Below are 72,089 nucleotides of genomic sequence, written 5' to 3'. Positions count from 1 at the left end.
CGAGGAGCTTCGGACGCATGGTGAGACGGCTGAGTGGGGGTGGGGGGTTCTTGGTTTGGGTGGTGGAGTTTTTGTGTTAGGTGGTGGGGGTGTGGTGGTGTTCAAGGATGGGGAGCTGGTGTGGGGTCTGGTGTAGGACGTGGGTCTGGAATGAGAATTAGGTGAGGGCGAGGAGTGTGTGGGTGTGAGGCGGTCGGCCCCAGGGCTGGCGGTGGTTAGAGCAAGTGTAAGCAGCATGGAGCATCGGTCACGTGGTGAGGTGGCCGAGCGTGGGTGGGGCATTCCCCGGTTGGGTGGCGGGGCCTTTGTGTCCTGAGGTGGCAATGTGGCGGCGGTTTTTGAGGTGGGAGATGAGGTCACCGGGGGGTTCATAGGGGGTCTGTGGGAAGGGTGTGGAGATGGTGGAGGGTAAGGTGGGGGACGTGATTGTGGAGGGGGGAGTCAGTGAGGGGGATGAATGAGACTGTGTGAATAAGCAGGTGTACGAGTCGGTTGTGTGGTCAGGGGAGGCAGGTGGTGCTGCAGCATGCTAGGTGGGGGAGTGAGTGTGGTATGATCGAGAGGTGGCAGGTGGTGGGCAGAAGAGACGCACTTGGTGATTACAGTCGGTACGGGGGGTGTTGTGGTAATGGATGGTTATTTGGTAGGAGTTGGGAACGTTGATAATTGTATATGGTCCTGTGAAACGGGGTGATTGTTAGGGACTGGTAAATGGGTTGCCATAACTGAGTCAGCCGGCTTGCAGGGATTGGCGGGGGTGATGTCAGGTTGAAGGTCCTGGTGTTTTTATACGTAATGCAGTCGGCTCCTGAAGTGGTGAAAGGAGTCAGATGTGGGGGACGTGGAGGGGGGCTGTAGGTGGTGTCAGAGCGGTAGGAGAAGTGGGGTTTCTCAGAACACTCGTTAGTGAGGGGTAATGCTGTCTTCTCCGGGACTGGTGTTCATTCCCTACTGCACAATTTTTACGTGGGCTGGCCAGTCCCCGTTTCGCGTTTCCTCTATCCTGGCCTGTACCTGGTTGAGGAGGGTGTGGTGACTTCTCTCGCACATCCCATTCTCCTGTGGCCAGTATGGGGAGGAGTGGGAGAGCTTGTACCCGAAGATGGTGGCAAGCTCCTTCGATATTTTGCTGGTAAACTCTGGGGCGTTGTCTGAGTGAAGGGCTTGGGGAATGCCAAAGTAGGCGAAAGCGTGGCGGATGAGGGCGTCGGCCACGGCAACAGCGTGGTGTTCTTTGGCCGGGCAGGCAATCACGAATTTTGAATATGTGTCCACGAAAATAATGATGTATTTGTAGCCGGCTTTAGGTGGTAGGGGGCCAACTATGTCCACAAACAAAAGCTGCCATGGCTTATGGGCAGTGATATTCCCTGAAGGGCCAGGCGTCCGGGTTACATCTTTGCCTAGTGCACAAGGCCAGCAGGCCTGAATGTCTTGTTTGCCCAAGTTGGAGGGGCTGGGTGTCCAATACATGTCCTTAAATGCCTGCAGTATTTTCTTGGTCTTGAGATATATACCGTTGTGTCAAGGGCGGTGTCCAGGTCGAACACTAAATGCCCGGAATGGGTGAACAGGTGGTTGCCGTGTTGGTGGAGCTTAGAGAATACTTGGGGTGGTATCCAGTCGGGATGATCCTTGTTTTGCCATTGTTGTAGGAGGCTGGTGGCGACACTGATGGAGTTGATGGGCAGCCGGGTTAAGGCATTGGCATTTGTGTGTAATTTGCCGGGCCGGTATGTGATCTCAAAGTTGAATTCTTTGAGAGTTTCTCTTCAACTGATTAGCTGGGCGTTGTGGGTCTGGGACTGGCATAGCCACTGCAGTGACTGGTGGTCGGTTACGATGGTGATGTGGGAGCCCAACAGATGGGCTCGGAAGTGGTCCAAGGCCCAGATGATGCCTAAGCATTCTCATTTAGTGGCGACGTAGTTTTTTTCTGCCTGGTTGATGGTACAACTGGTGCAGGCGATGATGTGTTATCATCCCTCTTGGACCTGGGCAAGGACAGTGCCGACTGCCACTAGGGATGCGTCGGAGCACAGGCGAAAGGGCATGGTGTAGTTGGGGAATGCGACGATCGGGACGGTGATGAGCTTGGTCTTCAGGGTGTGAAAAGCTGTAATGCGATCGTCTGTCCAGGTGAAAGGTTCACCCTTTTTTGTCATGTCGTGGAGGGGTTTCACGATGTTGGCGAACCCTTTCACAAAGAGCCAGTAGTAGGATGTGAGCCCGATAAAGGTGTGGACTTCGTGGACATCTTGTGGTAGAGGGAGGTCTGCGATAGGAAGCAGTTTGTCGGAGTCAGGTGCTATGCCTTCCTTGGAGATGACGTGTCCTAGAAAGGAGACGGACCGTTCAGCCAGGACGCATTTCGACGGCCTGAGGTTAAGCCCTGCCTGTCGGATTTGGGTGAAGACTTGTTTGAGGCGCTGGAGGTGGTCGGCCCGTGTCCGGCTGAAGATGAAGACGTCATTAATGTATGCCAGGCAGATTTCCCAGGTGAGGCCACTGAGAACTGTCTCCATCAGCCGGGAAAATGTAGCGGGGGAGTTGCAGAGTTCAAAGTGGAGGACGTTGAATTCATAATGCTTCCCATTGCTGGTCGAAAGAACTGTTTTCCCCTTGTCCTCCTGGTGTACAGGGACTTGCCAGTATCCTGATTGGAGATCCAAGGTGGAATACAAGGACGCTCCATTCAGGGAGCCGTCTATCCTGGGTAGGGGGGTGGCATCCATTGTGGTCATGTCGTTCAGTCATCGGTAATCCACACAGAAGGGCATGATGCCGTCTTTCTTTTTAACTAAGACGACTGGAGAGGACCAAGGGCTGGTGGATGGGGATATAATGCCGGCATCGAGCATTTCCTGGACCTGCCAATCTTCCTCAAGCCATTGCTTGGGGTTTTTCCTTCGAAATGGTTGGCAAATAAGTGGCCTTGTGGTGTGGATTTCATGTGCCAGGTACGTGGTGTGGCCGATGTCCGCCGGCCCTGACGAGAAGAGGTCTTGGTAGTCCAGGAGGAGACGTTGGAGGCTGTCAGCCTGATGTGGCGAGAGGTTTTTAGTAAGGAGGGAATGGTGGCAGGGGAGGAGGGAGGGGGGTTCAGCTTCTTCCATTTCACTGACCACTAACCCTTTGGGGAGGGTGATAGGGGTGGTGGATATGTTGGCGATGCGTACCGCCCCAAGGTGCGGGGAGGGAAGGAGGAAGGTGGGGGATAGTAGACATGAGATGGTTCCAGAAGGCAGGTCCGGAGAGAATAGGATGGAGGTTCCGGTGGGCCTGTTCAGGTGGAGTCAGGCCTTGGGCTGGGGGGATAGTAAGGGAGGAGGCGATGGTAGCAGGTAAAGTAGTGTGTGGAGGAGTGGGAATAGGTAGGGACAATAGGGGGTAAGGTAGGGGACATGGCAGGGAGAAGGCAGGAAGAGGGAGTTGTGGGTGTGCATGTGCAGTTTGGCTGGAAGGGGGAGTCTGGAGACTTCTGGAAGTGGAGGCGTTGCTTGTAACAGTCGATGTTGGTGTGTAACTTCTGCAGGAGGTCCAGCCCCAAGTAGGCATCATAAGTACGGCAGGTCGAGTCGATGATGATGAATTGGTGCTGGGTTGATACTTTCTGATGAGTATCACCATGCAAGGCCCGTGTGTCCCCACGTATAGGTAGAGGGCCATCCCCTGCATATACAAGGTGAGCTGAAGTGGGGAGAAATGGGCTGAAAGCTGGGGCATGGCGGGAGTAGAAATGAATGTAGAGGCAGGATCTGGCTGCTCCTGTGTCAACCAGTAGCCTTGCTTTCACCTCGTTCAGTCTCATCTTGTCATAGACTGGGGGACGATACTTTTGTGAGGTGGCCCCCGCCACCGTGGGGAGGTGCAGGGGCAGCCCTAAAAATCCAGCTGTTGTGGGGTGTCTTCTTCTTCGAGCTCTACTTCTCCAGGATCGGCATAGTCGGCAGGTGGTGCGTTGTCCTTGGCGCACTTGTCTTCTATGGAGGAGACCTTGCGGTGCCCTTGGGTAGTTGGTCTGTGCTGGGAAGCTTTTAGTTGTTCACGTATGTCGTGAATAGGGCACCGGTGACTACAGGCGGAGAATTCCCATGGGTTAATGGAAATGAGGTTGGTATTCTCCTTGGGAGGGGGGGTGCCTCTTGGACAGGAGTGCCCTGGGCATAGTGAGTGGTGTTGAAGGAACAATGTGGGTAGGGGGTGTCCGTGGTTTGGGGTGTGGTGCCTTTTGGGTTGGCACTCTGGTTACTTTTCCGATGTGTTGTGGAGTGGTGCGAGCGGCGAGAAGGTGCCTGACCAGCTGGACATCCCTGTCAAGGTCTCCCGTTGGGTCATAGATTGTAAAAATGTTCCCTTACAGTGCTGCGGAGGATCCTCAACAGGGTGTTGAAAATGTGTTGTTCCCGGGTGGCCACGTTGGCCTCCAGGTAAGCGGCGGTGATGAGTCGTCTGGCCTGGTTGAACATGTCGTCCAGGTTGCTGTTGTAGGTGAGGGCATCAAGCTGGGATAAAACGATGACTTTCCCTAGTGATAGCGTGACTGCTTGAGTCACAATTTCAGTGAACTGCACCCATGTTAGCTCCGTGACAGTCTTTGTGGCGATGCTTGACACTGCTTTTCCCACATCGGGTAGAGTTACTGCTGTCTTCTCCCTATCATGCTCAAATCCGATGTCCAATGTTGGTTTAATCATGCACATGTACATGTCTATGCCGCACTGTTCAGGATCGAATTTTGGCATTTGTACGTGTGGTTTGGCCGCCCATTTTGTTAGATATTCCCTTTCGTTCCTCGTTGCTCTCTGACCAGATCTAGAACCACTGCAAGCCACCAGTGTTATGCTGCATACTCAAAGTCAACCTCTTGCTCCCTGAGTACAAGGAACTGATCTAGGGTTCATTTCAAGACCAGGTCTAGAGCATGCAACCAGAGGAGCAGGGCTAAAACACACAGGCCAACCAGTCTTACACGTATATTGTCATACAGACATACAGTACTGGGCACAATACAAGTGGGCAGGTGAAACACACACTATGGTGGACACAAAGGACAACAGTTGTGACTACAGTGGGCAGGGTAGCTGTAGGCATAGCCCAGGTGTGGGAGGGGTCCCGTCAGGTGTGCACTCTCTGAAGGGGCACAAGACCACTGTCGTAGGCTGGGTCGTCTGGCAGCTGGGCGGCATAGAGGGAGGCCTTTCGCTGGAGGGGCCTCATTGTGTGTGTCGGCCCTTGGGACTGGGGCTTAACAGGGCGAGCAGGCACGCTGCCTTGCACCTGCGTTGGTGGAGAACGGCTTGCTGGCTGGTCTGGGAAGGTTTCAGCTGGGAGTCCTGGGGACATCCCTTGATGGCTGGGGGCTGCAGCCTAGCCTTTGTTGAGAGGCTGTCAGGGGCCGCCTGTGGCATCTCTTCCTCTGGGAGTCCGGCAGCGATGGTTGACGTAGGGGCGCTGGTTGCAGCGAGCGTATCCCCAGGCTGACAATGGGGCCATTCCAGACCTTTTCCTGATGCAACTCCCCTAGGGAGCTAGCTCCTCCCCTTGGGGTGTAGGGAGAGAGAAAAGGGCATCCCACTTGGCCTCTGAAGGAGTGAGGCAAGCAAGGGGCGATACCCTCGGTGGGCATCGCAGGGGTAGCAGACGAGGAAAGTATGGTGGATGTTTCCTCACCGACAGGAACGGTAGGTGCCGCCGCAGTTCCACTAGAACCTGGGACTGCAGATGAGAGGAGGACAGTGGCTCCTCTCCTCGGCGAGCGCGTTGGGCATCGCTGCAGTCCTGCTCCCTGTGGGGGCTGTAGATGAGGGAAGTATGATGGACGTTCCCTCCCCGACGGGCATGGTGGGCGCCGCTGCGGTTCTGCCTTGTCCTGGGACTGCAGGTGAGAGGAGTATAGTGGTAGTCCTCTACCCAGCGACCACGGTGGGCGGCGCCACGGTCCTGCTCCCAGCGGGGGCCGCAGGTGAGGGAAGTACGGTTGATGTTCCCTCCCCGACGAGCACACTGGGCATCGTTGCAGTCCTACTTGGGACTGTGATTACACGAGTCCAGCCCTGATCCTGGTGAGTGCTGGCCTGGCTCGAGAGTACCTCCCATGGGCTCCATTGAGGGGAAGAGGGGCGCATGGTGGCGGAGGACTATGCCCGTCTTGCTCGGGCCCTTTCCGCTCCTCCGTGTGGTCTCCCCTTGGTGCTGGTTTTTCACTCACAATGATGTCATGAGCGTGTGGATGGTTTTAGAGGAAAGTGACATTTCCTGAAACTGTGGAAAGAACATTGTGACCGCCTTTCGTATTCTATTCTTGCAACCCTCTGACGCTCTGACACATTCACTTTAGGGGGCAGCTTTGCAGTTCATTTCCATCCTTCAGGCCTCCTGCTTTAAGGAGGGGGTGAGGTGGGGAGAACATGAAAAATAATAATAATACTAGAAGGAGAAAGTAACCAAAGTCTGTCCAGTTAAATGAGCCATACTCATTCATTAAGTTAGTGAATGAGTATGGCCCCAGGCTTCCGAAGGCTTCAAATAGTTAATATCCATTTGAAGCCCCTGGAAGCCTGGCTCCCATCCCAGAGACACTTAAATGTACCACACTCACTCAGCATTTCAGGCCTCCGGAATCCTGACTCCATCCCAAAGACATAAACATCCACACTTAACGCACTTCGTACTTATATAGTGTTACTTAACAGCTCGAGTCAGTCTGACTGTAGATTACTTTTGGAGTTACCAAAGCCTTGTTTATCTTCTCCACACAACAGTCTTCCAACCAATGTGATACATGACATTCCATAGCCATATCCCCCTCCATATAGTATCCCCTTCTGCACCATTGTGTTTATCAGCAGACAATTTGTGTAAAAAAATATATAGTGACATGATTAAAAGTACAGGGAGATGCAGATGTGGTTATAAGAGCAAGTATTACAAAAAGAGTGTACAAGGTTGTGTAGGGGGAAGGCCATGTTGTCATTTTAGTGGGAAATAAGATTGATAAGATTAGGATATAGGCTTGGGTGGTGATTAGCCAACTATGCTTAGTAGTAGTAGTAGTAGTATCAGTAGCAGTAGTAGTAGTAATAGTACAGTAGTAATGGTTGTACAGTAGATCAACCCCAGTCTGTTGGGATGAGCAGATCCAACCAAAGGCAAACAATCATCCCTGAAGGGCTGTCCATGCAGCAAACTGATGTTACCTGTGCAAGGCACAGGTAAGAGTGTGGAAGCTTGCTTCCTGGATGGATGCTGCTGTTCTCTCACTGTACCCAGCTAACAGGAGAACCATTGTAGGCTCCACATCATCGCACTGTTTTGTTATATGATTACCACCCAGCATTGTAAAAGGTTTCCTGAATTACAGGAAACTACAAGGCTTGTTACTGAGTGTAGTCACCTAAGGAAAATGGAGGCAGCACTACATCATAAGGGGTTGGATTTTGCCACTATCTACCACTGTGCTCTGAAGTAAGGTAGCCAACTTCATATTACACTCACTGAAACACTATAATGACAACATTTGGAAAATATATATGATTACAGGGATGAAGAGTTTATCTCTATCAGTCTATTGCCAGATGCCTTAATCCCGTAAGGGGTGGCAGCAAACAAATCGCCTCCATGTCGTCCTGTCGCCTACTATTTCATTGCCATGCTCCCAGCTCACCACCCCCTCTCTCATATACCTCTCCACCCCATCCCTCCATCTCATCCTTGGCCTCCCCCTCCCTCTCCCCCCCCTCCACCTCGCTCACATTCACTCTCCTCGTCAGTTTCTCACTCTCCATCCTCTCCACATGGCCAAACCACCTCAATGTGTTTCTCCTAACGGTTCCTATCACATCCACATCCACATCACAATGCTCCTTCACATCCTCATGAAGAGTCAAAACCTTTAAACTGAAGATCTAATATTTATTAATCAAGTAACATTTTAACTTCACTTAAATGACAGTTGGAAAACAGATTAGTACATTTATAGACTCATGGCAAACTACTCTACTGAAACTTTAAAAGTTTTATGTCAAGCCTGTAAAAGTAAAAATAATCTTACTTTTGGAAGTAAAACAGTGTCATATCCAGCAATGATAATTAACTTTCATTTTTTGATTAATGTCACTGGGATTCAACCTATATATATATATATATATATATATATATATATATATATATATATATATATATATATATATATATATATATATATATATATATACACATATATATATATATATTCTATATTATATATATATCGTCGTTTTCGTTTTCGTTTTCGTTTTTAAAGGCTCCAACATGCTTGCATGTGTCGGCCTTGGTCACCTAATGGCGGCTCTCCATGCTGCACGATCCATTGCAGCCTCCCTGTTCAGTCCCTTAACCCTAAGGTCACACTTAATGACCTCGTCCCATGTCTTTCTCGGTCTTGCCCTCATAACCCCACCCCCAATATTAACACTTCTCACCTTCCTCACCCAACTATCATCCCCCATCCTCTCCACATGTCCAAACCACCTTAATCTACCTCTCCTCATCACAACACCAATACACTCCAGTCCCATCCTACCTCTCAACTCTTCCATTGTAAACCCAGCCCCTCCAGGCCTTGGACGCAGGGACGCACTGCACATCCACCTAATCATTGTCATTTCTGTACGTCTGAGCCGGCGAATGTCTTCCTCCTTCACTGCCCAGGTCTCACTGCCATACAGCATTACACTCCTAACACACGTTGCATACAAAGACCCCTTAGCACGTAGGGAGAGCCCCCTCAATGTCAGGAGAGGCAAGAGCTCCCTGAACTTCTTCCAACCACTTCTCACCCTAGCCACAGAGCTAGCTCCAGCCCCACCTCCAGCACACAACATGTCTCCTAAATAACAAAACTCTTCCACACACTCAAGAGATTCACCAGCAAGTTCAATTCTTTCACGTCTGACGATCTCCACCTGCTCACCCCGGCACGCCGTACACATAAAATCAGCATTATCTCGCAGTCTACCTCTGATACCACTACATCTCTTATGCACCCATTTATCACACACACCGCACAAGATGGAATTACTTCCCACGCCCTTGTGGCAAACTGCACATGGCCACTCTCCCTCGTCTTTGACAGTACCGCCACCAACCCTAGATATCATCACTTTTGTTTTATCTGCATTTACCCTTAAACCCTTTTGCCCCATACCATCTCTCCACTTCCTAAACCTTATATATAAATATATTATATATACTGTATATATATATATATATATATATATATATATATATATATATATATATATATATATATATATATATATATACAGTATTTATATATATATATATATATATATATATATATATATATATATATACAGTATTTATATATATATATATATATATATATATATATATATATATATATATATATATATATATATATATATATATATATATATATATATATATATATATATATATATATATATATATATATACAGTATTATATATATATATATATATATATATATATATATATATATATATATATATATATATTCAGTGCTTAGAGGCTAATGACTTTTTTCCCACTGCATTCCAGCAGCACTGCAATTATATTAATGGAAAAATAGCTGAGCAGTGAATGTCCCCATAGATGACCTGAAGTGCATCTGGACTGGGTTGACTTTTTTGTTGCAGTAGTTAAGTTCAGTATGTTTACTGGATAGTGAGAGTTCTTCTGTAAACAGCCAGATTAATGATATTCTGGTGTACTGTAAAAGCTGCATTAGCTGACATCTGTGGGAAATGGGGGATGCCCACACATGTGCTAGATGTCTGTTAAATCAGTTCACTGGCTGTATTTCTCAGCAACTTAACATAATCGCCCATATTCTCACCAAAAATTGATAGGGCAGTGTGTCATAACACTCACAATTGTACTGTATCTGTATTTGGTTCACTGTGGGATAAGACCTGCTTCAAAGGGGAGTGATAGCGAGAATTAACCTTTCCTCATGCTGTTGAAGTACAGATGGGGACAGGGTTCTATAGGAAGAGTGATGCATACGAAAATGAACTTGTTGTGTGAGCTGTCTGTGTCAGTCTGTGCTGGTATGTGCCATTGGTAGAACCAACACAGTGTGAACATATGCAGGCATAAATAAGGACTTCCTGTACTCACTTGAAATGCCCACCATAGCATGATCTTGAACCAACATTGTAAGACACTAGGTATACAGTAGTGTCATATGTTTACCTTCTTGTCATTCTTTTTATTTTTAAGGGTTAATTCAGTGAGTCCCTACTGAATCAGAAGTACAGCACACTTTCTGTATGTATCTGTACTGGATAGGCCCATCTTTAGCAGACTGCTTGTGAGCTGGATCGTCTTACATGAAAACCAACTTTGTCACCATGTATTTGGTATGTTTAGGAGTTGCTTAATACAGCGTTTACTATACCATGTACAGCCATGAGCAAAAGTTCACCTACACTTATCTGCTGGCTGTGGCAATGAAAGGTGGTACCTGAACAATTTGATGTGATAGCAAAGTGAAGCACATAACAAGAATACATGAACAAAGTACTGTATACTTATTTACAGGTAGAGTGACAATTATGGAGGGCAGAACACAGTGCTGGCAGTGGGCTGTTGGTGAAATCTAATGACTGTACACCATGCCTGAATTATACCCGAATATTGACCAGGCTGTTTTTTACTTAGAGGTTTAAATAAATTTAGAATTGATTACATGCTTATTTTTAGCAATACCAAATAAAAAAGTAAATTAATTATTACAGCACATACAGTTCTTTCTGGTCTTGTAGCTGATACTGAGAACTGAGGTACAGTACTGCAATATAACTGCACACTATACTCGTTTCACCTTTGACCCACATTTTTGTCCTTTTGCACCATATTTCACCTAACTTAGTGACAGAAAAAGACGGTGGTAAAGCACCACATCCTTGCGTTAGCATTTCTTCGTGATTAACATTATATTCTAGTGTTTATTTTCTTTCACAAGTTAGCAGTGAAGTTGAAAAGATTGCAATTTTAGGACAATTAGTTGTTTTGTGAAGCATTTATATTGTGTGCAGTATTATGATTTCATTTTCACACAGTTACTGGAATTAATTCCATTCAATATAGAAAGTTAAAATAGTTAACTAATCAGGCACAACAGCATAATGTAAGATAGGAATAACATTTGAAAATTATTTTAATATAAAACGTTCAAACCACATACAAAACACTTCATTACAATAGGACCTTACCCTAACCTTAACTTCTGGGGTAAGCTTCATGCTGTGGATTCATAACCAGTGAAGCAGCTTGTATATAGCATTATATACTGTGTGTGTGTGTGTGTGTGTGTGTATTTACCTATTTGTATTTACCTATTTGTAGTATACAGGAATTGAGCAATGGTCATGTTGTCCTGTCTCCATATCCACATTTATCAAGTCTACCTTTACACACATGAATGTTTTTCTCAAGCACCACCTCTTTGACTAAGTCGTTCCAAATATTTAAGTATTTACCTAATATAAACAATTGTGATATACACGGAATGTACTATGCTCGTGGGTTTCCGTCGCTGTTTCTCAATAAGTCGAATTTAACTTTAAACTCGTTTAAGTTTTTAGACTGGACGATCTCTTTGTCCAGGCTATTCCATAAGTCTATACTTCTGCAAGGAAAGCTATATTTCTTGATATCCTTCAAGCAGCTTGACTTTTTCAATTTCATTCCATGTCCTCTTGTTGCTCTCTTATCCCATACAAACAGATCCTCTTTGTCAATTTTATCTACTCCCACCATGGTCCTGAACACCGCAATCATGTCTCCCTGCTTTCTCCTTTCCTCTAACGAAGGCAAATCCAGTTTTTCCAGCCTCTCTCTGTATGACAGGTCTGTCAGACTGGGGACCATCTTGGCTGCTGTTCTTTGTATTCTCTCAATCTTGTTTATATCTTTCTTTTTGTGTGGGGACCACACTACCGCTGCATATTCTAACCTGGGGCGGATCATGGCCACTATCAATTTTTTCATCATTTCCTCATCCATATAATGAAATGCTACTCTTATGTTAGTCAAAAGCTTATAAGTCTCTCCAACTATCTTGTTAATGTGCTTTTCTGGTGACAAACTATCTTGGACCAGCACTCCCAAATCTTTCTCTTCTCTCCTTTTTGTGATTAATTCATTACCCAAAAAATAATTCAGTGATGGTCTCCTGGTACTTTTACCCATTTCCAATATTTTACATTTCTTTACATTAAATTTCATTTCCCACGTCTGGCTCCAATTGTGTATCCTATCCAAATCCTCCTGCAGTATTTTACAATCCTCCTCAGCCTCTATCTTCCTCAAGATCTTTACATCATCAGCAAACAGACTTGCATAACTGTTCACTCCATCTACCATATCATTTACGTAAATCAGGAACATTACTGGCGCCAACACTGAGCCTTGAGGGACTCCACTTGTTACTTCCCTCCATCCAGACATCTTTTCCTTTATTACTGTCCTCATTTGTCTGTCTCTCAAAAAGTCTCTCATCCATTCCAGAAGTTTCCCCTTTAGTCCTCCAATATATTCTAGTTTCCACATTAGTCTCTTATGAGGCACCTTGTCAAAGGCCTTCTCTAAGTCTAAGTACACACACTCCACCCAACCATCTCTCTCCTGTACCACATCAATCGCTCTTGAGTAAAAGCTCAACAAATTTGAAACACATGACCTTCCACTTCTGAATCCAAACTGACATTCAGCCAAAATATTCATCTCTTCCAGATATTTTATCCATCTGTCTTTCAGGATTCTCTCACACAATTTTGCGACCATGCTGGTTAGAGACACTGGTCTATAATTCAGGGGTTCTTCCCTGTTTCCTCCCTTGTAAATTGGTACCACATTTGCCCTCTTCCATTCTTTTGGCACTTTCCCCTCTTCCAGTGAGCATACAATTAAGCTGTGAATTTTATCCGCCAGTTGTTCTCTGCATTCCTTCAGTACCCAATTGGAAACTCCATCAGGTCCTGGGGCTTTCCTTACATCTTGAGTTTCCAGTAATTTATACACTTCCTGTACCTCCACTTTTATATCTTTCATCACCGGAACATTTCTAATCACTCCCTCCCCTTCCACAAGCTCCTTTTCTTTAGTGAAAACTGACTGGAAACGTTTGTTCATTATTTCTGCTTGCATTGCTGCATCCTTAAAGACCTCTCCTTCTACTTTCAGCTTGGTGATTCCTTCCTTTTGTTTCAGTTTGCCATTAAAAATCTATAAAACAGTTTGGGTTCATCCTTGCATTTGTCAATTAATACTTTTTCAAAATTCCTTTCTTCTTCTCTACGTATTCTTGTGTATTCATTTCTTGTTCTTTTATAATCTTCCTTTGTTCTGTCGTTACCTCTCTTTCTCCAATTGTTCCACGCCTTATCTCTCTCTTTTTTTGCTATCATACACCTTCTATTAAACCACTCCTTTTTCCTGTTTTCTTTCCCTCTTACTCTTGGTACAAATTTTTCCACTCCCAAATTATAGAGGTCTAGAAAGATATCCCACTTCCTCTGTATCTCTCTTGTTTCTCTGAATTTTCTCCAGTCCGCATTTTCAAAAAAGTTTCTCAATCCTGTAAAATTTGCTTTGCTAAAGTTGTATCTTCCCTGTCTATGAAGCTCGTCTCTTGGCTCGACGTTTCCTATTAACATCTGGAACTCAATGACCACGTGATCACTTTTTCCCAAAGGACAGAGATATTCTAATGATTCTATTACATCGGGTTCTTTGGAGAACAGTAAATCCAACCTTTATGGTGTGTCCTCACCTCGAAACCGTGTCTCTTCTTTGACCCATTGCGTCATCACATTATTCATTATTATATTTAATAACATAGTGCCCCACGAATCCTCGCCGCCTCCCGAGTACCATTCCTCCCAGTTCACCTCTTTACAATTAAAATCACCCACCAAAATTATATTATTGCTTTTCTCAATTATTTTTTGCAAGTAGCTGGCCATATCTGACAACATCTCATGGTATTCATCATCCTTCCATGCTCTCGTCTTTGGGGGAACATACACTACCGCCATATCTCCCTTAACATTCTCTCCAGTTTCTAATTTCATATATATCACTTCAGCCCTGCCTTCTCTCATTTCCACAGTATCTACATTTATGTTGTTCTTCACTGCTATCATCACTCCTCCTCCCTTTTTTTCTTTTCTGTCTTTTCTCCATAGTTTGTATTTACCATCTCCCAAATGAACATCAATATCTTCTCTTAATTTGGTCTCTACAAAGCACATGACATCAGGTTCATGTTCTCTCAAGAAATCATTAATTTCGATCCTTGTCGATATGAAACCATCAACATTAGTATATATCACCTTCAAATTATTTTTGACGTTTTTAATACCCTCTTCTCTCCTACTCTCTGTCCGTACCACTTCCTCAACTTCTGATCTTTCACAACCATCTCCCCTAGTTTCCTTCACTTCTATTTCCTTAAATACCATTTCCTTACTTTCATATCCAATACTCTCCAAAAAAAAGTATTACGTTCTTCCTCTGTCCTCTTATCATTTTTTTCCTTTACTTCTTCCTTTAATGATTTTAAAACTTCTCTTTCTTCTTCATTCAGATCTTTTCTTATTATAATATTTTCCATCCCCGCCTCTTTGCTTAATTTCCAGGTCACTTTAAGTATCTCATTTATTACACTTTCTGATGTAAACTTGACTCTCATTGGTCTTGTTTCCCCTTTCTTATAAGGCCCTATCCTCCTTACTTCCTCAATTTCTTTTACCCACTTGTCTCCTTCGGGGTCAATCTTGCCTTCCTCTCACCATGTTCGTGTCTCTCTCGAGTCTTACGAACCTAACCTTTTCTTCCTCTTCCCTGTTTCCAAATACTACCACACATCTGTTCCTTTCTACAGTTTCTCTCACTATTTTCTCTTTTTTCTTCAGTATTTTCACTACATTTTCTTCCATTTCTTTCTTGTTCATTTCCCTTTCTTCCTGGATGCTCTCTCTTAAGCTGACCACTTCTTTCTGTTCTTCTTCTACGTGTGCCCACTTTGCCTTATGTTCTTCTAATACATTACTCACCTTCTCCGTTTTATTAGTACTCTCTTCTAGTTTCCTCCTCAGTTCAACATTTTCCCGCTTCAAATTCCTAATCTCTTCATTGGCTGTTTCATTGGACTGGATCAGACTCTGTATGGTGGTTTCCGTATTTACTGACACATCCTTTATCACTAGATTCTCCACTTTCTTTTTGAGTTCACTAATCCTCATAATTAATGTTTTCACCAGGTCCATGACATTGGTATTAGCATCAAATCCTTGAAATTCCAGTCCCTCATTGTTTACATTTTCGGCCATGTTTAATGTACCGGTAAAGTACCAAAACAGCTGTTACCGAATGTGTGTGTGTGTGTGTGTGTGCTTTCTCCCATGTGCATGTGCACCAGTTAGGAAGCTTTATAACACCCCTTCCATGGTGATTTATCATATTTTATTTTATTTTTTGATATTTTACCTATATATTCTCTTGTCTATCCATCCATCCATCCATCAGTAGGCCTACTGTGTAAACCCTTCTACTCTCAACATATAAAAGGCAACAGCCAGTTCCATACTGCTCCCATCTAGATGTAAGGTTAGGTTTGTGTAGTCTAGGAGCTATATTCAAGGGCAGATAATCAGCCTGCAGATACTTCCCTACAGTTTATTCAGTATGTGGTTAGAAAATGTCCATTCACCACTTGGAGAATGAACCTGTGGAAGGCCATCACTCTGATTGAGGCTTTCTAACCATCAGACCACCAGAAGTATTAACAAGTTTGTTTGTTCATTTATAAAGGCTCCAATATGCTTGAATGTGTCGGCCTTGGTCACCTAATGGCGGCTTTCCACACTGATCTTGAGAAGCCTCTCTATTCAGTCCCTTATCCCTGAGGTCAAACTCTGTGATCTCATCCTAAGTATTTTTTGGTTTGCCTCTAGCAGTTCTCACCTCACTGTCCACACCTCTCACCCTCCCATGCCCAAACCATGTCAGTCTACTCCTCCTCATCACAGTACTAGTACATTCAGACCCATCTTTCCTCTCAAGTTGTCATTTGCAATCCTAATCCCCCAAGATCTGTCAATCACAGACTTATGCAAAAATAAATAGATAATGAGGTGCTAAGGAGCTTCCTATGCTTTGAAGAACATTGCTTCTCAACACCTGGGTTCCCAGAAAAGCCTGTTATTCAGCACATTAATACACAAAACAATACTGTCTGTTTAGATATTCAGTGTAGTAGTTTTCAGTTAAATAAGTCTGTCAACTGAAAATAAAAAAAAACAACAGCTCTTTAATAAAGTTAAGTCATCCATTGGCTTTAGTACATTTACTGTGATATTCAGGGTTTGATACTTTACTCTTATTCTCACCAAGCCCTGGTGGTTTTATTCTGTCAAGAAAAACCATATGGAGCCAAAGGGCTGACATCTTGAGTCCACTGGTCATATTTTGTTCATGCTGTCATCAGACTTTACTCAGCTTAGGAGATTTTTCTGACTGTATGAGCTGATACAGCCTTCATTAATTCCACCATTACTGAGAGACTTACCTAAACTGAATAAATCATCTGGTAGAATGAAAAACTACAAAGTTATCATCATACAGTATAGAAGGGGTTTAAAACATTCCCTATAAGTCTTTCCCTGTACTGAAAAACTTATTTTTATTCTTACAGACTCTTGATGACTTAGCTCTGGAGAAAGAAACCCTTTGTAGTCAGAGTGTTAAGATGACTAATATCATTAGGAAAAAAAAATAGTCACACACACACACACATCCATGCACACACACATTTTAATATCTCTGAAAACTTAACTCTAATTACTCTTAGACAAATATAGTACTGTATCTCTGACATTTCTCTCTTACTTATCTATCTATCTATCTATTGCAAGACGCCATAATCCTGTACGGGGTGGCCATTTGACTCTGAGTTATTTGTTTTACAGGGAGGGACACTAACCCTCCACCAACCCACTTGACATGTAGGGAGCACGTATAGTTTGGTTATATGGTTACCACCCAGCGTTGTAAATGGTTTCTTGGCTTACAAGAAACCATTTGGCTTGTCACTCAATGTAAAGCTACCTGTAACGGAAAGAAAAGCATTACGTAGTGACAGGAAAGATGGGAGAAATAGGAAGAGAGGAGGGCAGGCGCAGAAAAAGAATGATAAAGGCTAAGGAAGAAGTAGGCAGCACTACATCAAGTGAGTGGATGATAATGAATATAATACTAACACACTTACTTTATAGTATTTCAACATTAGTGTATAATTTGCAATGCCAGTACAATTACAGCAGATGGATGGCATCAAAAACTCTGTGGACAGTTTTATCATTAGCAACAAAGCTTTATCTCTATAGTTGTAGCGTTTTCTTTTAGTTTCATCATAACATTCAATCTGGTGACATTATTTTTGGGTTGTTACCTTAGTACAATTTAATTCAGCTTAGCAGTGACTCTTAGTACTGGAGGGGTCAGACACAGCCTTAACCAACTCTTTCACTGTTATAGGTCCTTCCAAACTTGAATAAAACCATCTAGGGGCAGCAGAATATAACCTGTGGAGTGCACAGATGTAATATGCACGTTTATTTGGCATAACATGAGCTGTGACTCATACTCTGTGGATTAAATAACAAATAGTGTAAGTCATTGTTTTGACAGGGTTAAGGAAAGGTCTTTCTTCAAGTTTATTTGGCATAGCATGAGCTGTGACTTGTACTTCACGGATTAAATAACAAATAGTGTAAATCATTGTTTTGAGGGGGTTAAGGAAAGGCCTTTCATACTAAAGGGATTACAGTACAGTACATAAAAAGTCCATTAACCTTTTCAGAAGCATACCAGCATTACAGTATTATGTTTTTCTTGCTGCCTCCAGATAATTTTGTATGATTTAGGAAAGACCTTTTTTACTAAAGGGTATTTTTTCTGCAACATGGAAGGGGAGGTAAGAAGCTCAGTAAGTTTTCCTTGAACTCCTTCAGTCAAGTTTTTTTTTTTTTTTTTTACCCCTAAATGTCTGCATTTAGCTGAGGGAGAAGACTCAGGAATAGAGTCTATTTCTAATCCTGTCATTACAAATGGATTTTCCAGAGTTAACAAAATTGTCTGGCTATAACAAAAATAAATTTCAAAGAAGTCATTAGAGTTAGTAGGTTATTATTAATTTTCTTTATTTTTTTTGTTGCTTATTTTTAAAATAAGCCACATAGTGGTCTACTAGTAAGAGGCACTAGCCAGGGCCAAGGTTATATGTTGCAACTAACTGTTTTGGTCATGGAATGTTATCAGGGAAATCAGCCAATCATGTACCCACAGCAAATCTGGATTGCTAACAAGAATACTATCCAAGGCATCTCGAACTCTAATAGGATTATTGAATTATAGTTACAGTAATAATGAGAATATAGTACCATCCTGCTGTATATATGTCTTAGATGACAGGTATGGTGTACCATAAGAAGCTGACAACACGAGGCAAAAAGGTCTATACCGTCAAGTATAGTAACACCTATGGCAGCTTACTGAGTTTCACGAGCTCAGTATGACTTTTAACATCTTTAACATGATACCTTTTGGGGAGGAAAAGGACAGTGCCATTCAGTCCAGGAGAGACCTCTTGAAATGAGGGGATAAAAATAACATCCATTTACCCTTTTAGTGTGATCATGTCTTGATTCTTGATACTGTCAGGAAATTATATTTAACTTGTAAAACTTCAAGACATCATAATGAAGAGGTTAAAAGTCATGTAATTACAGTATTAGGAATCATGGTCCAGCTTTTAAAAGTGGACGGCAGTACAGTGTTTTGTATTATACAGTAGTATACATCCTTAAGTTACACCCGTCACCCTGTATAGGCAGTCCTTGTTGCACATCAGATGTGTTATTATCCAATCATCCAATCCTACATTGCCCCATGAGGAGCGTAGGAGCCCAGGACTAGGCAGTTGGTCCCGATATTTAAGAGGTGAGTGACCAGCCTCGTTAAAAAAAAGAAAAAAAAAGCAAATAGTACTGTAAGCTGGGTGAAGCTGACAAAGGTGCTGTATCGGTAGCAACAGAACTCTAATATCATGCCACCCCCACTGTACTAGTCTTGGTACAAGAATCGGAAGCATCACAATGTGTGATGATATCATATCTCTTAAACCTAAAGTGGCAAGGCGGTTTCAAGGCCTCCTCCTGACAGGTGTTTAACTAACTTGATGGTGTACAATATTCCTTAAAAAAAAAAAATTAACAAGGACTTACTGTACAGTATGTGAGAAACACAACGGAACTGGCTTTCAGTTAGAATTTTTTTTTTTTTTTTTTATGCGAGGAAGAAGGAACCAAAGGCCATGAGCCCGCAGTAACAGTTCCCTCCAAGAGAAAAACAAAATACAATATAGAGCCAAATTCAAGATCCGATCATTTTGAGATGCCTGGACACACTGCGTTTGAAAGACTGGAGATCATAGGCAGCAGGAAATACAGACAGAGGGAGACAGTTCCAGAGTTGACCTGTTGCATAAATGAAAGACTGGGAGTAACGGTTAATTCTTGCATTAGAGAGTTGGACAGAAAAAGGATGAGAGTCTGCTGCCAGACGGGTGCTACGCGCCCGTCGTAGAGGTGGAGGAATGCAAGCAGACAGTTCAGAGGAGCAGTGACCATTAAAGTAGCGATAGAAAAGAGATAAAGATGCAACAGTGCGGCGAAGAGACAGAGGTTGAAGGGAGTCAGTAAGAGGAGGAGAGTTAATGAGACGAAAAGCCTTTGACTCCACCCTATTGAGAAGAGCTGTATGAGGGGAGCCTCCCCACACATGAGAGTTGTACTCCACACAGGGGCGGATAAAACCCCTGTATAGAGTCAACAATTGCGCAGAGGTAAAGAAAGAGAGGAGTCGGCTTAGCACACCCAATCTCTTGGAAGCAGATTTTACAAGAGATGTAATATGATCTTTCCAAGATAAGTCCCGAGTAAATGAAACCCCAAGCATGTTCAAGGATGATGTAGGATTAAGCTGAATATTATTAAACATTAGTGGGTATACCTGTGGAAGATTTTGTCGGGTTGAAAGGTGTAAGAACTGAGTCTTAGATGCATTAAAGACAACCATATTATTTTTACCCCAGTCAGAGATACGAGCCAAGTCAGACATCAGGTGTGCCATAGCCTCATCCCTTGTTTGTTGAAGTAACTGTTGAGATGGGCGTTGCAGGAAATGAATGGAAAGGTGAAGGGTGGAGTCATCAGCGTATGAGTGGATAGGGTTAGATGTACAGCTTAGAAGATCATTGATGAATAAAAGGAAGAGAGTTGGTGATAGGACAGAGCCCTGAGGAACACCACTGTTGATAGATCTAGGAGAAGAACGATGGCCGTCTATAACAGCGGCTATAGAACGACCAGAAAGGAAGCTAGCGATGAAGGCACAGATAGAAGGATAGAAACCGTAGGAGGGCAGTTTGGAAATTAAAGATTTATGCCAGACTCGATCGAAAGCCTTTGAGATGTCAAGTGCAATGGCAAAGCTTTCGCCAAAGTCCCGAAAGGAGGATGACCAGGAGTCTGAAAGGTAGGTGAGAAGATCGCCAGTGGAGCGTCCCTGACGGAACCCATACTGATGATCGGAAAGAAGGTTGTGATAGGAAAGATGCCTTAAAATTTTTCTATTAACAATTGACTCGAAAACTTTTGAAATACAGGACGTTAACCCGCCCCGTCCCGGCCACTTTTCAACCACTGGTACCCCCCAATCCCGGGCAATTTTCGACCTTTTTTTTTTTTTGCTAAAACTTTCGCTTTTGGTGAGAAACATCGAAAATTCATAGAGAAATCGCTCACCTGAGGTTTAAAATACTCATTACAGGTAGGAGAGCCTCCTTACTTTACTGGGTTTTCTATCAGGCTAGCACCAAAGAAAACGAGTTCTATGGGAGGATAACTATTTCACACCACTCATAAATGGTATTTATTTATTTACTGTTACGAATTTATATGTAGTACAAAAGTATATTGGTTTTCAAGCAGTAATATAGGCATTATAAGCATTGTTTCACTCACTAATACCTGACCTTTTTTTGCCACATTACCTGATCATCATTTCTAACTGTTTCTTCCTCTAATGCTATGTAAAGTTTGTCCTCCACATTGTCATTGATTGGGGAATCACTCTGGCCCTGAATTTCGTACCGTGGCATGACATGGCTATACTGGCCAGGTCACTGATAACAGGTGAATTGCTGAGAAAAGGGCATGCAGGGGGGGGAGGAGGTCATGCTGGGTAAGGCATTGTCTCTGCCTGGCATCTTGTTGAGGCAGGTGTCCCGTGTATACGTACCAAAAATGACTCACGAAAATTGAAAATTGTGGAAATTATGAACCTTGCAATTGCAGGACGTTGAAGTACGTCCTCGGGATTAGCTGTGACAAAACGTGAGGACGTGGAAGTACGTCCTCGGGACGGCGCGGGTTAAAGCAATTGGACGATAGTTGGAGGGTTGGGAGTGGTCACCCTTCTTTGGGACTGGCTGAATGAGAGCAAACTTCCAGCAAGAAGGAAATGTACAAGTTGACAGACAAAGACGAAAGAGTTTGCCTAGGCAGGGTGTAAGCACAGAAGCACAGTTCTTGAGAACAACAGGAGGGACCCCATCAGGCCCATATGCCTTGTTAGTACTGAGGCCAGTGATGGCAGAAAATACATCAACTGAAGAAATTTTAATGTCAGCCATGAGGAAGTCAGAGGGGGGAAGTGATGGAGGAACAGCACCGGAATCGTCTAAGGTAGAATTGGAGGAGAAAGTCTGTGCGAAGAGATCTGCTTTATCAGTAGAAGAAATAGCTACAGAACCATCAGAGTAGAAAAGAGGAGGGAAGGATGATGAGGTAAAGTTGTTAGAAAGATTTTTGGCAAGATGCCAGAAGGAGCGGGAAGAATTCGAGTTGGAGAGTTGAGAGCATTTAGTATGGATGAAATTATTTTTAGTAGAGCGAAGAACAGACTTAGCATGATTCCGGGCAGAAACGTAAAGATGATGTGATTCAGGGGTGGGTTGGCTCCGGTACCTTTTGTAGGCCCTCTCCTTGTTGCGGACAGCATTAGAACAAGCGTGATTAAACCAAGGCTTTCTTGCATTAGTCAAAGGAAATGAGAAAGGAATGTATGCTTCCATGCCCGAGAGAATAACCTCCGTAATGCGCAAGGCACACTCAGATGGCTCACGGCCATGGAAGCAATAATCATTCCAGGGAAAATCAAAGAAGTACTGCCTGAGGGCCTCCCAGTCTGCGGCTCTAAAATGCCACAGACGACGTTTCCCTGGAGGGTCCACAGGCCGTACCGGAGTGATAGGACAGGTTAAGGTAATAAGGTTGTGATCGGAGGAGCCCAACGGAGAGAAAAGATTAACAGAGTAAGCAGAAGGATTAGTTGTGAGGAAGAGGTCAAGTATGTTGGAGCTCTCTCCAAGGCGGTCAGGGATACGGGTAGGGTGCTGTGCAAGCTGCTCTAGGTCATTAAGGATAGAAAAGATGTAGGCTTGTTCACCAGGTGGATCCGTGAAAGGAGAGGAGAGCCAAAGGTGGTGGTGAACACTGAAATCTCCAAGAATGGAGATTTCAGAGAAAGGAGAAATGGATAGAATGTGTTCCATCGTAGAAGTAAGATAGTCGAAGAATTTTTGATAGTCAGTAGAATTAGGGGATAAGTAAACAGCACAGATATATTTAGTCAGAGAATGACAGGAAAGCCGAAGCCAGAGTGTGGAGAATTCAGAAGAATCAAGTTCAGGAACACGAGAGCAAGATAAGTCGTTGCGTATATATACACAACAGCCACCTTTGGCTTTGAAATGAGTATAGAGAAAGTAGGAGGATACAGAAAAGTGTTTGCTGTCAGTTGCCTCAGACAGCTGAGTCTCCGTTAGAAAAAGAAGGTGAGGTTTAGAGGAGGAGAGGTGGTGCTCAACAGAGCGAAAGTTAGAGGAAAGGCCGCGAATGTTGCAGAAATGAAGAAGAAGAGAGTCAGACAGTGGTTCCAGGCATCTTGAGTCGTCACCGGGAGAGGGGCAGATGGTGGGGGCATTTATGGTCCCCCCCCCCTGGAGACTCCGAGGCTTGGTAAAACGACGCCATTTTGGGTAAATTTTGAATAGGAAGTGTAGTGTGTACTGTGCATGTAGTTTGGTGAAGATAGTGAGCACTGAGAGATTCTGACAACATGTATGGAAAAATGCCTACAGTAGTATTCAGTTAACTAAGAATATTGTATTAGGTATACAGTATATGCACTGCTGTATAAAAGAAGTTTACCAACAGTGATTTAATGATTGTTCACAAACTTCAGGGAAAAAAAAAAAAAAAAAAACTTTCAGTACAGTTTTGTTCACATGAAAGCGCATTTGCCAGAAAACTTTATGCTAGCTGGTGTATGGCACTTACGACCCAGTAAGAGTAATGTACGCATAAAGAGTAACAGATTATGCTATGCTATGATTCATCTAACGGTCAGAAAATCGTATACAGTATTTAGCTGGAAGTAAGATCTTTACAAACACCCAAGAAAAGATAAAAAGCAGCAGCATTTGTAACTTTCATACACTAGATGCAGAAAAATAGCACCAGAAGTTTTGATCACTATTGGCATTTAAATGGAAAACGGTATCTGTGTATTAAGATTCACATCATGTAGTCACACTATTTTGAGTACTCTACAGAATACCAAACAGGTGAATGGGCTAAGTATCATATGCTAAAATTCTGTCTCTCTCTCTCTCTGTTCATCAGTAACTGATAATCTGAAGTGAAATAATTACAGTTTTCCTTGAAGGGTTTAGCTTCTCTGTATTCAAGTAAGAAGGATTTATTACTTTCCTTTAACATCATACAGTATAACAACTCAGAATTTTTTGTTAGCAGTGTATGAAATTATTACAGAGCCAAAGAGTGATTTCTTTCCTTCCACTTAGTGTATTTAATCTAAATTTTCTCACATTGCAGCTCTGTATAGACTATATAGTATAAAAAAAAAAAAATAGCATGAGGGCAATTCATATGTGGTGACATCTGGGAATAAGGCATCTGGCTATAGATAAACAAACAGATAGATACGTAGTTTTAACACTAAGAAAAGCAACACACGAAGTAATATCAATTTGTTATTGTAACTTTACAAGCACAACCAAGCCCTGCAACTGTTATTCCACATAATCACATCACCCCAAGGACATCTTTTTTAAAATGAAGTCCTGAGGCTGAAGGAGATGATTAGTCAAAGTATATACATACAGTATACAGTAAATATCAAGCTCATCACATTTACAGGAAGCTCTCACTGTAGCCACTGTATAGGACTACTTGAGGGAGACCCAGTGTGGCTGAAACAAAATTTGTATATTATGTTGTGCTAAATTTTCCCTGGATATCTTGGACCACAGTCTGGTCAGTACAGAAAAAAGCTTGGTACTGTCATGTGGATCAGAATTATAGTACTGCCAACAAGACAATACATACTGCACTTGCGTGAAGTTTGACTCAGTAATGTTTTAAATTAGTTGTTCACGTAGCATAACACTTTTGTAGGTCATGGACACATTAGGGTTGTATTTTGACAATTGCTAGATCCGAATATTTGTGAAGCAGGACCAACTTGCCTAGCCCCAGGCTTCTACGCTCCTCGTGGGGCAACATAGGATTGGATGGTGGATGGATGGATGGAATTATTTATTTATTTTTTTTTTTATCCAAGTGATTTTATACAACTGAGAAAAGAAGCAGTAGGTGGGGGTGAAAAAGGTATTAAAGAATAAAATCATAATGAACCTTTCACGAAATTAGTGGAAACATCATTGAAATTACCATAAACTGGGGTGAATTCGGACTCAGGGCGAATCCGGACATTATTGCAATAAAAAGTTATTTAAATTAATAATTAATGAATAAACGTATTAGAAATCTGTTTGGGCTCTATTGTCTGTAATTCTTTACTGTACTTTTGTGTATACAGATCTTTAATATATCACGTGACGCATACCAAATATATACAAAAAAGCAAACATATATAAAAAGAATAAAATTCGTAACCCTGGCAAAGTTTCTTTGGTAGAAATATTGATGAACAGATGCAGGAAAGTCTTCGGTGCCCTGATGCACTTTCATGAGTTGTGTGAAATTGCAAAGTAAGTAATTGGCATTATCTTCTCAGTTAATCTCTTAATTGGGCATTTAATATAACTTTTAAAATTTTAATGCAAACTGGAGTCAATTCAGACATCAAGTCAGATGGGGAGCATGAACAAAAAAATAAAATTTTTTTTTTTTTTTTTTTTTTTTTTTTTTACACAGTACTATTGCCAACAATTTGCCAAATGTGGATATTGTATGTAATTGGGTTCATATGTGTCATTTACAAGTATACTCTTGAGCGGTTATGGTACTACCTGTTTCAGCAAGGACACCCAATGACTCAAACATATAGTAAAAGAACTGGTGGAGATTGAAGTCCTTATCATAGTGAAAAAGCAGGCAAGAAAATGGTCTATCTATCTATCTATCTATAGCCCGACGCCCTAATCCCGCAAAGGGTGGCCGCAGACAAAACGCCTCCAAGTCACTCTGTCACCCACCACTTGACTCCCCTCCCCCCAACTCACCCCCCCCTCCCTCATATACCTCTCAACTCCATCCCTCCACCTCATCCTCGGTCTACCCCTCCCTCTCCCTCCCTCCACCTCACCTACATACACCCTCTTAGTCAGTCTTTCATTCTCCATTCTCTCCACATGTCCAAACCACCTCAGTGTATTTCTCCTAATCTTTTCAACCACATCCACATCTACCCCACAACGTTCCTTCACTTCTTCATTCGTCAACCTGTCCCTCCACGTCACTCCACATGCTCCTCTCAAGTAACTCATTTCCACTGCTCTCACTCTTGACTTGTTCCCCTCTTGCAATGTCCACACCTCGCTTCCATACATCAGGGTAGGGATCACAATACCATCATGCAGTGACTTCTTAACTTCCATACTCACCTCCCTATTTCTCATCACTGCTTTCAGTGTACCAACAACCTTTCTTCCCTGCTGTACCCTTTCACGTACTTCATCCCCCAAAGTTCCATCCTTACTCATCACACTACCCAAGTACTTGAATGCACTCACATGCTCCATATCCTCACCATCCGACCTCACTGCACACTCTGTGACTTCATTCCTCTCAAACACCATAACTGTACTTTTGTTTACATTAACTTTCAGCTTCCTCCTCCTACACACTGTCCCAAATTCATTCACCAAACCTTGCAACTCCCTTTCATCTTCACTCAACAATACTGTATCATCAGCAAACAGCAACACCGGAAGCTTCCAAATCTCACCCTCATTCATTAGGGCCACCCCCACATCTACTGCCCTACCTTGTACCTCCTTTACAACCCCATCCATATATATATTAAACAGCCATGGAGACATTACACACCCCTGTTTCAGTCCCACATTGAGATCAAAGAATTCACTCAGCTCACCATCCACTCGCACCGTAGCCCTAGCTCCCTCGTACATACTCTTCACAGCACTCAACAATTTCCCCTCCACTCCATATATTCTTAATACCTTCCACATACCTTGCCTATCTATTCTGTCATAAGCTTTCTCCAAGTCCATGAAGGCAGCATACACTTTCCTTCCCTTCTGTAGATACTTCTCCACTAAACATCTTAGAACAAATATCTGATCTACACACCCTTTTCCCTTCCTAAATCCCCCTTGTTCTTCTCCAACTAGCTCCTCTGTCATATGCCTAACCCTCTCAATGAGTATTCTACCATATATTTTACCAGTCACACTAAGAAGGCAAATACCCCTATGGTTACCACATACTTCTCTCTCCCCTTTTCCTTTGTACAGAGGAACAATTATACCTGATTTCCAGTCCTCTGGAACCCTTCTCTCTTCCCAAGCCAATCTACACAACTTCCATATCCACTCCACAATGCCAAATAATCATGATAAATATCACCTTCAACTAATTTTCCATTAGTCTTCCAAAAGAAGAAATTATTAGTCAGAAATGATTGTTACGTATATACAGAACTTGAAATGATTGTCAAGTATACACAGAACTAGGGTTTGCAGCAAGATTTATCTTATCTTCATGTGTTCTAATATGTTTTATTTAAACCAAAGAAAAAAATAAATTGCTATTGCGTTCATATCTCTTTATAGTCATTAGCTAATTTTGTCAGGGAGTGACATTATTTCTGTTGTGAAGAACATTTTTTTTTTTAGGCCCCAAAACATCCGAAATGGCCCCACATGTGGCCGAGACTAAACTGGGAACCCAGGGTAGTCGTCTCCATTCATTATCTGTGTATGTACGAATTTATACAGTGTGTCCGAATTCACCAAAGTGTGAGTACAAATTCGGACGCTCATTACTGTATTTGCTATAATTATATATGAAACATTTTAATTTTTACTCCTATGATTCGATACCCAAGTGGACCAGCCCCACAAACAATATTTAAGATCTTGGACTGAACTAAAAACTAGATTACATTGCACTGAAAATTTAAAAAAATCGCCCACATTCACCCCAGTTTACAGTACAGTAATTTAAGATACAGTACAAATGTATTGCAAAACAGTAATGGTTACTGAAACTCTGATAATGTGCACATATACACCTGTACACAGGCAATGTTCACAGTGTTTATCAGATTTTTTTAATCCTGAAAATAGTTAAAAGGAAATATACTGTACTATATTAACAAACAGCTTGGTTTTGTCCCTGCCATAGTTAGGATCATCTGTAATGAATAAAAACTTCATAGCACCTTGGACTATTTAAGTGGATAAAAAATGTGAGGTGTTATCTGTAGCTTCCCTCTTATAAATCTAATATTTAAGTTCTCTGTAAAGTTGATGGTTGTAGGAAAGGACTCGAACCCACACATGCATACAACAGGTTCTCTTAAGGAAGATTGTGTCAAATAAAACTGCTACTCTTTGCACATTTACAGATCCCTGGCTACCTGTTTAGACACTATATAAAAATATCTTGGCTACAAAATTTTACTCAGGAATATCTTCAAAATTTTCCCATGATTGGACATCATTCATTTTATCTCTTAATACATACAAGTTAAACTTTTGAAATTTACACTTCCTCAGCACTAAATGATAAGTGGAGTAAGTCTGCAAAATAATGAAAGTAAACTATGAAGTCCATGAAGAGTTTACATGCAATATACAGTAGATATAAAATATCACAGTCTGCCAAACTTCTGAACTCATTAAATAATACAATGCAGGAAATTAATGACTTGCATTTTATATACAGCAGAATCTCCTAAATGGCATCTTGATGGTGATGAGCACATGCCGCAATTTAAGAATTCTGTGATTTAGAAATAGGGGTTATGGGTCACGTAATGCCACTCAGGGATGAGTGAGGCTGGTCACTCTCATCTTAAATGTCAGGATCAACTTCCCTAGCCCCGGGCTCCTACGCTTCTCATAGGGTAACATAGGATTGGATAATGGATGGATGGATAGAAATAACTAATCTTGAGGGAAAAATTACTTACGGGTCTGTTATCTCGGAAGAGTTGTCCCCCTTACCACCAAACCTATGTACAGCAACCTGGTCACCAGCGAACACTAACACCCTGTTGCCATAAATGGTGCATAGCATTGATTCATTGAGTTTGTATTGCTGGGCAACTTTGGTTTTCTTCTCAGCTGCTGTCAGTCCTCCTCACATCTGACTTTTGGGAGCAAGGTAACATTGGTTTCTTCTTCTTCCCGTTCCTCAAAGAAGTCGTAGGCTTAGGGGGGTTACAATCAGCCAGGGTAACACTGGGTAGGTGGAGGGAGCATGGGAGGGAAAAAAAAAAAAATCCTCTCCTGAACCACAAAGGAACCACATGCTAAAAACGGAGAGGAGACAATGCACCGAGCTGGGAATCAGGGCGTCAAGCACACGCGTCCTTCGTGCTTGGCTTGAGAGGGAGGCGCTATAATTGGCTTATAGTAAATATTGTGCTTCAATATGATTGGTTTAATAACTGCCAAGCTTGACTATGATTGGTTTACGCCCAGCTAGATGTGCCGACTTGAGGTAACGGTGGCACTTTATACACTAGGCAATGGAAAAGCGTCACTTTTGAGACTGCATCCGCAAATTTCATGTAATTTCCGCAATTTGCTGACGTTGCACACTGTTACATGGTGTTTCCACGTATTATGAATCAGTGATTTAAAATCATGCGATTTAGGAGATTTCACTGTATGTATTATATACGCTGTATGTGTGTATAAATATATATATATATATATATATATATATATATATATATATATATATATATATATATATATATATGTATCTATCTATCTATCTATATATATATATATATATATATATATATATATATATATATATATATATATATATATATATATATATATATATATATATACTGTATATATCTATATATATATATATATATATATATATATATATAAATAGTATATATACAGTATATATAGACTGATAGATAGACATGTAGATTATTTTAAAAGTTTGTTAACTGTTGTTTACCAAAAACCTTCTGTGCCACACAAAATAGTCAGAAGTCAAAAATGTACAGAACCAAACAGTGAATGGATTTATTTTCTTGGAGTCTTGAAAAAACGATGAGAAACACAAATTTAAAAAGCATGTTTTACAAAGGCATGAAAGCTTAACCCTCTTACTATGCCATAATTAGTTATCTTTCAGTTATTCCTCCATTTCTTCTGCTGCTTCTCATACTCTTTTCCTTTTCCTCTTTTACTACTATCCCCCCTCAACCTCTTCCACTTTCCTACTGCTTCCAATTCCTTTCCTTCTCCTTTCCCCACCTCTCCTTCTTTTTAGTATTTCTTGCAGTTACATTAAATAACTTATCCTAGTATGAGGATTAGTGTGCTCTGTTACAAATGTTAAAATGTCATCCCAGTCACCAAGTTGCTACTTTAATGATTGACACAATAGGCGAGATTATATGGATACCGTACATAAATAGGACATATTGCACAGTTACTCAGTTTTCACCTCCACCAGCGAAGTTGGAGGAGTTATGTATTCACCTGTGTTTGTCTGTCTGTTTGTTTGTCCACACAATATCTCCAAAAGTTTGCAATGAATTCCAGTGAAATTTTATGGAAGGGTGGGCCATGAGCCAAGAAAAATTTATTTAAATTTTGGAGCCGATCTGGATCCTATGTATGCCGCACAATAGAAGTTCTCTATGAATTTCAATGAAATATTGTGGTGGGGTGGGCCATGGGCCAAGAAAGAATTGATAACATTTTGGGACGGATCCAGATCCAGATCTGGCATTGGCGGAGATATGCACTCTGAGTGCTTTCTGGTTTTATCCTGTATTGTATGTGTACACCACAGCAGAATGTTCTTTTCTGCAGTCATCTCCACCCGACACCAGAATTTTTCACACGTACATTAATTTTTTTTTCACTCTTTACAATCTTTAAGCAATTATTTAAAAACACAAAACCACTCGATTATGGAGTGGATTTACTGAGCTTTGATTTTTGGTAACATGTGCAGTTCATAATTCACTAGTTTTATCTCTATGACAGAAAAAAAAAAAAGCAAAAACTTTCTTTAATAAAAAACAAGAAAGCTTGCTCAACAAATCCTCTCCATAAATGTAAAAAGATTAGCTTACATTTTGTAGCCCACAGTATAATTCATATATAAAAACTATCTTTTCACGTAAAATTAGCAGTTTTGTTTTCACTTTTCAAACCTCATTGTTCAACTGCTCCCAGTACTTTTGGGGGTGAATTAATCCACTGATACTTTATTCTCCTAATACTGTATGAGTTTAATCTGCTGAGGGAAACCAGAACAACTAGGGTCTTATTCTTGTTAGTACAGGAGAGCTCATAGTAACAGTATAATTTCCCCACAGATTTATTTTGCATTGAGCAGTATTCCTTAATATTCCCCTGTAGGCTATTTTTTTTTTCTATAATGGATATGGCATTAATAACAAAGTGATATTAAGGGTTCAATTGACAAAATAAAGTGCAGTAGAGGGGATATGAAGCCTAATGCAGAGATAACAGGGTCCCCAGGATCAAAATTATACAGAGAAGTTCAGATCATATATAAAGGCTCCAACATGCATGTTTCGGCCTTGGTCATCTAATGCTGGGTCTCCATAACAACTTCTCCATTCTGATGACATCTGTCGTATTTTATTCATGCTCAATCTCAAGGCCCTTTTTCTACTGTAGGAGAGTTTTCGGATTGAAGGAGTTAGAGATACACTTTAACATTTCCGTCAAAACTAAGGACCCCTCAGTTTAAATAAAATTATCTTATGGTAGTAAGATTAAAAGAAAAAAAGAAAAAGGAAAGATTTTTTTTTTTTCTGAAAATGTCGAGTGGTAATGGTAAGCAAGGTGCTGTTGATTACTTGACGGACTGAATGGTGCGCATGTAAGATGTGAGTTGGTTAGGCACCTCTCTCAGCACAGCCTGAGCTAAGGATGCACGTGCCATCTGCTGATTTCCCGAGATGAATTTGTGCAGCTCTGAAATTCAAGTTGGAGGTGAGAGGGATGTACAAGCAGCCCTTGCTACAAGTAAAGCATGTGGTTGTAAAATATCACAGCTGGTACTGTAAGGCAGGGAAAACTTTCATCAGCTTTATAGGTTAGCATATGAACTAGCCTTCTTTTTTTAACCCTACTGATATGTTCTATCTATCTATTGCCAGACTCCTCAATCCCTTAAGGGGTGGCCATAAGCAAATCGCCTCCATGTTGCCCTGTCCAATGGAACTTCACTGCCTTGCTCCCAGCTCACCCCCCCCCCTCATATACCTCTCCACTCCATCCCTCCATCTCATCCTCGGCCTCCCCCTCCCTCTCCCCCCCACCTCACTCGCATACATTCTCCTCGTTAGTCTCTTGCCCAACCATCCTCTCCACATGGCCAGATCACCTCAGTGCATTTCTCCTAACGTTTGTATCACATCCACACCGCAGCGCTTTGTCACTTCCTCATTTGCTACTCTCTCTCTCCATGTAACTCCACATGCTCCTCTCAGATAACTCATTTCCACTGCTCTCACTTTTGACTTGTGTCCTAACAAGGTCCAAGCTTCACTTCCATAGGTTAAAGTTGGTATCACAATATTGTCATGCAGTGACTTTTTTTACTTCCATCCTCACTTCCCTGTTGCTTATCCATCCATCATGCAATCTTATGTTTCCCATGAGGAGTGTAGGAGCGTGGAGCTAGGCAAGATGGTCCTGATATTCAAGATGAGAGTGACCAGCTTCACTTATCCCTGAATGGCATTACTTGAGCAATAAACCCTAACCACCCATTGGATATAAACCTACACAGGCTTAGTCTGACTGGAGCGCCTTAATTACCCACTAAACCACCAGGTGCCATAATTTGGTTATATGGTTACCAACCAGCATGGTAAATGGTTTCCTCGTGCACAGGAAACCATGTTCCTTATCACTGCTTTCAAAGAACCAGCAACCTTTCTTGCCTGTTGTGTTCTTTCAAGCACTTCACCCTTTAAACTTCCATCATTACTCATCACACTACTCAAGTACAGGACTTAAATGCACTCACATTTTCCATTTCCTCCTCATCCACCCTCACTGTACATTCAGTGACTTCATTTCTCTCAAAGACCATAACTTTGCACATCCCTACATTCACCTTTAGATTCAGTTTCTTACACACACTCCCAAACTCATTTACCAAGCCTTGCAGTTCCCCCTCATCTTCACTTAACAATATAGTGTCATCTGTAAACAACAGTACAAGGAGTTTCCAAACACTAACCCTCTCTCATTAGGGTCGCTCCAACATCCACTGCCCTACCTTGTATCTCTTTTATAACCCCATCCATATACAGATTGAACAACCATGGAGACATAACACATCCCTGTTTCAATCCAACATTCAGACTGAAAAATTCACTCAGTTCACTATCCACACAAGCTGCAGCCTTGGCACCATCATACATGTCAGGACTACATATTATAAATACAAATCATAATAGATAGATAGATAAATAGATAGATAGACAGCCCTCTGCGAGCCTGGGAAAAGGAAATGAGTTTGCAAGTTACACTGAGGAAAGCTGACGACAGCGGCCAGTAAGGAGATGATGCAGTTAGCTGTCAGCAGTCCTCTCGTGAACAAAGACCTAGTAACCATACACACACATATACACACATACTCACACACAGGCTTCTTAAACTTTCCATCCACGAGGAACACACGTGATACGTCTCCTGTTTCACCAGAATTTAGGAAAGAGAGCTCAGAAGGGGACAAGCGATACAAGAGGCTGGTCGCAGGGGAAGGGCTTGGCAACTGAGAGAGAGGGACAGAGAGAGAGAGAGAGACAGAGATATAGCTAGCGGGACTGGACTCTATATTCCGCTCTGTGTGAGAGACTTGTTAATATTTCCAAGACAAATAAAAATAGTCCCATACTATTCTTTACCTCTCCTGTCACTACATGACAAATGGGAAGCTACTCCAAGATATAAAAACCGCTCATCCACAAGTCATAGATATATATATATAACTCAACCACAAAGGAACCTACACAGTCTTTTATGACACAAAGTCATTCATGACATTTGGTAGCAGCGAACGTATACGAACCTCGTCTACGAATCAACATTGAATTCCTACAAAATATCAAGATTGAAAACAAAAAGAATACCTCTCACAACCAACAACTTACAACCAGCTCCTGACACTTCTCTCCAACCAGCCCCCTCCGCCTCCCCGATCATCATGCTGATGCAGAGGTGAACAATGTCACAGGACGCCTTGCAAGCAGTTTAACAAAATATTGATACGATCTTGCAACTTCAACGACGAACCAGCGATTCTACGGACATCGTCTCCGAATTAAAAGCAAATTTCTACAAAAGCAGGCGATACTCTACAAGATTAGCTTCAGTCTACAGTGAATCCCAACAAAATACAGCCTACAATGCAAATAGTCTACAAGTCTACGAAACAACTCTATAATCTTCACGTAACTTCAAGCAGCAACAAGAAGAATATAAAACAAAGCAAGTAAAGAAGAGGAAACACCGAAGCAACAAGCCCACAAGCCACCACCACTCCCTCCCGCCTATGCTGACCCAGAGGTCAAGACACGCAGCAAAACACCAAGTCCATATTCACAACTCATCTTACTCACCCGTCTTCACTCAAGTTACTCATCGCTACTCATTCACTCACCACAGCTACCAGTGTGGGAAGCCGACGTCACCATGTGCTGAGATGACATCACAACGCGAGTCTGCCATGCCAAGCAACGTGTGACTGACACCAGGCACTTCTCACCCACTACTCATTACTCATTATTCACATAGCTCCTACCCATACTCATTTATTTTCACAGTTAAGTTGGAAATTCGACGTTCTATACTGAGGTTTGCCTGGGACAGCCGTTAACAACCATGGAATTTCCTGAGTAATATCGTCCATCAACACACCACTAGAATTATCAAGAGATCTTCAATTAAACCTGTATTTTTCTTCCGAGATTGACTTTTGTATCGACACACCTCTACGATCTGTATCAAGTGGGTAAAATTATACTTGCTCATTTCTTCTCAGTGCTAAAATTAGCTATATTCAACTTATTTACTCATCTATTTTGCTAGGACATAAATAAACAAGAGGCATATTTCATAACACCATATCTTAATGACAGGAATATTTTCGCCACCACCCACGTTAATACCAGATGACACACAAATTGCCACAACATCAGACTCACAATTAAGAGGCAGCCCACCCCTTGTACAAACCTCACCACACACTAAAGATAAAGAAACAAATACGGGAGTTTCAGATGATGAGTGGGAAACCCCCTCAGACATAGAAAGTGTCGACTTTGCCACTGCCTTGCATACGTATGCCAATATACTTAACAGGGTTCACCGGTCCGGTCATACATATTCCACCATTCCCTCACACAACGATAAACACATACAAGTTGAATTAACAGGGCAATCATTAAAAATGGATCAAGAAACAAATACCGCTGATCTAACAACCACACCTCACGTGTTTGTGTATCACGAGGATAAAACTGCCCCAAAATTCTCTGGCACAGACAAAGATCGCATTGATGTCATTTCATTAGTCAGTCAGTGCGAACAAATGTTCATCAAGCGCCACATACTAGACGAACAAGAGAAAATTGCTATTTTTTCATCTTGCATAAGCCAGGAAAGATGTCCAGCAAGCAATCTGTTGCGCTCAGATAAGCTCAATCGTGCTAGGACATATGATGAATTTAAAACTGAATTTCTGAAGAAATTTTCTGGTGGTATGAACTTCTTGCCAGGTATAATTCCAGAATTACATAAAATTGTAGATCTTGTAAGGGAGCACACTACAAACCATGTGCTCAGTGAAATAACTGCTGATGTCTCCACAATCAAGAGAACTTTGTTAGCTACTCTGGAGAATTCTAATTGGATAACAGATGATGGAAAGATGTCCCCAGACCTCGTCATGGACATCATTGGTTATGTAGCTGCCTTGTGTAAATTACCTGATAGGACCCTTAAGATCGCCAAGACGATCGCGTACACCCCAGGAATGTGCTTGCTAGACTTAATGAACGAGGTAGAGATGCTGTATTCCAATGGGAAGAAGAAGAAAAAAGGGCATTTAACAATCTAAAAATTAAACTAACAAATGCACCTTGTTTAGCATATCCGGATTACACAAAATCATTTCTTATTTGTACAGACGCATCAGTTAAAGGATTAGGGGCTGTACTGATGCAGGAAGATAAAAGAGGAAAGAATCAACCAATTGCATTTGCCAGCAGACAAACAAGAGGTGCGGAGAAAAATTATTGCACTACAGACTTAGAGGCACTTGCAGTGGTTTTTGCATTACAAAAGTTTTGAGATTTGGTATATGGTTACGAAATCCACTTATTCACCAACCATAAACCACTGGTGGGTATGTTTAAAGAAAAACTCCTTTCTGGGAGGAGAGCAAGATGGAAATGTACAGTTGAAAACTACAATGTACAAATTCATTATATACAAGGTAAAATGAACATAGTAGCTGACGCATTATCTAGGAACCCGAACACAATTCAGGTCGCAGCGTTAGATCTCAAAGGAAATATCCCAAACCACGAGGATATCGCAAAGGCACAAAGACTTGACCCAATATGGTCTAAAGTAATATACAAGTTAGAAAGTGGAGATGACATACAATTACCCAAACTTCATGTCCCACTTGAACAATTCACAATGGTCAATAATACATTATACAAAATTAACTCTAAACAACCAAAACGACAAAGAAATACTAACCAGTTGGTAGTACCTAATGACATGATACCCCAAGTATTACGATTGATATACGACAGCCCACATGCGGGACATCCTGGAAAGGATAAGACATTCAACCAAGCCCAGCTATTATATTACTGGCCTTCACTACGAAAAGATATAAACAATCATATAGACAGATGCGAATCATGTGCGAAACACAAAGGATACCCAATCACACCTGCACCGATGGGTAATTACCCTGTACCACATCAACCATGGGACGTTGTCGCTGTTGATTTACTCAAGATGCCATTACCATACAATAATAACCTATACTTATTCGTAGCAACGGATCATTTTTCCCGTTATGTCATTTTAGCTCCAATTAAAGATAAGACAGCAGAGACAGTAGCAAAGGCAATAACAGATAATGTAATATGTCGCTTTACTACCCCAAAGGTATTAATAAGTGATAATGGAGAAGAATTTAATTCTGAGATCTTACAAGAAATATGTAAACAATACAACATCAAAAAGGTTAAAGTTTTGGCCTATCACCCAGCATCGAATGGGTTGGTAGAGAGACAAAATAAAAAGGTATTAGATGTGCTACGACACATTCTCAGTGAAAATTATGCAAGCTGGGATGATTGGATTCCCAGAGTAGAGGCCTCAATTAATGGGTCTATAAATAAATCCATCGGTGACACACCACATTTCATTATATATGGCACAGATAAAAAATTACCATATGAGCTCCTAGAAGGTGACAGCATGCCTATATACAATTACGATGATTACTCTAAACTCCGTTTACGTGAATTCCAGGACATTCACAAAAGAGTCAAAAAACAATTAACAATGTCCAAGGAAGAAATGACGGAGGCATTTAACAAGAAGGCAAAAGATTCACCTATCAGCTTAGGAGACACTGTTTACGGAGTCATTCATACGAGAGACAATAAATTATCCCCAAAATTTGAGGGCCCATACAGAGTAATTAACATAAAAGCAAACAAAGTTTTAATTAAGTCACTTTCAAGTGGCAAGGAGAAACAAGTTCATATTGACCATTTAAAACGAGTTTCAAGGGAATTATCACATAATTATTCAGCCTCGGATACAACCGAACAGGTGAACGTACCTCAAGAAACCAAGCAAGAACACAACAATGATTACAAAAAGAAATTAAGGTCATATACCAAACAATCGAATATAGGTGCAACTGTTCCAATAAAATCTACAGTACATCATTTACGAGAATTAAGTATCGATTTAAACTCCTTCTATAAATGAAATAACAATCAACCGTAACGCACATCATCACTATCATCGACCACAGCATTATAGGAAATTAATAGATTTTTTTTTTCGGTAGGTTACGATGAAGGGACTTATGATATGGATTCTCCTCTACATAGTAAGAGGATATGCGCACCTAGACCCCAAGCATATAGTACGACATGGATGCCTCATAGCTCCAACGGCCACGACTACAATCGTTAAGGACGTCTTGAGTACTGAAATAAGTCTAGATTACTTGTATGACTTACCTACTTATCTAGAAAGACTTGCGACGCCGATGCGAACTCTGGACTTCATGATAGGAAATTATGTTTCACAAGCACATAACACCAAGGAAGTGAATGAAATGGTGAAGTTAGCGAAATGGAAACTAGAACAGGCGAAGTCAACTATGCTCGTCATGATCCAAGATCTCCCATCTTATGGAATGGAGGTACTTAGCGACAGGAACAACATCACCCGTACTCGCCAAAAGCGCGGTTTGTTCGACCTGGGCGGCGCAGTTCTTGGGAACATCTTTGGATTGGCTACAGAGGATGACCTTAAAGAAATAAACAACAAATTTAATAAGATAGCTCAGGTACTAACATACCAAGATAAATTCATCACAGGACAGAACTCAGCAATGAAGACAATTGTGAAAAATCTGAAACAAGCAGAAAACGTAGCTCTCGAGAGTGTAGATAAAATAAATGAATTAGAGGGAAACGTTACTCTTTTCCAGCACTTCTCCATCACCACAGAACATATTGACACGATTCTACTACAATTAGAGAACACTAGAGATCGTTTCAGGGCACTTATGCAAGGAATTTCGAATGCTGGTGATGGCAAGATCACAAATGACTTACTCCCAGTTCATGAGCTACGTCAGATAGTTAGTCAGGGCATACATAAACATAAATTGAAGCCATTGTTCCGCAGTAGGGAATTTATGCAACATTACCCATATTTAGAAGCAACACTAACACCAACATCAGTGGTAGTTCATGTACCATTCATCACTGAAGACCTGTTCACAGTATACCAAATACACCTCTTCCCCTATAAAAATAACAACACTTTGGTCATCATCAACATCAACACAGACACCGAACTCATCATGGTCTCCAAGAGACGGGACACTGTCACTTTCGCAAGTGAGTCAACGATTGAACAAAAGTGCCGCACATCCTTACATGCTGTTCATCTTTGTCCTGCGTACATTTTCACGTTTCAGCCTACTGATACAGTCCCTTGTGAAATGGCTATCATCGGAAATGACAATATTCATCATCATTGCAACTTCACTTTTGCTCCAGATAAACTTGTACACCATCAACGCATTGGACACTCACAGTTTTTTTTATTTCCCTCATAAACACATCAGTTTACATAGTCTGTCCAGATATACCACCATCTCATACATCAGCATCAGGATTATACATTGCACCAGACTACTGTGCGGTATTTACACCAGCCATGTCTACTTTATCCACCATCAATCACTACGCCATTCTCAATCATACACACAAACATTTCCACCCACTGCCTGATATGAACTTAAACATGAGCACAAGTATTATGCTGACTTCACCTAAGTTTGAAACTATGCAGCTGATCAATGAAACAATGAAGCCCTGGGAAGATTTGAGTTTGAGTATGTTCAACCCATATTATGTGTATAGCCCAGCACCTACTGTCTTTATAATCGTCTGCATTGTAGTTGCAGTACTGCTGTTCGCAATGCACAGAATGCATGCAAGAATTGCTAATTTGGATTCATTATTTAGTGGGGGGAGAGTTAACATCATAGTTAACCACCCTGAATGAAGTGTATATATTTTGCATATAGTATTAATTATATACATATATATATATATATATATATATATATATATATATATATATAAATACAAAGAAAAATGACCCATATATGGCAGACCAGTACCATTATCTTTAAATGAAATATTAATAACTCTTACCATAATCTTAATTTTAAACTATTTTTTATTCTTGCATGTATGCATTTCACTATAATAACCCAAGTACATACTGTATTACAGTTAAATAATTTACTTTAATGCATTTATTCAAATATGTATACAACTTGTTTAAAATGTAATATTACTGAATAATCATACCACGTTGAGTACACTGCTTCCCGTCCGATCAGCGAAGTTAAGCAACGTTGGGTCTGGTTAGTACTTGGATGGGTGTCCGCCGGGGAACACCAGATGCTGTTGGCATCCCTACGTGTCAAGTGGGGTTGGTGGAGGATTAGTGCCCCTCCCTGTAAAACAATTAACTTTAAGCCATTGGCCACCCCGTCTGGGATACATGGTGTCTGGCAATGAATGAATGAATGAATGTTACTTTTACAATATTATGTATTTCACTTAATTAGCTTGTAAGTTCATTGTAATGTGTATATAGTATGTATTAATATATTAGGACTATTAACTGTCGATGGTACGCCATTTTCGCGCGGCCGAGCAGATGTCAGGACTACATATTATAAATACAAATCATAATAATTAGATAGATAAATAGATAGATAGACAGCCCTCTGCGAGCCTGGGAAAAGGAAATGAGTTTGCAAGTTACACTGAGGAAAGCTGACGACAGCGGCCAGTAAGGAGATGATGCAGTTAGCTGTCAGCAGTCCTCTTGTGAACAAAGACCTAGTAACCATACACACACACATACACACATACTCACACACAGGCTTCTTAAACTTTCCATCCACGAGGAACACACGTGATACGTCTCCTGTTTCACCAGAATTTAGGAAAGAGAGCTCAGAAGGGGACAAGCGATACAAGAGGCTGGTCGCAGGGGAAGGGCTTGGCAACTGAGAGAGAGGGACAGAGAGAGAGAGAGACAGAGATATAGCTAGCGGGACTGGACTCTATATTCCGCTCTGTGTGAGAAACTTGTTAATATTTCCAAAACAAATAAAAGTAGTCCCATACTATTCTTTACCTCTCCTGTCACTACATGACAAATGGGAAGCTACTCCAAGATATAAAAACCGCTCATCCACAAGTCATAGATATATATATATAACTCAACCACAAAGGAACCTACACAGTCTTTTATGAAACAAAGTCATTCATGACATACATACTCTTCATGGCATTCAGCAACTTCCCATTTACTCCATATATCCTCAGTACTTTCCACATTCCTTGTCTGTCCACCCTGTCATATGCCTTTTTCAAATCCATGAAGGCTGCATACAACTTCTTTCCATTCTCTAGAAACTTTTCCACTAAAGACCTAAGAATAAGTTAATGGCATAAAATAATTGTCAAAAACGGAGATTTGTAACAAGGACTTACCGTTGCTACAAGAAGGAAATAATTATATGAAGTTGGTTTAAAAAAGGTATTAAGAATATATGGAGTGGAGGGGAAATTGTTGAGTGCTATGAAGAGTATGTATGAGGGAGCTAGGGCTACGGTGCGAGTGGATGGTGAGCTGAGTGAGTTCTTTGATCTCAATGTGGGACTGAAACAGGGGTGTGTAATGTCTCCATGGCTATTTAATATATATATGGATGGGGTTGTAAAGGAGGTTCAAGGTAGGGCAGTCGATGTGGGGGTGGCCCTAATGAATGAGGGTGAGATTTGGAAGCTTCCGGTGTTGCTGTTTGCTGATGATACAGTATTGTTGAGTGAAGATGAATGGGAGTTGCAAGGTTTGGTGAATGAATTTGGGACAGTGTGTAGGAGGAGGAAGCTGAAAGTTAATGTAAACAAAAGTAAAGTTATGGTGTTTGAGAGGAATGAAGTCACAGAGTGTGCAGTGAGGTTGGATGGTGAGGATATGGAGAATGTGAGTGCATTCAAGTACTTGGGTAGTGTGATGAGTAAGGATGGAACTTTGGGGGATGAAGTAAATGAAAGGGTACAGCAGGGAAGGAAGGTTGTTGGTACACTGAAAGTAGTGATGAGAAATAGGGAGGTGAGTATGGAAGTTAAGAAGTCACTGCATGATGGTATTGTGATCCCTACCCTGACGTATGGAAGCGAGGCGTGGACCTTGCAAGAAGGGAACAAGTCAAGAGTGAGAGCAGTGGAAATGAGTTACTTGAGAGGAGCATGTGGAGTGACGTGGAGGGACAGGTTGACGAATGAAGAAGTGAAGGAACGTTGTGGGGTAGATGTGGATGTGGTTGAAAAGATTAGGAGAAATACACTGAGGTGGTTTGGACATGTGGAGAGGATGGAGAATGAAAGACTGACTAAGAGGGTGTATGTAGGTGAGGTGGAGGGAGGGAGAGGGAGGGGTAGACCGAGGATGAGGTGGAGGGATGGAGTTGAGAGGTATATGAGGGAGGGGGGGGTGAGTTGGGGGGATGGGAGTCAAATGGTGGGTGACAGAGTGACCTGGAGGCGTTTTGTCTGCGGCCACCCTTTGCGGGATTAGGGCGTCGGGCTATAGATAGATAGCTTTAAAAAAAAAATCCTTCTTATTCTTAATGTGTGGGAACTTGAGGTTTTTCTATGAATGTTCCCTGTGTCCTCCATCCTGATATCCAATACCACTTAGCTCCATATATTGTTCCCTTTGATGTGTAGAGGACCAAAGTTAAGCTGCCACAGTCCAGGCCATTTAAGGGTAAATGACCACCTTACACCCCACATGACATACAGATTCAAAAACCTCCAACCACCTCATGGACTTGCAAACCCATGTGTGCAAGATCTCACTTCACTAAGTGACTATAAGCATCAGGCATCTCTGTAGACTTGTTTCCAGTATCTATTTAGATTTCAAGAAAGCTTTTGACACAGTACCACACCAAAGACTTTTATGGAAGCTGTACCATCAAGGAGGAATTCAAGGCAAACTGTTTTGCTGGATGCAAGACTTTCTCATAAAAAGAGAAATGAGGACAGTACTAAGAGGAAACTACTCATCATGGAAAGAAGTGACTAGTGGAGTACCACAGGGTTCGGTGCTGGCACCAATCATGTTTCTAGTGTACATAAATGATATAAACAGTAACACTGGAAATGAGAGCTATCTGAATATGTTTGCAGATGATGCAAAAATACAAAGGTGAATTACTAGCACAGACTCTTGTAGGGAGCTACAAGAAGAATTAAATAAACTTCATGAATGGAGTAGTACATGGCAAATGGAATTCAATGTGGACAAGTGTCATGTAATCAAGTTTGGTAAAAGTGGAAAAAGACCTGATTGGGATTATAAGTTAGGAAATAAAACCCTATACATATCAGAAAGAGAGAAAGACCTAGGTGTGATTATCAATAACAGACTATCTCCGGCTGACCACATCAGCGAGAAGGTATGGAACATGTATACACTGCTTGCAAATATGAGAATAGCATTCACACACACAAATGAAGACATGCTAAGAAGGATAATAACATCATTCATTAGACCAACCCTGGAATATGCATCAGTAGTCTGGAGTCCTCATCTCAAAAAGCATATAGACAAGATTGAAAAAGTTCAAAGGGCCGCTACAAGATGGATACCAAGCTTAAGGGACCTAAGCTACGAAGAAAGACTAAATAAACTGAGTCTACCAACACTACAGGTGAGAAGGAAAAGAGATGACATGATAATGCTATATAAGTGCATATCAGGAAAGGAGAAAATAGACATAAATGATTACTTAACATATGGAGAAGCATCAGCAAGAGGACACTGCAAAAAACTGCATAAGAAAAGAGGTGATAAAGATGTAAGGAAATTCAGTTTCCCAAACAGAGCAATTGATCAATGGAATGCACTACCGAATGAAATAGTGTGTGCCAAAACAATTCACAAATTTAAGGATATGTACGATAAATATGGTCTAAGACACAGGACAATACGAGCTTGACTCATTCCTGTAAAGATACAATTAGGTAAGAACAATTAGGTAAGAACACACACACACAGGGAAGATACAACTTTGGGAAAGCAAATTTTAGAGGATTGAGAAACTTTTTTGAAAATGCGGATTGGAGAAAATTCAGAGAAACAGGAGAGATACAGAGGAAGTGGGATATCTTTCTAGACCTCTATAATTTGGGAGTGGAAAAATTTGTACCAAGAGTAAGAGGGAAAGAAAACAGGAAAAAGGAGTGGTTTAGTAGAAGGTGTATGATAGCAAAAAAAGAGAGAGATAAGGCGTGGAACAATTGGAGAAAGAGAGGTAACGACAGAACAAAGGAAGAATATAAAAGAACAAGAAATGAATACACAAGAATACGTAGAGAAGAAGAAAGGAATTTTGAAAAAGGTATAATTGACAAATGCAAGGATGAACCCAAACTGTTTTATAGATTTGTTAATGGCAAACTGAAACAAAAGGAAGGAATCACCAAGCTGAAAGTAGAAGGAGAGGTCTTTAAGGATGCGGCAATGCAAGCAGAAATAATGAACAAACGTTTCCAGCCAGTTTTCACTAAAGAAAAGGAGCTTGTGGAAGGGGAGGGAGTGATTAGAAATGTTCCGGTGATGAAAGATATAAAAGTGGAGGTACAGGAAGTGTATAAATTACTGGAAACTCAAGATGTAAGGAAAGCCCCAGGACCTGATGGAGTTTCCAATTGGGTACTGAAGGAATGCAGAGAACAACTGGCGGATAAAATTCACAGCTTAATTGTATGCTCACTGGAAGAGGGGAAAGTGCCAAAAGAATGGAAGAGGGCAAATGTGGTACCAATTTACAAGGGAGGAAACAGGGAAGAACCCCTGAATTATAGACCAGTGTCTCTAACCAGCATGGTCGCAAAATTGTGTGAGAGAATCCTGAAAGACAGATGGATAAAATATCTGGAAGAGATGAATATTTTGGCTGAATGTCAGTTTGGATTCAGAAGTGGAAGGTCATGTGTTTCAAACTTGTTGAGCTTTTACTCAAGAGCGATTGATGTGGTACAGGAGAGAGATGGTTGGGTGGATTGTGTGTACTTAGAGAAGGCCTTTGACAAGGTGCCTCATAAGAGACTAATGTGGAAACTAGAATATATAGGAGGACTAAAAGGGAAACTTCTGGAATGGATGAGAGACTTTTTGAGAAACAGACAAATGAGGACAGTAATAAAGGAAAAGATGTCTGGATGGAGGGAAGTAATAAGTGGAGTCCCTCAAGGCTCAGTGTTGGCACCAGTAATGTTCCTGATTTACGTAAATGATATGGTAGAGAAGAGTTCTGGACAAATGTAGAAGTGTGCATGGAAAAGTTTGGAAGGAATGAGAGAGTGTTTTTGATTGGTGATATGAATGGTAAAGTTGGGAATGTGAAGGTGGATGGAATAGTTGGTGAGTGGGGTGTGCCTGCTGAGACAGATGAGAATGGCAGTGCGTTAGTGGACATTTGTGCTGGGAGGGGGTTGGTGATAGCCAATACCCTCTTCAGGCATAAAATGATCCACAGGTATACATGGCGAGTGATGAGAAGGGTGGATGGTGAACTGAATGAAAGGAAGGCAATGATTGATTATGTGTGTGTGGATGAAAGGATGCGAAGATGTATATTGGATGCAAGAGTTTATAGAGGTTGGGGGAGTGGACTTTCTGACCACTACTTGGTGGTGGCCAGAATTAAAGTCCAAGTAAGATGGAGGAACAGAAGAAGGGAAAGACGAGAGGAAGGAGTAGTTGCAAGGAGAGTGGAAAGGTTACAAGAGGATGAGAAAAAGGCAGAGTATAAGAGAGAAGTGGAGGAACGATTGGGCAAATATGAATTGGAGCAGATGGGGGACGTGGAAGGTGTGTGTAGAATATTTACAGAAGAAATATGTGCAGCATGTGATGTGGTGTGTGGAAGGAAGAGAAGACGGAGGGGGGTGCAAGGAACAGCGTGGTGGACTGAAGAGGTGAAACAGGCTGTGGCACAAAAGAAGAAAGCATACAATGAATGGATGAGGAATAGGGCGTGGAAGAGGTTGAGAGGCGGAAGAGAGAGTTATATGTAGAAAGAAAGAGAGAGGTGAAAAGATTAGTAAGAGAGAGTAAGAAGAGAGTGGATGAGGAATTTGGAAGGAATTTGAGTGTAAAGTGGAGGGACTGTAAGAAAATGTTCTGGAGAGAGGTGAAAAGAGTAAGACACGGTGGAAGTGAAGTTAGCAGGGGAGTGAAAGATAAAAATGGTAGATTACTAGTGGAGAAGAGAGAAAAAATGAGCAGATGGAGAGAACACTTTAAGGAATTGTTGAATGTGGAGGATGGAAGTAAAGCGAGTATAAGTGGCTGGGGAATGGCTGGGAGAAGGAGGGAGGTGAGAAGACAGGAAGAAATCAGTAGGATAGAAGTTGTGGAAGCAATGAAGAAAGTTAAATCAGGGAAAGCCCCAGGAATTGATGGAGTGTGTGGTGAAATGCTGAAGCATGGGGGAGAGATAGTAGTAGAATGGATGTGGAAGATGTGCAAATTGGCCTGGGAGGAAGGTAGAGTCCCGGAGGATTGGAAGTCAGGTATAATTATTCCCTTGTACAAAGGAAAAGGGGAAAAAGAAGTGTGTGGTAATCATAGGGGCATTTGTCTTCTTAGTATAATAGGAAAAGTGTATGGTAGGATATTTATTGACAGAGTTAGAGAAAGAACAGAGGAATTAGTTGGAGAAGAACAGGGAGGCTTTAGGAAGGGAAAAGGCTGTGTAGATCAGATATTCATTCTCAGATCTTTAGTGGAAAAGTTTCTAGAGAAGGGAAAGAAGTTGTATGCGGCTTTCATGGATTTGGAGAAAGCATATGACAGGGTGGATAGACTAGGATTGTGGAAAGTGTTAAGAATATATGGAGTAGATGGGTGTAGGACTACATAATAGATAGATAAATAGATAGATAGAGAGACAGATAGAAGCAGGGAGTCAGATGATGAGAGGTGTTGTGTCTGCGAGAATCGAGCAGTACTAAACATGCTTACACACTCTGACGCGAGGAATGCTTGAGACAGCGTCTAGTGGCCATATACACACATACACATATGCTCACACACAGGCTACGGGAACTTTCCATCCACGAGGAACACACGTGACACACCCCTGCTACACCAGAATTTTAGGAAAGAGAGTTTAGAAGGAGACAAGCGACCCTAGAGAGAGGTCGAGACGGAGATTAGCCACCGAACAGGCTAGACAGAAGGAGCAGACAGGCCTCAGAGGAGACAGGTGACGGGAGAAGGGCTTGGCAATCAGAGAGAGAGAGACTATTCGTTACCTCTCCTGCCTCTACAAGCAAATACAAAGTCGCTGCTTTATGACACAAAGTCATTTATGACATTTGGTAGCAGCGAACGTATACGAACCTCGTCTACGAATCAACATTAAATTCCTACAAAATATCAAGATTGAAAACAACCAACATCAGCTCCTGACAGTATTCTCTCCATCCAGCCCCCTCCGTCTCCCAGATCATTACGCTGATGCAGAGGTCAAGAGATCACTCGACGCCTTGCAAGTAGCTTAACGACAAACCAGCAAATCTGCGGACATCGTCTCCGAATTAAAAGCAAATTTCTACAAAAGCAACCGAGACTACAAGATTAGCTTCAGTTCTACATTGAATCCTACAAAATACAGCCTACAGTGCAAACAGTCTACAAGTCTACGACGAATCAGCGAACTACAGCCATCTACAATCAACTACAATTAACAACTCTACGTCGTCTGTATAATCTTCTACACGCACCTACAAGAAGCGGCAGTCTTCATCCTACAACGAGTAAATCACAAGAAAAAAGGACCAAGAATACATCAAGAAAGAAAGAAAACAAACAAACAAACAAACAAACGAAGAGTGAGAGACGACTCACAACTCATAACCACCAGACCTCACCCTCCTCTCTCTGCTACATCCACCCAACCCCCACCGCTTACGCAGATGTGAAGAGGTCAGGACGACGAAGCAAACACCAAGTCCATATTCACAACTCATCTTACTCACTCGTCTTCACTCAAGTTACTCATCGCTACTCATTCACTCACCACAGCTACCAGTGTGGGAAGCCGACGTCACCATGTGCTGAGACGACAACACGCCAATCAACCCGCGAAGGACAACGCTATCACCACGTGCAACACCACTCACACCATTTTCCTCCACGGTAAAAATTAGTGAGTTACATAGTTACTTCATTTATACAATACACAGTGATAGACAATAAGCTTCTGCACAAACATAAAAAACGTGCTGTATAGTTACAGTTTAAATACACATACTTACTTCAATTATCTGCATAACTCAAACACTAAATAATCACCAACAATAAATATTCTACACTGTATATATTCATTCATTTATTATAACATTTATTTACTACCAACGAGTGTTACCATTTATACCTACATAAAATACGTGTTTCATACATACAACTATACATTATTACATCTACAAAGTAATAAAGAAAATATACCATCACAGTTACTCAGTGAGCAATTAAAAGAACTGCATTAAACATTTATTAATTCAAGCTACCTAGTGGAAACATATAAATTAAGTTACAAAGTAAACTAGAGAAAAAAAAAAAAATGGCCAACACAAATGCCGTTAGCAAGAGTGAACATCTTCAACACAATCGTGAAGACAATGATTTCCACACAGTGCTGACACACTTATTACTCACGATAGGTACAGGTGAACAACAAATTAGTGTGTATAGTTAATACTGTATATAGTGTATATATTTTTTATATAATATAACAAAATATGGGACTATATAATATCATTTTATAGTATCTGTGCAATATAAACTAAACTTTGAAAAAGTATCCCAAGGAAATTAGCCAGTAATTATGTAACCATGAACAACATGGAAAAAAGTGTACACAAGCAAAGAGAAACAAACTATGGAAAAAAAAAAAAAAAAAAAAAAAAAAAAAAGGAAAGGAAAGAAAGAAAGAAGAGTAAGAAAGAAAAAAGAGAAATAGAGTAAGATCACATAACAAACAAATGAAAATAAGTGTAAATGTTACTACATATGCCAAAATACCACATAAACTACAAACAAAAAAGCAAATTGTGTCTCCACAAACAAGTGGCATGACACATCATCACTATCATCGACCACAGCATATGTAAGGACTGCAGTTATTACAATTATGTTACACTTATTACAATTATGTAACTACAAACAATACTACAAACAATATGTACCATTTCTGTGACAGTTGCATTAACAAGATGTAACTTTTATGTAACTTTAACTACAATTTTGTAACTACAAACGATATGTAACAATTATGTAACGACAAACGATTGCATTATGTTACACTAACTACAATTATGTACCTACAAACGATATGCAACAATTATGTAACGACAAACGATTGCATTATGTTACACTTTGCCAATTAAGAGTTGCATTAACAAGATGTAACTTTTATGTAACTTTAACTACAATTATAAGGCCAAGACACTTATGTAATAGTTGCATTAACAAAATGTAACTACAATTATAAGGCCAACACAATTATGCATTAACACAATATAAGTCATACAATTATAGCACAATTCTGTATTACCAGTATCATCATACAAGTTAGGTGAAATATTAGACATTACTAAAGTGATAACTCTACGTAATGTATAACCTAACAGTATTACCACTGCACAATTATATGCGTACGTCTGTTGTACATGCACGTCTTGCAAGTGTTATACAACAACCACTGCATTTATTCAAATATGTATACAACTTGTTTAAAATGTATTATTACTGAATAATCACTATTTACTATGAATAATATATGTATACAATATTCATACAATTATGTTACTTTACAATATTATGTATTTCACTTAATTAGCTTATAAGTTCATTATAATGTGTATGTAGTATGTATTAATATGTTATAACTATTAAATGTCGATGGTACGCCATTTTCGCGCGGCTGAGCAAATGTAGGACTACATAATAGATAGATAGATAAATAGATAGATAGAGAGACAGATAGAAGCAGGGAGTCAGATGATGAGAGGTGTTGTGTCTGCGAGAATCGAGCAGTACTAAACATGCTTACACACTCTGACGCGAGGAATGCTTGAGACAGCGTCTAGTGGCCATATACACACATACACATATGCTCACACACAGGCTACGGGAACTTTCCATCCACGAGGAACACACGTGACACACCCCTGCTACACCAGAATTTTAGGAAAGAGAGTTTAGAAGGAGACAAGCGACCCTAGAGAGAGGTCGAGACGGAGATTAGCCTTAGAACAGAAAGAGAGAGAGATAGCGAGACAGGGAGGTAGCTACCCGGGACTTATACTCTTCCCATGGGAGAGACCTGTTTAATATTTCCAAGACAAATAAAAATAGTCCCATACTATTCTTTACCTCTCCCGTCACTACATGACATCTGGTGGGGACTATACTACAAGATATAAAAGCCGCTCGACCACAAGTCTAAAATATACTTCTCTACAAGTAACTACAAAGTCTTTATGACATGGGAAGTTGTTGAATGCTGTGAAGAGTATGTGCGATGGTACGAAGGCTGCAGTGCGTGTGGATGGTGAACTAAGTGAATTTTTCTCATTGAAAGTTGGGTTGAAACAGGGATGTGTCATGTCTCCATGGTTGTTCAATCTGTACATGGATGGGGTAATAAAAGAGGTACAAGGTAGGGTAGTGGATGTTGGAGTGGCCCTGGTGAGAGAGGATAGTGTTTGGAAACTCCCTGAGCTGTTGTTTGCAGATGATACCGTGTTGTTGAGTGAAGACGAAGGGGAGCTGCAAGGCTTGGTGGATGAGTTTGGGAGAGTGTGTAAGAAACGGAATCTAAAGGTGAATGTAGGGAAGAGTAAAGTGATGGTCTTTGAGAGAGGTGAAGTCAGTGAATGTACAGCGAGGTTGGATGGTGAGGAATTGGAAAATGTGAGTACGTTTAAGTACTTGGGTAGTGTGATGAGTAAGGATGGAGGTTTGGAGGGTGAAGTGCTTGAAAGGGTACAGCAGGGCAGAAAGGTTGCTGGTTCTTTGAAAGCAGTGATAAGAAACAGGGAAGTGAGCATGGAAGTGAAAAAGTTACTACATGACAGTATTGTGATACCAACTCTAACGTACGGAAGTGAAGCTTGGACGTTGTTGGAAGGACACAAGTCAAGAGTGAGAGCAGTGGAAATGAGTTATTTAAGAGGAGCCTGTGGAGTCACATGGAGAGACAGGCTGACGAATGAGGATATAAAGGAGCGTTGTGGTGTTGATGTGGATGTGCTAGGAAGCGTTATGAGGAACATACTGAGGTGGTTTGGCCATGTGGAGAGGATGGAGGGTGAAAGACTGACGAAGAGAGTGTATGTGAGTGAGGTGGAGGGGGAAAGAGGGAGGGGGAGGCCGAGGATGAGATGGAGGGATGGGGTGGAGAGGTGTATGAGAGAGGGGGGTGTGAGTTGGGAGCAGGGGAGTGAAATGGCGGGGGACAGGGCGACTTGGAGGCGATTTGTTTGTGGCCACCCCAAACGGGACTGAGGCGTCTGGCAATAGATAGAGATAGATAGATATGGTAGATGGAGTGAACAGTTATGCAAGTCTGTTTGCTGATGATGTAAAGATCTTGAGGAAGATAGAGGTTGAGGAGGATTGTAAAATACTGCAGGAGGATTTGGATAGGATACACAATTGGAGCCGGACGTGGGAAATGAAATTTAATGTAAACAAATGTAAAATATTGGAAATGGGTAAAAGTACCAGGAGACCATCACTGAATAATTTTTTGGGTGATGAATTAATCACAAAAAGAAGAGAAGAGAAAGATTTGGGAGTGCTGGTCCAAGATAGTTTGTTACCAGAGAGGCACATTAACAAGATAGTTGGAGAGAATATAAACTCCTGACTAACATAAGAGTAGCATTTCATTATATGGATGAGGAAATGATGAAGAAATTGATAGTGGCCATGATCCGCCCCAGGTTAGAATATGCAGCGGTAATGTGGTCCCCACACAAAAAGAAAGATATAAACAAGATTGAGAGAATACAAAGAACAGCAACCAAGATGGTCCCCAGTCTGACAGACCTGTCATACAGAGAGAGGCTGGAAAAACTGGATTTGCCTTCGTTAGAGGAAAGGAGAAAGAGGGGAGACATGATTGCGGTGTTCAGGACCATGGTGGGAGTAGATAAAATTGACAAAGAAGATCTGTTTGTATGGGATAAGAGAGCAACAAGAGGACATGGAATGAAATTGAAAAGGTCAAGCTGCTTGAAGGATATCAAGAAATATAGCTTTCCTTACAGAAGTATAGACTTATGGAATAGCCTGGACAAAGAGATCGTCCAGTCTAAAAACTTAAACGAGAAGTTAAATTCGACTTATTGAGAAACAGCGACGGAAACCCACGAGCTTAGTACATTCCGTGTATATCACAATTAGGTATATTAGGTAAATACTTAAATATTTGGAACGACTTAGACAAAGAGGTGGTGCATGAGAAAAACATTCATGTGTGTAAAGGTAGACTTGATAAATGTGGATATGGAGACAGGACAACACGAGCATTGCTCAATTCCTGTATACTACAAATAGGTAAATACACACACACACACACACACACAAGAGGTACAGTTCTGTGTAGGCCCCTTTCAACCAGGGATTAATTTTTTTATTCTATTTCCTCCTACGAGGTGATTTTATTCAGTTTACAGATCAGTGTACCAGGGTTGGATTGAGTACTGGGTAACAAGGGATGAAAAAGCACAAGGTGAAAGGGGAAAAAAAAAAAAAGTGAAAGGAAGATCAAATGACGGACTGAAAAAAGGATTGTATAAAAAAAAAGAAAAAAGTATACCTTGGGAAATATAATACAGAGGTTATAAAAAGAGAAAAATACTTTTGTGGATCTCTTGGACAAGGCATAACTGACAACTGGAATAAGGGATATAAAAAAATAAATAAATAAATCTGACTTCAAAGGATGGAAACTAAACAGATGAACAAATAGTCCTTCTCTCATACAGAACATCAATTAGGCAGGGAATAAAAATGTTAACACCTCACCCGGCATTACCTCCAAACAAAGCTCTGGGATGACACGAGTAAGAGAAATGAACCTTGGCCTTATAAACTCCCCCCTCTCTTCTACTCCATCTCGTAGGTATTAGTCGGCCCCTGGACGGTCTTGGCACCTGGTTTGTGACCCCTTAGCTTCATCCATGACACCAGTTGATTAGGTATCTCGGCAAGCACATCCTTTGCTAGTCAAACCTGGCTGTATTCACTCTGGCCTCCATAGGATCCAAGGTGACGGCGCAGCTCTTTGGTTTTGGTTTAGTTTTCAGTTTTCGTTGGGAGGGATCATGGGAGGTGGGGTGTAGGGGAGGAGTAAACAGAGTTACGAGTGAGATATAAGTTTGGGAGAAAGGCAGTAATAGCAGTAAGAGCAAGAAAGATGGGGTGATAATGGAGGTGAGAAAAATGAAGAAATAGTAAAACTGGGAAATATGACTGGATAAGGAGGAGCAAATGGGGCTTAGGGGTGAGAGACATAAGTGGGGGGGAAGGGATGATAGCAGTATAATGCAGAAAGAAGAGGTAACAGGGGAAGAGAGTAAAGAAAACACTTTGGAGAGATGAGGTCACATTGGGAAAGTTTGTTCAGTTAAAAATAAAACAGGATAATCAATAAAAATAAAATGGGATAAGCAATAGGGATGAGTTTGCGGAAATGGAAGGGAAAACAACTGAGACTGAAAGATTTTTATATCAGGAAAGATGGGGATCAGTTATAATGGAAAAGAAAAACCAAAAAGGAAAGAAAGGACGAGAGAAAAGGTGAAACAGAAATGAATTACCTAATGATTATTTAGGTACCATTTCTCACCACAGCCAAACTGTGGTACCTCTGCTATAGCTGAAAAGGCCACACACCGCCTACTGATAATATACAGAAAGACCTCATTACATGTAACCTTTTTAGGTTCTGCTCTTGATTCCTTAGTTAATTACAGAAATGATGTCACAGTATTGCCACATAGTCATATTATTAAAATGACTTAGTGAAAATGTACCATGAGCAAGCCCTTAATTTTTTAATGATCATGCAAGCCCCATAATTAGCAACACAATAGGCACAGCTGTTGATAGGTCTGCTTCTGTGACTGTATCTATGTTAACAATATATCTGATGACTGTCCGATCCAATCTGGATCAAAACTGGCACTCAGTGTACTTTGGGAGTAGGCATAGGGAAAGCTGGTTCACTTTTGGTACAGAGCAATCAAAGGTCAACGTCACGGTTCATGGCTGTATTCTTTGAGGACATCTGACCTGACTTAGTTGTGATCAGTCTGCATTCCATATTACAGAGTAGTCAGCAACAGTGATCAAATGTCAGAAATGTTTTATCATCACATCTATCTATCTATCTATTGCCAGACGCCTCAATCCCGTTTGGGGTGGGCACAAACAAATCGCCTTCAAGCCGCCCTGTCCCCCGCCATTTCACTGCTCCGCTCCCAACTCACACCCCCCTCTCTCATATACCTCTCCACCCCATCCCTCCTTCTCATCCTCGGCCTCCCCCTCCCTCTTCCCCCCTCCACCTCACTCACATACACTCTCTTCATCAGTCTTTCACCCTCCATCCTCTCCAGATGGCCAAACCACCTCAGTGTGTTCCTCATAACGCTACCTATCACATCCACATCCACACCACAACGCTCCTTTATATCCTCATTCGTCACATGCTTGAGAAATTATCATAAATTGAGGGCTTGTTGACACCTTCACATTCAAGTTTTAATAACTGAGCCCCAAAACTCACTATTACCTGGAAAGCCAATCCCCTCAAGTCCTGGCACCAAAAATGAAAACAGATCTGACATATAATTAGGTCTTTCTGTAAAGCAAGTACCCAGTATGCCAAGCATCATTTATTGCATTGCAAAAAAAGAAAAAAGAAAAAAAGACAGCAGCCTTTACAGTCGGGTAAAAAGTTGGCCTAATACAGTACACCACTGCGGCTACTTCACACCTTAAGCAAGTTCATCACTTTTCACCTTGACACTTCACATCAGAGAGTATCATCTATGAGCAAAGATATATACTAGACCTCTCCCAGCTTAGGGACAAACCCTGTTAGCCAGCAGAGGGATGGGAGGTGAAATACCTTAATTTCTGTCACTGGCTGTATATCTTCACAAGATTACTAATCTAGTGATACTGGTTATTACATACCCTGTGAAGCAAGACCACTGCAGTCATATCATTTTCCCCAGCCCTTCAAAATGCTCATGTCACAGGCACAACAATCTGCACTTTTTTTTTCTCAGTTTGCCTTTTATGGATGCACTTCACTCACTTTCTGTCTTACTTTCATCTGAGAGAGCCCTGTCATAACTAAGCTTCTTTTCTTCATCCCATTAATGATCCTATCCTGCATCTGTTTCAGTCTTTCTCTTCCCTTCCCTCCCAGCATCTAATAAAGCTCCTAAACTTTCTTTAATCCCTTGAGACTGACGTGTAACATATAAGCTGAGGAATAACATGTGGTAGTACCAGAATAATATTCTCAATTGTCACTTAGCCCGAATGATTGAGTTTTTGATGAGACTTACCAACAAACTGGACAATATCCCTTTCAGCATACATTCCATTATAGCTGAGCCTCTTCTCATCACCATCCAGCTGTTCCATGGCAGCAAAGTCCTCATCCCCCACTCCCACAATGATGACCGACATGGGCAGGTTGGATGCATGTACCAGTGCCTTACGGGTGCTGGCCATGTCTGGGTAGTGGGTAGTGAGGGTTAAATGAAATTGCTTGTTAGGATTGAACTCTGGTCATACTAATGGTGAGGACAGTGAAAGTACAGTAATGGGTTAGCATGAATTTTGTGGCCACATTAGTGTGGGGCAAAGAGTAGAGTATGACAGGGTCCTGGGATATGGTGGGTTAGGTTTGATGTTTATGGTATGGAACACATGAGTAACTATGCTCAGTTACAACTTCACGGCTGGAAAACTGTACTGCACCTATTTTAATTACGAAGCCGCAGCAAGGCAAAATGCTAAATACATTTTCCTGAGATATATATCTCACACTTCCAGTATTCAGAGTTACTACCTGGAAAAGGCATTTATAGCAGACTTGCTAACCTGTGAGGATGCCATCAGTAATGATGAGAAGTACAAAGTAGTTTTTTCCATCCTGGTGGGCTCTGGCAAAGTTGGCTACATGGTTGATCACAGGAGCGAAGTTGGTGGGTCCATACAGCCCAACTGGATAAGGGCAGAGACAGATAAGGGGAATGTGAATGATGGGGGCAAAGAGGGTGCATCAGTTTCCAAAATACAAGCAGTTCCTCTTGTAAATAAATGATAACACATCTTTTTCCATGAAAGACCAACTGGAGAGAAGCAGAGATAAAGGAATGTGATGGCATCAAAAAGGGTTCAACAGCAACCATGAGGGTGTTTGATCCTTACACTCTGAATGTGTACCCTGCTATACCTGTAGATTGGCCCCACAGTAGTGCCTGTAGTTGCATACGGTACCTATGGTCAACAGGTCTGCTCAGCCAGACAAACTGGGACTAAGCAACAACAATGAGTTTGTCTTGGGAATGTGGAGCCAAAATATTATTTTATATGAAACAGCTTCAACCTTTTGACTGGAACATTGCTCTGTAGTCAAATAATATAGTCATAGTGACTCATCACACCTGATTGGATGGCGCGGTAGTAAGCATCCAGAATCCCGGCAACTCCTTGGCAGTAAGGGTTATCTGGGTGGAGATTGAGGAAGAACTCATGGCTTACTTTCCATTTATGAGGGAGCCTTCCTCCAAAACCCAAAGCTGGAAACATCTTGTCTGAAAAACGGAGATAGGGGTGTAAAGGCAATTAATATATTGTACTGTAATTTGTTACAAAGCAGGAAGGGAACAAAATTAATTTAGAATTAACAGAGTGAGGATTGACATATGATGAACAGAGTAGGGAGCAAAACAATACATAGTGAAGATACAGGCTGAACAATACTGAAAAATCTAAATATATACAGTATATAGTAGCAGGCTCTGGAGAATAAAAATAGGGTATAGGCTCAATGTTGCCTGTGTGATGGACAAAAATCTAGAAATCAAAGATTAAATTATTTTCAAATGAATGAAAGACCCATTTCACTGGTTATGTTCTGTGTTGAATGTTGGATATTGTTTTAGAAGTGTTGTGCTTGATGTGAATAAGCAGGTCCTTTTGTGTAGGCTGTCACTGTTTGAAATACTGTATTTGCCAGATACAAAAAATGTAGTATTGTAAAAACAAAGTGGAATTGGTGTTAAGAATGAAATTTGCTGATCTCTTGGGGAGGGGGATGTGCATTTTGTTTTAGACTTGTTTCTCATGCAATGTACCGTTAGCCTTTGTGAATATCAAGATAATTTCAATCTGTGATCTGACAGTCCCCCCACCTCCTTCCCCCCCCAAAAAAAAAAATCATCATCCATTCCTATGTTGCCCCATGAGGAAAGCAGGAGCCTGAGGCTAGGCAAGTTGGTCCTGACATTTAAGATGAGAGTGACCAGCCTCACTTATCCCTGAGTAGCATTACATGAGCAATAAACCCCAACCATTCCTTGGATATAAACCTGCCTAGGCTCAATCTGATCGGAGTGCCTATTCCCACCAAACCACCAGCAGCCATAATTTGGTTATATGGTTACCATCCAGTGTAGTAAATGGCTTCCTGTTATACAGGAAACCATTTGGCTTGTCACTTAGTGCTGAGTCACCTGTAGACAGAAGGAGGAGAAAAGAATGAGGGAAAGACAGAAGAGGAAGGACGGAAAGAAGGAAGGAAGAGAGAAAAGGGCAGACACCAGAGAGCAGCACATCAAGTGAGTGGATGGTGAGCACCCCCACCTACCACTAAAAAAGGGAGAGAGAGAGAGAGAGAGAGAGAGAGAGAAATTGGTTTGTAGAGTTTGTGTGCTGAGGGTGAATCCAGCCCTGGAGAATCAGTTAGGTTTCTAGTCACTATACTGAATCACCTTTATTTACCTCCATCTGGAGGGATGGGGTGGAGAGGTACGGTATATGAGAGAGGGGGGTGTGAGTTGGGAGCGGGGCAGTGAAATGGCAGGGGACAGGGCGATGTGAGGGCGATTTGTTTGTGGCCACCCCGAACGGGACTGAGGCGTCTGGCAATAGATAGACAGATAGATAGACCTTTATTTACCTGAATCATAATCTTGGATAATTTCCCCTACTGCTTTGATGGCCACGACATACTGATTATCCACTCCAGGTGTTAGGTAGTGGAGGGATCCAGAAGTGCGTGGATCTCCATTTGATGCAGTGAAATCCACCGCAACTGTGAAGTGGATCTGGGTTCCTCCACGGATGTAGTCGAGGAAGGATGATTCAATGCGGCATGAGGCAGACTTGAGTATAAGTTTCCCTGAGTCCTTGTAGCTGGACTTTTTGGCTTTCTTTTTTGGGTTGATGAGGGAATATGTATTGCTGTTGCCGGGTCCTTCAAGCAGTCTGTAAGGATAAGTGCAGTTAATGGATAGTGTACTTCAAAGCAGACCAAAATGATGCCATACTGGGCTTAACCTTAGTACAGTTTTATTACATTGTGAAAAATAATGGTCTTTCTGTACATCTAAATCTCATGCATTTAGCTCACACTTTCACCTACAGAACTGTTAGCACTAAAGTGGGTTTGTTTTCATCTGACAACTTGGCCACTCCCACAAGCTGAATACTGTGTTGTGGTTGCATGAAATTCAGTGAACCTTGGTTGTGACACGTAGAATTTTCCTTGGTTACTAGTGAAGCTGACCCACCAATCAACAGAGCTAAAAGGCGTTAAGAGACCTTTGTCAGGTTAGAATAAACACACTATACTCCTCTCATCGTCAAAGTCATCATCATCATCATCATCCGAATCTCCTTTCCCACCCTAGGGCAGGGTGAGGTGTAGCAATGTCCAGACAGCCTACGTTTACCCAGTCCAATAAGCCATGCTTCCATTCATTCATCATTGAAGCCCCTGGAATCCTGACTGTATCTGATACATCAAAAACTTTCACCACATTCTGTAACTATAATCTTGGTACACTATCTTTGATTCTGGTGTCCACAGATTTCCTCACTCCGCATCTTTCAGAAATCACATTATTTTGTACTCTCCATACTCCACATACATTCCTCAGCAGTCCCACCTCCACTCCTCTAACTCTTGACTTTTCATTTTCATGCCACACCATAGGCTCGCATCCATATGTTAAAGTTGACGCTAACACTACTTCATGTAAACCTCACACAGCTGCAACACTGAAGCCTCTGTTTCTTATCAAGGCCTTCAGAGCACCAGCTACTTTCCTTTCATGTGTCACTCTACTTTCCACTTCCTTTGCACATTTTCCTCTCTTTTTTATCACTGTACCCAGGTACTTAAACTCTCTCATCAATTCCAGTCTCTCTGCATTCACTGTAACATCACACTGGGAGTCACCTTCTCTCTCTGTTAGCATTACTTTACTCTTTTCTACATTTACCCTCAAGGCATGACACTCACAGACATCAGCAAAACTCTGCACTAGTCTCCCAAGTTCTTGTGCGGTATTTGCAAGTAGCACAGCATCATCATCTATCTATCTATAGCCCAACGTCCTAAACCTGCTAAGGGTGGCCGCAGACAAAACGCCTCCAAGTCGCTCTGTCACCCACCATTTGACTACCCTCCCCCCAACTCACTCCCCCCTCCCTCATATACCTCTCAACTCCATCCCTCCACCTCATATACCTCTCAACTCCATCCCTTCACCTCATCCTCGGTCTTCCCCTCCCTCGGTCTTCCCCTCCCTCTCGCTCCCTTCACCTCACCTACATACACCCTCTTAGTCAGTCTTTCATTCAGCATCATCAGCATACAACAAATTTGAGATATTCCATTCATTAACAAAGCCATCCCTCTCTCCATTACTCATGTTTTTACTTCTCTCATCACCCCATCCATATACAGTATACAGTATATTGAACAACCATATGGATATCATACAACTTTGTTGCATGCCCACAATGATCGTGAACCATTCACTTAGATGCCCATCTACCCATAAGCATGCCTCACTACCCTCATAAAAACTCTTGACAGCACCTAGCAGCTTACCATCTACACCGTACATGTGCAAAACCTTCCACAATCCTTCTCTGTCAATTTTGTCATATGCTTTTTCCAGATCCATACTTGCCATTGGTCCTTCTCACAAGCCTTCTCCACTATCTGTCTCACTGCAAATATTTTATCCACACATCCCCTGCTACTCCTAGGGTCATCCTGTTCATCACTCACTAGGACTTCTGATATCTTTCTTACTTTATAATAATTCTTCCATGTACCTTCCCTACACCACTCAAGAAACTTATGCCTCGATAATTCTTGCACTCACTTCCCCTCATATATACATATATATATATAGAGAGAGAGAGAGAGAGAGAGAGAGAGGTCTATATATTTATATCTATATATATCGATATAGATATATATATAGATAGATAGAGAGATAGATAGATAGATAGATAAATTTAGATCTATATACATATCGATATATATATATATATATATATATATATATATATATCTATATATATATATATATATATATATATATATATAAAACACACACACACACACTATTCTGTACATACATCCATGTAAGCCTGGAATTACAAAAAAAAAGAACATTTACACTTAAAAGAAAAAAAAAAACCTTGCTCGTGGTGCCCCTAGTTAATGACAAAACTAAGTATGTATACCATACAGTACAAAAATTTTAATCCAAAATTCATTTGAAGCTGCCAAAATACCCTTTAAAGACATTAACTAAAATATCCTCCTCCTGTCTTACTTTTCAAGAGTAGTATAACATTCCCCAATAAGATCATGACTTCCATCAGAATCCCAGTCATAACACTCAATCTTGATGTTGCGGTTATGGTCACCAGCACACAACACACGCGCTGGTACAAAAATCAGCATCCACACAGGGTCCAGCGTTTTCTTGACATATTCAGTCTTGTGCACAGCAATGTAAGAACTGTTGTCATTACAACGGTAGAAAATAAGGAAGGGATCACTCTTGCCAAATGTGTCCTTCTTGTCCAGACCCGAGCCAATGAAACTCATGGTGACAACTTCTTTTGACCCCGACAGTTCATCTCCTTGGACTATCAGCGTGCCACCTCCCTTGACAGTAAGGCTTAGCTGAGAACAAAATATAAAATACTCATAATATCATACAGAACACAAAAACAGTAATGGTAAAAATGTACAACAACCAGTACCATATTAAAGGCGGACCTCAGTATAAGTAGGGGACGAGTTCTGATACATACAGTAGCTACTATGTCAACTTTTTTACATACATGAATGGCCAAATTAACTTCAGAGGTAGCCATCATCTGGAAATAGTAAGAATAAAATGAAAAGGATGTCCCTTACACACAGACATCAAATACACTATAAGGTGACTCATACAACAAACTAAAAGGTTTTTTATTACTTTACCTGTGACCCCTGGCAGCCCATAATCTCTCCAAGGGAACACTCGGCTGAACCAAGGGAGTCTTGTTCGTCGACCTTAGAACTCTTGGTGTCCCAGTCATATATTGCAAACTTCATCATCTGCAAAATCACACTCAGCTTCAGAACTGAATAAAACTCTCAGGTAGTGAAAGAAAAGGCAGTCTGAAAATGTCAGCACAAGAATAATGTTGAGACAGTCAAATCTCATTATTCCATGTTTCCTTATTTTGGAATCCTTCTTTTGCGGCTGATTATAGTACAGTAAAACCTCAATATAACGAACTTCAATTGACCGGAATTCGCTTTTATTGAAATCGAAGAGCTACAGGACTAAATTCCTGTGCTGTATATCAGAAAAAGTCTGATAAAGCCAGAAGCAGTCTGGACTGCCTAACCACTTTGGCTATGTTGACCACAAAAAGATAAGTAAAAGACATGTTTATCAGCATACAGTACAGTACTGTATTGTGTATTACACCATTTGATTATTGTGGTGAAAGTATAATACAGTGCAGTAATGCAGTGGTAGTGAAAACAGTTTAAAAACTGTTGGTGCAATCCAGACTAATGTCTGAAATATTGGAAAAAGTCTGGGTTAGCAAGGGGGAAGTCTAGATGTCGCTTTTTTTGGAATTTCGCTTTTTTCGGAATGGCTTGGACCCCAATTAGTCCATTATAGTGAGGTCTTACTGTATATCAGATGTTTTCTATGGACTGAGGTTAAGCAGGTGCCCTAACCAGCTAATTGATTTTCAGCAACTGCTGAAAACTCATCTAAATAAGGCTAAATATGGTATCCAAGAAAAAGAATGGTGGACTTATAGTGCATAGCATCATACAGTAAACTGATCTGGGTTAATCAGTGTACTGACTGTTACATTTTGATCAGTCATTATCCAACATTACTGTACCTGTCGTTCTTCAAATCGATAGTCGGCCTCAATCTTGCGGACCCATTGTGGACTGAGTGAATCTTTGATCATCTCTGTGCACCCCAGTTCAAACCAGCGATCCTGACCTGTCTCCTTCATGTAAACAATGCACACAGGGTCACTTCTGCTCATGACATCCTTGTTCTTCAGGTCCCTGTGAGGTATATGTGAATGTTAACCCCTTCAACCATAGGATGTACGGGTAGTCCTCATTAAGTCAAGGATATGGTCCAAAATATTACTTTTCATACCGTAAAACAGATACTGTAAATCAGGGGCATCTGGCATATCAGCAGCACAGACAGTAACAGAACTTTAATCAGCAGTTCTTTCATTTACTGCTGACTTAATAGTAATGAAGTATGTGAAAAATGGTGACTTGTAATGAGAACTTGCTCTGTATGGAAGTTCTCAGGATGAAGGGATTAGCCTAATGAACTACAATATACGTAACCCTTTGTCTTAAAAGTGGCAAGGACAGAACAAAAAGACTATGCTACTACATACTGTCCAGCAACACTCACTTGGCAGCCAGACTGAGCTCCACCTTGGTCATGGGCATCATCTGAGGGGGCCCTGGAGGCATTCCCCCAGGTGTCATACCGCCAGCCTCCATTCTCCTGTAAGGAAGAATGGGATGATGAGAGTGATTATACTCTTTTCAGCTTAACTTGGCCTAAAATTGACATCTCTCCACCTTGAATGCTGAGCTGTAGCAAGATTAACAAAAGAACACTGTGCTAATCACAGTGAAGTGCTATTATGGAAAAGATGAAGAATCATAGTACTGTACAGTACAATACTGTATTGTGGTCTTCTACCATACACATTTGGGAAAAAAGCTGCATAAAGAATGAATATCCCCACCAAGGTGAGAGAAATATAGTTGCCAAGATTTTAACAATAGTAAAAGTGTCCCACAGGCTTCCACATGAATTGTAGAAGCCCAAGGCTAGGCTGCTACTTGTTCAGAATATTTAAGGGATGGTGACTGTCCTATTTCTTTCGGCATTTTTATACATAATTGAAAGCGTCATGTCACATCCTGAAGATCTGAACCAACAAGTGCAAGACACCGAACTATCACTCTAGCTGCCAGTGCTTTAAATCTATCTATGGGGTATCTGTCTATAGCCCAATGCACTAATCCCGCAAATGGAGGCCGCAGACAAAACGCCTCCAAGTCGCTCTGTCACCCACCATTTGACTGCACTCCCCCCAGTTCACTTCCCCCTCCCTAATGTACCTCTCAACTCCATCCCTTCATCTCATCCTTGGTCTCCCCCTCCCTCCTTCCACTTCACCTACATACACCCTCTTAGTCAGTTTTTCATTCTCCATTCTCTCCACATGCCCAAACCACTTCAGTGCATTTCTCCTAATCTTCTCAATCTCATCCACATCCACCCCACAGCATTCTTTCACTTCTTCATTCGTCAACCTGTCTCTCCATGTTACTCCACATGGCCCTCTCAGGTAACTCATTTCCACTGCTCTCACTCTTGACTTGTTCCCCTCTAGCAAGGGCCACGCCTTGCTTCCATAAGTCAAGGTAGGGATCACAATACCATCATGCATTGACTTCTTAACTTCCATACTCACCTCTCTATTTCTCATCACTGCTTTCAGTGAATGAACAACCTTTCTTCCCTGCTGTACCCTTTCAGGCACTTCATCCCCCAAACTTCCATCCTTTTTCATCACACTACCCAAGTACTTGAATGCACTCACTCTCTCCATATCCTCACCATCCAACCACACTGTGCAGTGTGGCTTCATTCCTCTCAAACACCATAACTTTATTCTTGTTTACATTAACTTTCAGATTCCTCTTCTTATACCTTGTCCCAGATTCATTCACCAAACCTTGCGACTCCCATTTATCTTCCACTCAACATGCTTTAAACGATGATAAAATTCTGGCTAACACTGACCCTTCCAGACCACTGTGTGATATGGGTCGGGTTTGTCCTAACTTTGCTTAGTAGTGTAACTGCAACTTCAGGGTTATTTTCTCACAGATATCCTCAGTGACATCAGCTTTGAAGGGCAGATGGTACTGTATGTTGCTATGATGAAAGTTCTTCATTCTTTGCCACATATATGAAGACCTTCTGTGATACAGGTTTTATCAAAATTTCAGTTCATCAAAAGGTTATACATGATGACAGCAAGTTTATCAATACTGTAACACTGTTTTATGATATCACCTTAGTTGATCTGTTTTCACCTGATGGAAATGAATCTTTCATAATCTGAGTACCGTACTCAGTTACAGTTACAGTTACGTGCGATTCAGTGAACCTTATTTATGAGGCAGGAATGGGTCTCCTTGGTCACTTGTCTAACTGACCCTCCAATCTGACTACACTTGCCATCAGTCAGGTTGAAAGGGATGTGTGAGGTTAAACATAGTATGAGATAGACTAATGTAAAAAATTTTCTAAGCATTTTAAGTCCAAGATATCATTTCCAAACTACTGTACAGTACCTAAATAGAAGTGGCTTGAAGTTGACAGACTGAATTGTTACACCCATTTTTATTTTTTTGTCTTCAACGCTTTACTAGCCAGCTGTAGAAACATACTATCACCTTCAAAAATTTTTTTCTTCTAAACATAATACGAGCTGGCAGAACAGACTGTTCCTTACATGTTAACAATTGGGTTGGTGGAGGGTTAGTGCCCCTCCTCTTAAAACAACTAACTCAAAGACAAACAGCCACCCCATGCAGGATTATGGCTTCTGGCTATAGATGGATAAATATATAAGATGAAGATTAAGAGAACACAGTCATAAAAGTACCTTACCTAGCCTTATGCATGATGATGACAGTATGTTATTTGTATCAGTGATCTGCTCTTAGCTACCTAGATGGGTGTACACTGAATGAACTCAAAGATACTACTGCAGCTAACACCCAGCTGGAGTAGCTCGTGGAGATAGCAAATGATAGAGTATGTAATCACAAGATAAGACTGATTAAGGATGATTGATCAGCAGAATTATTACTGACTATTTTTCAAGTTCATTGGGCAATTCATGGTCACTATCAGTACTGAATGCAAGAACACTAAGCCAAAAATTAAATAGCTTATGCTTTTTCATATACTCTAAGTAGTCTGCCATATTAGCTGGTCCTAACCACTTGTCTTTTCCCCTTCAGTCCAAGTACTTTGGTCATTTATAAAGGCTCCAATATGCTTGCATGCTTGGCCTTGGTCACCTAATGGTGGCTCTCAGTGCTGCTTGATCTTTAGCAGCCTCTGCATTCTGTCCTTTATCCCTGAGGTCATACTGTATGACCCAGGGTGCGGATGCTCAAAACTTTAGTCCCGGTCGTTGCTCGCCAGCGCTGGATAGTCATCACCTGTGTTCACAATGGCTGCCGTCTGCAATGTTCAAAACAGTATGGGCGCCATGTTGTGACGTCAGCGGGACTATCTCTGGTCGGAACTCCATCAAAATTTACGACTGGTACCAAGCAGTCCTAAAGCCCATTCAGCACGGTCGTAAGGAAGCTTTGAGCCTCTCATCAGCGTTATCTACCCCTCAAAACATTAGTTAAGGTGTTTGTCATACATACAAGCATAAAGCGGTATTTTATTATGGCAAGGATCCCAGGGAACTCTCTCATGCATGATTTGTACTTGGTTATCGAGTTTTAAGTGACTTGCTATTGAGGCTGTAATGCTGTGTTTTTAGGGCGACTTCTCGTCGTAAAAACACGAGCACTGGGACGGGGTCCTTTGGCTAGACCGGATGTAATGCACTAACAAAGGAACAGGGCATAAAAAGAGACAGTACACCGAATCACATCTATTGCTTAAATTCTATCCCTTACAGTGCTACATACACAATATTTGATACACAATAACACAGAGATACAATAATACACTTATAATTGGATCCAATCTACTTTTGCACAGGGCACAGGGCAGTCAGGGATATGGGTTACTGTTATTGAGGAGAGATATCACTTCACTGCGATGGTCAATCGAGAACATTTGTCGTGTCACTGGTGGATAATAATAAACGGGGGAGTTTCACTTATATTCACTGTGATCGGGAGTCTGTGGGGGATATGATACTATAATAAAGGTAGGGTGCGTGTGGCGATATCCGACACCGTCACCTAGTCGCAGGGGAGCATTTCACTTGGCTTTCGGCTCACTCACACACCTACCTTCGACTCCACCGAAAACTCCCCGCTTCCTTTCTGAGAGGGGGAACTGAACTGTTTAATGTTCAAGCACGACTTACTCCGATATCACTGTTTAACATAACTTTTATTTGTCACTGCCACTGTGCATTGGATCACTGTCACTGTATTAGGGGTCACTGTCACTGTATTAGGGGTCACTGTCACTATCACTGTTCTACCCGTGTTTCTTGGGTAGTTGGGTCACTAGTACTTACTGTCAGGGAGGCTCCCTTGTTTAGGGCCTCGACCTGATGGGCGGCTCCTTCCTAGGGCCGCGCTGGTGGGGTGCAGGGAGGCCTCGTAGTCTGGGGGCCTCGACCTGATCGGGGGCCCTCGGGACTAGGACCGAACAGGCGGAGGATTCGGGCCTGCTTCTTCTTCTGCCGGGGCGTGAGAGAGCCTAGGTCGCCGTTGTCGGGGACCGTGGTGGAAGGCCTGGGCGTCCGGGGTCTGCAGGTGCTCAGGGGGAGAGGCGCCGTCAGGGCTGGGCTGCGGCAGCGACTCCTGTAGGGCTCCAACAGTGCTAAGGAGCGTCCGGGTGTGGGCGGTAACTCCGCAATCGGGCCTTGCCACCACTCTAACGCCTCCACTTGGCCAAGAAGCCTGGATGGCGACGAAGGGCTCCCCGGAGGGAAAGAGGCTTGAGGGGGACTCACGCTCTTCGTGGTTCCCTGAGTGTGTTCATTGGGCTGAGGTGGGGCTCCACTTCCCCTAGTATGGACTTTGGCTGGTGCCGAGAACTTGTCCGGCGTGCGAGGGACACCAGTAGGGTGATCGGGGTCGCCCTTTCGCCGAGGCAAGCGGCCGTCAACATGGTGTTCCTCCCGCGGTAGGGAACAAGCCGGAGTGAGGGGCACGAGGGCCGCACTCTCTCCAATACGGACAGATCCTACCGTCAGGGAATTCTCCACCCTGGTACGTGCCCCAGTCGTAGCTGAGTGTCTGCCCGTACGGGAATCGACTAACGGAGAAACGGGATCACCCGTCTGCTCCGGCGAGAGGCCGGCCCCGAGTCGCCGCTTCCAGCGCTACACGTACGGTAGCAGGGTCTCTTTACCCTGGACCGTATTCTGGCCGTAGCCAAAGTACAACTGGAGAGGGATGCACACAGGCAACTCTCCCTCCTCAGCGTGTTAAGGCCTTCCCCCTTACACACTTTGTCAGGCCGTAGCCTCTTATGAATTGTAGATGTGCAGCATAATTTTATCTCATGAGACTGTGAAAGCCTCCCTATGATGCCACATACTTGCTATAAAATGTAGGCTACTCATATATTTTCATTAGGTATGACATGTGAACTGCTTTTCTTCCACAAACCCTCGTTCTAAGTTAGATGTGGGCAGATTTGGTATTTTTTCCGGTATATTACAATTTAGGACACTACTGGAATTCACATTTTAACCTCCATTCTCTGGAGTATGCATATTGAATTCCAGAGGTGTCCTAAACTGTTAATTTATCTCTTTTTTTTCTTTTTTTCCTTTAGGGACTTTCATTAGCTCACAATTTTATTATGACCAGTATGTGCTGTGAAGTGATAGGGTCTGTAGGTAAGGATAGGGTAAATGTTTACAAGTGCACCTGCCTCATGGTAATGAATTTGATATAGCTCAATAAGTACATCTTGATGTCTGGGTCAAATCATTCTAAATCATCCATGGCAAAATAATAGTCTTTGAGATATTAACGAAAACCCACCACCACTTTGCACTTAGCTTAAAACCTAACCTAACCCACCCTAGTCTAATCAGAAGCCTAACCTAACATTACTTAACTGGACCCCACTGACCTAAAAACAACTTATCACCGTAATCATGAGGCCTTGGCTTGACAACCTCCAAGCAGGTTTGGGGTTTAGGTTAAGTTAGTTAATTTAGGTAGATTAGGTTAGATTGGATGGGCCTAATGGTTATTAACAAATATAAAATCTGTCAAAGATTATAAGTTAAAAAAGAAAAACATTGCAAAGCAGGTCTTAAGGAAAAAAATTCCAGTTTATTGGCTAAACCGAATGCTTGAATTTAGTTTTTACGTCCGAAACATCACGTTGAATTTGACTGACAACATTGACAGCATCAGTAACATACTGCCAAGCTACTGCCTTCATCCTGACTCCTGCTGAGGCAGTCAAATGAAAATTTTCCCAATATAAAGTCTTGCTTCTCTGCAACACTTGTTGCCATAGCCAGCAGTTCTGCAGCAGTAAAGTTGGGGCGCCGAGGTCTCTTAGCTTTAGGTTCACCTTCCATTGTGAAGTAGGTTAGTATTAGCAGACAGACATGCGTGTGGCGAGTATCTGTGGCGGTGATATTTGTTGTTACCAGCATGCACGAGTTGTCTGTTTAGAAACAACCTCCTTGATTCTCATTGGGTGCCTTTTTTGTTACACTGATTCTCATTGGTTGCTATCAGATCAGCTGGCGAACTCCCTGCCCTCTGCCGCTTGATGGGACTAACACTTATACCCGCCCTACGACTGACCGCTTCTCGTTTGAACATTGGTGGAGGTGGTCAGTCATAAGGCGGGAATAACTTAAGACGGGACTAGAGGAGCGACCACCGACGGCGGGACTGAGATATGACCAGTTTTGAGCATCCGGCCCCTGTTCCAGGTCTACTTCAGTCTAACTTTCACAACTACCCTCGCTCCTCATACTTCTTGCCCTCCACACCCAGTTGTCATCCTCCATCCTCTCCAGATGCCCAAACCATCTGAATCAACCCCTTCTCATCACAACACTTCATACATCAGGTCCCAACCTTCTTCTCAGCTCTTCATTCACAATATAACCCCTAAGGCTTGTCATTCAAAGATGCAGTACACATGGAACTAATGAATATCAATTCAGCAGTCGGTATGTTTAAGCCCACGAATAATCTGCCCCTTCACTGCCCGAGTCTCGCTGCCTTTCATTTTAATCATGCTGTCCACAGACAATTTTGTCTTGCATCAGATAGGCTACATTTCTGGGGGGTGTAAAGCAATGAATTAGGTCGCCAAGATTTTAGACAGCAACTAATTCCTATCACTTTCACTTATCTATAACTCCATGACACCGCATTGATCTCTCTTAATTTGATGAATGCGATGCTCAGCTATGGTTCTTAACTGCTCTCACCTAGGTTTTGTAAAATGCCCGCGACCGGACCTTCCGCCCCGCCACCCCCCACACCACCACCGGACCTTCCGCCCCGCCACCCCCCACACCACCACCGGGCCACCACCACCCCACCACCCGAGGAGGAGATAACGGTCAGGTTAGTGACCCGGGACAAGAGGGTCATCCGACCACCTCTGACCTGGGCCCCTTCTCCCCGCAACTACCTCAACACCAGGTGAGCCCAGACCCGCAACAAGTTATACGGCGGGTTAACCCTCGACAGCAGTGGGGTGGGACTGATACGTCAGTCCCTCGTAGTCTTGTGGTGACGACCACAACTTCACCCCAACGGGACAGGAGGTCCCTAGGTGAGCCACAGGGTGTTTACACCTACTGCCACCGCGAGCCACGAGGAAGTCCCTTCCTCTGCCGCAGTAACCCAGGTGAGCCACGAGGGGCTTGTCTCCTCTGCCACAGTGAGCCACGAGGGCGTAATACCCTCTGCCACTATCAGGACAGGAGGTCCTTTGACGAGGGAAGAGAGCCCTCTATAATAAATAGGGCAGGAGGCCCAATAGTGGATTGTACAGGGCTCACGCCCCTAGCCACTCGAAGGGTAAGAGACCCTCACACACCGCCACAAGTGGGTCCCAGGACCGATCAACCTGGTGCCACGGCAATTATAAAGACAAGAGAGAGAGTCGCCTCTGTGCTACCCTCCATAAGTGTAAGAGAGACCACGGCCTCCGTGTGTCCTCTAGAGCCAGCTAACTCCTGCAGGAGTAGCCGGACACCACCTGGGGGAGTTACCCCTAAAGTGTCACCTGAACAGAGGCCTGGTCCCAGTCGGGACCTACCTCCTACCCCCGGGAAATTCTTGTCTTCCCCAGGTACCAGAGGGAGACGAGGCCGCAGCCCACACCTGACGGCGCGTCCCCCGGTAGACTTCCACAGTCCTCGGACCCCTAGGCGAGCCCGGCAACCCGTCAACGCCAACCTCCCCCTGCCGCAGACCCTACGACGTCAGGCCCGTCTGCTACACCTGTTTGGCCCCAGTCCCTAGGGCCAACACAGACAGGCCTCCCTTCACAGTGACCAGAGGAGGGCCTACAACAGGTCGAGACCCCAGGCAAGAGGGTCTCCCTGCACCGTGACCAGAGGAGGACCTACAACAGGTCGAGACCCCAGGCAAGAGGGTCCCCCTGCACCGTGACCAGAGTGAGGACCTACACCTTACAGTGACAAAGTGATATCGCCCCAGAAACTCGGGCAAGAATAGTGACTTCCCCTTTCCTGTAGTGATCCAGTGACAGAGTGAACCAGAGGGATTACACCAAAAAGTGTTCGTAAATACCTTCCCCTAACAAAGACTATAAGTTCTGGGTTCATCCGAACAGTGCTATCCCAAAGTCCAATCTAGAGTAGTCTCCCCCCTTGTCAGTGTACGCGCGGGCGAGAGTTGCCGCGTCGAGCCTAAACAGTGAACTCTAGTGCTCTACCTCCCTTGTTAATTTATAGTAATAATCCCTCCTCGGCTCATCAAGCCCAGACATCTCCATTGCCCCGACACGCTAAGACCTTTTGGACTTTGATACAAGTGAATCCCATCCACTTACGGACTCTTAACCTATTATAAAGCATAATTAAGGAGTGTGTAAATATCCCATATTGCATTAACGTAACTCTGTATATCTGTATCCTCTGTTTATAATACCATCCTATGTGATATTGTTAAGGTGTTGTAATTAAGGTAATAGATGTGTTAAAGGTGGACTGCCTAGTTTTTATGTCCTGTTCCCTTGTTAGTGCATTACTTCCGGTCCGGAAAAAGGACCCCGTTCAGTAGCTAGTGTCTTTAGTACGAGGAGTCGGCCTAAAAACACTCAGCATAACACTGGTGGCAAGCGGTGGTTCTGGATCCGAGTAACGCATGGGGGAACGTTAAAGGAAACCTTGCACAATGGCAGCTAAACCACACATTCAATTACCAAAATTCAACCCGGACCAATGTGACATGGATGTTTATTTGGACATGATCAAACCCCTTTTAGACATAGGATTTGAATCAGATAAGGAGAAAATTGCAGTCACACTACCGAATCTGGGAAAAATCATCACAAATGTCGCACCCAAAATAGTCCCAGAACTGTCATGGGACCAGTTCACTCAGATAGTGAAACAGGCTTTTATGCCTTGCATGGGCAGAGTTGTCGCACTCTCACAACTCGACGCCCTCACCTATGACGGTAACCTGGATGATACTTTCACCCAGGCTCGGCGCCTCGTCACCGCCGCTTATCCCGAAGCTGAAGTAAATACTCGGGACACTCATACCTTCAACGCCCTGCTGAGGATCCTCCCGAGCATAGTCAGGGAACATTTCTCCATATATGATCCCTCAGGAAATATGGACCAAGACCTGCAACTCGTCAGACGCCTTCTCGCCGCCCGTCCCACACCACAACCGCTTCACGCAGTGACAAAGTTCCCCACAAACCACAACCCCCCACCAAAAGCCAAGCCGCCGCCTAACCAATCGCCTCCAGACCCGCCTCCCACAGTACCCAGGGCTTACCCGCAAAGGAAGCACCATAACCCCAG

At 42.2% G+C, this 72,089-nt stretch overlaps 1 protein-coding gene and 1 pseudogene across 9 annotated transcripts; one reads left to right on the top strand and one right to left on the bottom strand.

Moving 5' to 3' along the window:
• Positions 1-29,623: 29,623 nt before the first annotated feature.
• LOC145391415 (copine-8-like) lies at positions 29,624-65,597 on the bottom strand. Of its 9 annotated transcripts, XR_013895844.1 has the most exons (11): positions 64,994-65,015; positions 62,708-62,803; positions 62,163-62,337; positions 61,234-61,350; positions 60,575-60,930; positions 57,895-58,202; positions 56,378-56,527; positions 55,812-55,934; positions 55,271-55,441; positions 39,884-40,032; positions 31,574-31,685 (listed from the first exon to the last, which is right to left on the bottom strand). XR_013895844.1 is itself a non-coding variant. In XM_080266027.1 (10 exons), the coding sequence occupies exons 2-10, from the start codon at positions 62,797-62,799 to the stop codon at positions 31,564-31,566; spliced, it is 1,614 nt and encodes a 537-aa protein (XP_080122153.1). In that variant the 5' UTR covers positions 62,800-62,803; positions 65,554-65,597; the 3' UTR covers positions 29,624-31,563. The 9 variants fall into 9 exon arrangements, 8 of the variants coding, with proteins under 8 accessions (XP_080122153.1, XP_080122150.1, XP_080122152.1 ...); XM_080266027.1 differs by lacking the exons at positions 39,884-40,032; positions 64,994-65,015 and adding an exon at positions 65,554-65,597 and having other exon boundaries at positions 29,624-31,685; XM_080266024.1 differs by lacking the exons at positions 39,884-40,032; positions 64,994-65,015 and adding an exon at positions 65,329-65,595 and having other exon boundaries at positions 29,624-31,685.
• LOC145391579 (5S ribosomal RNA) lies at positions 39,870-39,988 on the top strand (annotated as a pseudogene).
• Positions 65,598-72,089: the final 6,492 nt, after the last annotated feature.

The sequence above is a fragment of the Coenobita brevimanus genome, chromosome 18 (genome assembly GCF_032717465.1).
Source record: "Coenobita brevimanus isolate Jiangsu-jjx chromosome 18, ASM3271746v2, whole genome shotgun sequence".
Taxonomy (NCBI): Eukaryota; Metazoa; Arthropoda; class Malacostraca; order Decapoda; family Coenobitidae; genus Coenobita; species Coenobita brevimanus.
This window is presented reverse-complemented; position numbering and strand designations above follow the sequence as displayed.

Coding starts and splice junctions, on each gene's coding strand:
- LOC145391415 (XM_080266022.1), bottom strand. Junction 55,935..56,377: donor CTACCGCGCCATCCAATCAG/GTGTGATGAGTC, acceptor GCCCTTATCCAG/TTGGGCTGTATGGACCCACC. Junction 55,442..55,811: donor TACTGATGGCATCCTCACAG/GTTAGCAAGTCT, acceptor CCCACTACCCAG/ACATGGCCAGCACCCGTAAG.